The following is a 72,089-nucleotide window of genomic DNA, read 5'->3' as shown; positions in this document are numbered from 1 at the left end:
CAACCCTCTTTTGGGTCAGGACCCCCACAGTTACAATACTGTGAAATTTCAGCTATAAACATCTGAAAATGTGAAATTGACTAATTTTCAAATCTCATGGCCATGAAATTAACTGGAATGGACGTGAATTTGGTAGGGCCCTAGCCATCAGTAACAATGTTCAGTCACTACCAGCCTGGGCTGGATTTGGACAATGCTCATCCATTTCAACTTGATGACATCTAACTAGCTTCCTTAGAAATAAAGAAGAAGTATCTTCACATAACACAAGTATTTTCAAGGTACTGAAACTACAAATATACTCCAAAAAAGGAAATAACAGCAGAATTAACCATCCAGAGATCCAGCAATGGTAGGAAAGTGGTGGTTATGGCCAGGAACAGAAACCTCTTCTGGTAAACATAAGCAATATACCTTTTCATATAGATATTTTAGATATTTGGTAGTTAGGACCAAATTCTGCCTTTAGATACACTTGCCCAATTCCCACTGAAGTCAAAGGCAGTTGGGTGTGAATATATGAAGATATACATATAATTTGGCCCTAAGTCTTCATTACTTAAGTTAATTTTAATGTATGGTCATTTTCAAGTCACATAAATGATCACCTCACCCTAGAGAAAAGTGTCAGTTTTAATGTATCTTTATGTGATTGAACCAATGATGAAAAATGTAGAGACCGGGAACTTCAGTGTATCTCCAGAACAAACTCAGCACAGTAAGCAGCAGCAAAAGCCCAGACACTGTATCTCAGTCATGATGAAGGATCAACTCTGCTGGTGAGAGCAGTTCAGCCTTTATGTCCATTCAGTCCTGCTGAGATTGCCAGCAAAGGTGCACATGCTGTTTGAGAGAGCATTTTTTGTTATACTGACTCCTGTCTGACAGGAACAGGCCTGATACCATTTCACATAGAGAAGTGAAATGATAATCCATTTAAGGCAAGACTTCTCAAACTTTGTCAAAGGGTGGACCACATCCTAATAAAGAGATTGTTTCATGGAGCCTCCACCCTCCTATTCATCATCATATAACATCCCTGTGGCACCAACAGCAATTACTCAAATGGAAAAATAAGATTCGAAAAGTTTTAAGGACTTTTAGCTTCTTTTAGTGAGATATAGCAGCTGAAAACAAAGAAGAGAGCCAGCACCATGTGACCAGCTAGTGCTCTGCAGGCCACCAGTAGCTCAGGGGCCACAGTTTGAGAACTATAGATCTAAACTGTACTAGGTTTTTCTTTAATCAGATTTATTTGTATGGAAAAATAGACAAATCAGAAGCTCCTGGGTCGATATAGATTCACTTGAGAAAGCAAATTCCAAAGTCTAGAGTGAGATTAAGGGCCAGATTTTTAAAGGAATTTAAAAAATTGCACGTTAAGATTTTGATTTTATCTGGGATGATGAACTGCCAGCAGCAGGCCTTGAAACCCCAAAACAATTTGCCTTCAACTGAATATGAAAAACATAATCATTGCTTCCTAAGCAGAAAGAAAAGTACAGTGAGATTAACTAGCATCATCTGCAGTCAGTGTGGCTTGAAAGCTTGTCTCTCACTAACAGATGTTGGTCCAATAAAAGATACATCCTCACCCATCCTGCCTTTCAAATATCCTGGGACCGAAACCACATTTCATACATTCAAATCAATAAATGCTCAGATAGTTGTGGAATGGAATCAAGACTATTACATTACATCTTTGAGGATATTTGTTCCAAAAACGTGATCCAGTTGATCAGACTTCTGTCACATGACCTGGCTCTGAGTTCTTTAGAACAGAGGAAAGAGCTTCATGTTCCAGAGGTTGAACTATAGGCTCTAAGTGTTCCCTAGTAATCTATTAGGAAGCCTTGTGTTTCAAGGATGTCATGATGATAAATAGCAAGCACTTCAACCATTTTCTATTGTTTTAAATGAATAAATGCAGCTTATGTCATGTCCCAATATTCCTACATGTCACCAGCATAAGAGTTAGTTAAGCGACACCATCAGGCTAAGTTGACAAATACATGCTGATGCTACCACAAAGCTGTACTCACCATAGTCACTGCATATATTTAAGTGTTCTTCATAATATGACACAATTTTTCAAAAGTGACTAGTGGTCATGGGTGCCTCCGTTTTTGGGTGTCCGGCCTGAGATACCTTAAAGGATTTTCAGGAAGAGGGTGCTTGGCACTTTTCTGATATTCAGGACCTTTAATGTATCTCAGAGCGGGTGCCCAAAAACTTAAGCCACCTAAAATTGCCAGTCACTTTTGAAAGCTGGACCTATATTCCATTTTCCTTGTGAGCCTCTCTCTTATACTGTACATTTCTGTTTGTGACACAGGGATTGTCTGCACATTCGTGCCCTATAAAACCCCATGACAAACAGTTTCATCACAACAAATAATGTAAAATGTTATATAATGTTCTAGTGCACATAAAAAGATGGGGCCAGATCCTGGGCTGCATTAAGGCAACTTTGCACCACTCTACTGGCACAAAACTACCCTGAAGCTAACTTATCCAACCACTGGGGGGATTCTCCCTGCATGGGCAGTTTCATAAGATGACACAGAGCCACTGCAGTGGCTCCTGTGCTTTCTCTCCTCCCTGCAGTTGGTGCAGAAGGCATGACTAGAGGAAAGGGAGTGTAACCAGAGTGTCCCTTTACATTGACAAGCACTATCTACCATAATGGTTCCATGGCTGGTAATCAGCACCATATAAGAACCCCTGTAGAACAAAATGGCTCATGAGCTGTTCTCACTTATTCTGGGAGAAGATCCCAGTGCAGATCTACTGCATGACCGAGGGCGCTCAAAGGTAGATTAAAGCCATTCCTCTTCCTCAGCTGCATCAAACACTCCTTGGCAGCAGCCACGGATTTGGTTCATGGTATTTAAGTGCCATATACTACCTTCAATCTTCAGACACAACTGCAGTCAGCCGTCAATGGGAACAGTGTGTGTGGATCAATGGCAGCATGTGGTCTTCAGTGAGGGCTGGCTGAGGGAAACACTGCAACAGTGTAGGCAGGAATTTTCAAAGTAACCTAAAGGAGTTGGGGTCCCAACTCCCAATGACATTCAGTGCTGGTAGGGTCAGGTGCCTAACTCCTTTAGGTTCCTTTGAACATTTCAGGCATAACTATACATGTATATTTAATTTGGATTCTTTTTGTCACTGGTTCAATGACAGTTGAAGGCAATGGCTTCCATCTGCCATAGATTCCCTCAGTCCTTCCATGTCAAGTACCCATGGACCAGGAAAGTATCATGAGGGAGGGAGACTCCTTGTATCCCCATTCCCTGAGCACCTAAGAGCTATAAGCAGAACAGCTCAGAATTGTCAATGGAAGACACACTTACATTAATTTCAGTGCCTTTCACATGTGGCCTTTTAGTGCCACCTTCAGGTTAACCTGAGCTTTGCTCTATGTGCTTTCTTCTGAGCATCAGTTCTTCCCTTAGTCCTATTGCATTCCAAGACTAGCAGGAAGCCATGGAGTCTGAAGTAGATACAGGTCTAAACAAAATCAGATCTGAACTTCAGATTCAATTTCAATTTTGTATCCCTGTAATGGGCAGAAGCAAAACATCAAGATCTGACCAATCTCAAACTTTTTTTTTAAAATCCATATCCAAATTGGTACTTCCCCAATATTCAAGATATTTAGCTTTGGAATATTACAGAGAGGTTCCAGCTGCAATCTCACATCTGAATCCAGATCCAGGGTTTGACTCTGAGGTTTTGATTCAGGCCCATCTCCATTCATAAGGCACCATACACTCACATTTCTGGTATACTGGTTAGCTGAAATTTGTTGTAATTGTAAATGACTTGGTAAAATTTCTAAACGGACCTCATGTCTAACCTCTCATTTTATGTCTGCAATTTTGCACCCATAATCAACTGCAGGCACAATATTATGGCGAGGTTAATTGTGGGTATAAATGATAGGATTTAAATGTCTGTTGATCTGATGTACTGGCACAACCTGATATTTGCATGTTTACCTGCTATCTCATTTGAGCCTGCATTTACTAGCAGGTGCAACTGGCTGCTGCAGGCACAAAATCAGAGGGCATTTTTTTAATGAGCTCATTTTTAGTGGGCCTATAATTTCTCATTATCCCACTCAAGTTAGATGCTGGTGAGGTTTGTTCTATGCAACTTTATTTGTTGAGTACTAAAAAAATAATGGCTTTTATTAAGATACAGTAGTCTACACTTTCAAACAGCAGAACTGTCAGCTATGTACTTCCCAGTTTGTGATTTTTTTTCTTGGTTTCTAAGTTTTACTTCCTGTTCTTATTTCATCTTAAAAGCAAAACTACTCAAATACTCCAATCCTAACCCAACTCACCCTTTTCTTCATTCTTACTCATAGACTTTAAGTTCAGAAGGGACCATCATGATCTAGTCTGACCTCCTGCACATTGCAGGCCACAGAACCTCATCCACACGCTCCTGTGGGCTGGTCTACACTTACCTTGCAGTCCGACGCGGGGAGTTCGACTTCTCGGAGTTCGAACTATCGCGTCTGATCTAGACGCGATAGTCCGAACTCCGGAAGCGCTAGGTCGAACTCCGGTACTCCACCGCGTCAGGAGGAGTTGCCGGAGTCGACCTGCGAGCCGCGGACTTCGCTTCCCCGCTGTCTGGACGGGTAAGTTTTCGAACTAGGGTAGTTCGAATTCAGCTACGTTATTCACGTAGCTGAATTCGCGTACCCTAGTTCGAATTAGGGGGTGTGTGTAGACCAGGGCTGTAATAGACACTCAATCTCTGGCTGAATTACTGAAGTCCTCAAATCATGGTTTAAAGACTTGAAGACATACAGAATTTACCATTTACACTAGTTTAAACCTGCAAATGACCTGTGCCCCATGCTGCAGAGGAAGGCAAAAAAAACCCAGGGTCTCCGCTAATCTGACCCGGGAGAAAATTCCTTCCCAAACTCAAATATGGTAATCAGACCCTGCACATGTGGGCAGGGCCCATCAGGCAGATATCTGGGAAAGAATTATCTGTAGTAACTCAAAGCCCTCCCATCTTTTTGCCTTCATCAAAACCACCTCCACCTACCCTCTTTCTGTTCAATAATAATATTCAGCACTTTATATAGAGTTTTACATTTTTAATCACTTTATTACCATAAACACGTTAAGTAATCTTTTGGGGCCATTAGCTGCTACTATTTCTCTACCAGTCATTAATCTCTGCATTGTCACACTCTCCTAGCAAGCTAGACCAGGGGTCAGCAACCAGTGGCTCGCGGCTCGCCAGGGTAAGCACCCTGGCGGGCCGGCCCGGTTTGTTTATCTGCCGCGTCGGCAAGTTCGGCCGATCGCGGCTCCCACTGGCCACGGTACGCGGTCCCAGGCCAATGCGGGAGGCAGGAAGCGGCGCGAGCCGAGGGATGTTCTGGCCGCAGCTTCCTGCCTCCCGCATTGGCCTGGGATCGCGAACCACGGCCAGTGGGAGCCGCGATCGGCCGAACTTGCCGACGCGGCAGATAAACAAACCGGGCCGGCCCGCCAGGGTGCTTACCCTGGCGAGCCGTGAGCCACCGGTTGCCGACCCCTGAGCTAGACATAATTAAAGAATCAAAGACAAGAAAGGTCAAATGGGACTAATTGCTATTTTAGTGAAAATGCCACTGCTGTATCTCTGTGCTCTGATACTGGTGTAAAACCACATATCTCTGACCAAGTGAATTCTTTCTTCTTGTTTGATGGACATTGTAACCTTTTCCTTTTTGGGGGGGGAAAAAGAAATCAATAGCATCTATACTGAGGGATTCACTGACCCTGGCCCCTTCACCCAACCTTGCCCTCATGCTGCAGTACAGTTGGCTCATGTGAAGCTCTGGTCCATGGCACACAGACAAGCAGACCTCCGTGAGAGCTTCCTGACTCCTGCCCCATCCCCTGCACAGCAGAACCACACCAAGAGACTTCTTAAACGTTGCATTTTAGACCCTCTTAAATGGTGTGTATCATGGCTAAGGCTATGTTTTCATCACAGGTATTTTTAGTAAATGTCACAAACTGGTTGCGGGCAGTAAACAAAAATGTACAGCCCGAGACCTGTCCATGACTTTTACTAAAAATACCCTCAACTAAAACTTGGGGGTGGGGGCTGCCCAAGGGCAGCATGGGTGCTGGGAGATGGCTTGGGTGCTGGGGCGGGCGGGCAGTGGCGCATGGCCCAGGACGCCTGCTGGTGCTGGGGCAGGGTTTGACAGGGCCGGCAGGCTCCCTACCTGGCTCTGCGCCTTCCTCCCCAGCAGGAGCAGAGTTTGGGTGTGGGTGGGGACAGGGGGTTGGGACATGGGACGGTGTGAGACAGGCTCTCAGCTTACCTGGGGGGCTCCCCAGAGCGGTGACACCCCTCTCGCTCAGTTCCTAGGCAAAGGCGTGGCCAGGAAGCTGTGTGCGCTGCCTCCGCCTAGAGTGCTGGCTTCACTGCTCCCATTGGCCAGGAACAGCAGCCAATGGGAGCTGTGGGGGCAGTGCCTGCAGGTAGAGGCAGTGCGGAGAGCTGCCTGGCCATGCCTCCACCTAGGAGCTGAGCAAGGGGGAATGTCGCCGCTTCTGGGGAGCCCACAGGAAAGCACCGCTGCATAGGGGGCTGGGGGAGAGGTGTGCAAAGTTCCTTATGTACCCTTATAAATACAGTACAACTTCTAGTAACATAGGGGATATTGAATAAGTTTGAATAATTGAGGGGTTTTTGGTAATCAAGGGAATTTTCAATTTAATTAAATGATGCCATCGGATATGACCCTGTTTTGGATAACAGCGATTATCAGATAATTAATGTTTGGCTAATCAGAGTTGCACCCTATTAAGAATCGGCTCCATTTCTTTATATATGTAAATTGTTTAAATCTCAGCACAAGAAGATTACATTTTTCTAAAGCTCATTAAATGCCCTGATTAAAATACCACTGGCCTCTACAGAATGGTGAATCTGGGGGGATTTTCTTGACCAAATTACCTTAGGAGTAATTACCCACCCTTTGCATATTCAAAACTCCCACAGGTTACAGGATAAGGCCTTTATTACTAACTGTCCAACAAAGCAAAATGTACTGACTGGTATCATGTACACCCACAAAAATTATTTGAATCGGTATTGAATAATTGTCTATTTCCAAACACAATCTTAAAATTCTACCTTTTCTCTCTTTTAGAAAAGCCCTACATAATTTTAAAAATATAAAAACAGTAAGATTCTATGGAAATGTAAGAGATTTCTATAGAAGTTAGTCTAAACATATGGATCCTTTCCATGGGTTGTTTTTAAATTATCTTATACAAACCAAGAATACAATTGTCTATTGAATTATATATAATTTTTAAAAAAAATCTTTAGAAAAAAGTTATCACTTGCTATTAAATTACATAGGATTATTATAAGATTAAGTTCTATAGGACTTATTCATTAGGATTACCTCATACATTACTGCTATCTTTCAGCCATTATTGAAAACTCCTTTCTAAAGCATACTTTTCTAATTTGAACATTTGAGTTATTTTTCATGTCCCTCTCCACTGCTGCCTATTCATAGCAACCAGCTTTTCCATCTAGCTCTGAAGCACATTCTCCTGGTGGTTAGACAAAGGGATCACACAATTTATCAACCACCAGGGGACACTACTGACAATGGAAAGAAGATACTAATGTTGACTCATTAAAGGGAAATGCAATTTAAAACTCAAACTCCTGTGTATGTGTGCGCGCGCACACACACACACAAAACGTACTATTGTTACAACACTTAAGATTCTAATACCTGAATGGAAATGGAGGAAATTTTTATTTGACTTTTTTACCCCAGTTTGTTTACTGTGTATTTTAAGTGTGTGTAATCAGTTTCACTGTTTTACCCTATATAATCAGTTAGCTATTCAGTCAGTTTCTTCTATTGTTTGTGTTTTAAAGAGGTATTTTTAAATGACAAAAATAGGTGTCCTACCTGAAACTACTCAATCTACTGAAATTTACCAAATTTCAAGCAGATGGTGCCTTTTTAAAACCTTTGTTATCAGTATTTATGAATGCACCTATAACTCAGCAGAAGAATATTATATTAAAACCATCACATTGAAACAATGTTTTAAAAACAAAAGGTACTGACTTACAGAATCTAGATCTTATTATAAAAATGACACCATATATCAGAGTATGGCAAAAAGCCATATAAATGAACCAGACAACTTCCAGACCTCAGTATTTAGATTTATTAATAAAGTTTCAGTCTGCAACTTTGACAAAACATCTTTTCGGAACACCACAGAAGTCAATGGGGCTGGGAGATGCAGATGTTCACCAGTCTGGAGCTTGTTGCAGGACTAGGGCCCTAAACCATACACAGGCGGCGGCGGCGGCTTCCAACTTTCCCCCGGGGCGTTCAACCCCCGCTCAGCCCCAAGCCCTGCCTCAACTCCACCCCTTCCCCCAAGCCTCCATCTCTGCCTTGCCAAGGATGACCGTATTTCCCAAAGGGAAAATGGGACATCCCTAGTCACTCACCCGAGCACCCTCCCTCTCCCCCCCGCAAGGCTGTTGCGGGTTGCTGGAACCTTGACAGCCCCCCACATGCTGAAACGCTGCCTATCCCCCAGCCCTGCCTCCCCCCTGAGTGGGACTGCCATCTCTGCGGGGAGGGGGGGAGCAGGCAAGCATGTTCTTCTGCACCACACCACACTACTTTGACAAAAGTGGGCATTCGTCCCATTTGCTCTTGCCAACTGACCAAGTCAGCAAGAGCAAATGGGACAAATGCCAACTTGTGCCAAAAAAGTCAGGACAGCCGGAACAGGAATGTTATGCCCCTACAAAGCACACGAAATCTTTACAGAGGAAGGTAAATACACAGCATTTATTGAGAATACAAGTTAGCATATGTTTTTTAGTCACACACATATACACACACACAGTCCTGCCAGCGATGTTCATAGTTACCAGTCTGTTGTAGCTCGAGTCAATCTAATAGCCAGTTAGATTGAACATGAGTATGGAGCTGGGCTCTTGTTGGTCGCGATCCAATGCTCCTGGAGTGTGGCAAGACAAACCCAAAGTCCCATGGCCAAGCACCCTGGTTCTTATAGGTTTTTTCCTTTGTTGAAGTCTATGGATTTTGCTGTGTCAGTTTGTGATAGGTTACTTCTTAGTTGGTGTAAACACTCCAATACACCTCTGAGAGGGTCATCCTGTCCTTTGTTCTGATTTAATCAATTGTCCTCAGGGGTGCCAGCCTTTACCTCAGGGTCGTCAATCTGCCCTTCATTATGGATGCGCGTTGATGATTCTTTGATGTCCTTTAAGTCTCTTTACTTCTTCTTCCTTGACTCTAGCTATAACAATGGCCTTCACATCTTATCTTTTCCTGATGCATACATCCTCATTCACACAAACAGATTGAGAATACAAACAGTAGTATTTTACATCGAGCAAAAAAGGCATTGTAAAACTTAGCAAGGTTTAATTTGCAATCAATAACCAAGACCAGGTCTTCAATGTTCCTCTAATCTACTTAACATAAACACAATAGAGAATCTTGTCTCTTACTTGCTAAACCTTAAAACAAAGAAATGTATATTTAACTAGAGTGCCTAATTTGTAATACATATAGGAAACCACAGTAGACATTATAACACATCCTAAAACAAAAGGGTGACCATAATCACTCATAAGGATTGTTCTGGTCTGTCATTCCTTTCTGCTATTCAGAAAAGGGTGGCTGACAGGATAAAATCAAATCATACATTAATTCTCATAGTACATTATAGACTTCAGCTCCTACATAGGACTTAAAAAAGGGACTGTCCTGGCCAAAATGGGAAGTATAGTCACCCTAGCGCTGCCTGTTCCTGCCCCTGCTCTGCCCCAGGCCCTGCCCTCACTCCACCCCTTCCCACTCCTGCTCCACCCATTCCTGCCCCCTCCTGGGAGGGTGTCCCATCCCTGCTCCTCCCCCAGCACCTCCTGCATGCCATGGAACAGCTGATCCATGGTGGGTGGAAGGCATGGGAGCAGCTGATCAGCGGGGCAGCCGGCAGGCACAAGGCACTGGCGGGGTGGGGGGGGGGGAGCTTGGCTGCAGATGGGTGCTAAGCACCCACTAATTTTTTTCCATGGAGTAGGTGCCTATGAGACCATATCTATTACTACTATTACTTGGCTTTATATTGATACAGCCACCAGATAGTAATAACTTCCATTCATTACTGAGTAGTTCTGAATTTGAGCCAGCCACCTAGAAGTGAAAGGCTATAGCACCTGTAACCAACCTCTGAGTCATCCTGTCTCCTGCGTTTATGTTCATTACAATATAATTTTTTGTAGACGTTGGAAGCTGCAATATAATATATAAATGATTTATAAATATGTTTTAAAATAAAATGCTGTCATTTGGGAACACGGGAATTGCCATACTGGATAAGACTCAAAGTTCATCTTATCTCTGACAATGGCCAGTACCAGATGCTTCAGAGAAATGTGTAAAAATCTAATAGGCAAATATGGAATAATCTGCCTCCCACAGAGGGCTCCTCCTGATCTCTAATAGTTAGGGAATGGCTTAATCCCTGAAGCACAGGATTTAATATCCCTTCCACCATTTTTGTTGTACAGTAAATCAATTTGTAAACATGTAGCAAGATTTTTACCATTTAAATGTCCTGAACTAGATTATTCCATAATTTGACCTTTCCATCTGAGGTCACCAACCTTTTTTATGGGATTTTAGCCATTCATCCAAGTACTGGTTTGAGGTACAAACTTGGAATTTGCTCCTGCACACTTGTGTCTGATTTCTGGGGAGGTGGGGGGGGGGACGCTGGGGATAGAGACTGATTATCAAGGATCATCAAGAATTTACAAATCTAACCATTTACAAAAATCATCACAATCCCCTCCACGTGGGGGCCATGTTGAATATTACGGCCTTTGATGTGGAGACATGAATGTCCTTTCAGGTCAGCTGCTCTATTAATCAAACAACCGTCAAGAAACTCATTTTAAGTGACTGTGTCACAGGAAGACGCAAGCACCCAAGGGTGGGTTGCTTCCCCTGGAATCAAATTGCCGGCAGCCCTCAGGTTCCAGGTAGCCAGCCTGGCCTTAGGCCGGGTAAAGAGGCACAGCTGCCCCCGATGCCTCCAGCGCCCAGGAGCCACCCGCCCCAGCCATCCCACTCCTGCATATCCAGCCGGCGGCCTAGGCCAGCGGACGGAAGGGTCCCACCTATCCCGCACCAGGGCTGGCGAAGTGACACCATCCACCCTCCCCACGTGCCTCCCATACAGTTACTGGCCCTGCACCGCGCCCCTCCCTCGCGCCCTCAGTCACCTGCCGGCCTAGGGGCAGCCACGCCCCCATCACCTGCTCCGCTCGCCCCGCGACTCCTCCCAACGGCTCCGCGGCTAGTTCTAAAGCCGCGCACGTGCGCTTTGTTTTGGTGAGAGCCCTTGGGGGTGGGGAGGAGGGCGGAGAAGAGCACACAATGCGCATGTGTGGAGGAGAGACCACGCCCCGATAGCTTGGGGGTGGAGAGCTGCGTGCGCACGCATGCGCAGTAGTGGCAGTGCGTGCCCGTTCCAAGCCAGTTGTTGCTGCTGAGGAAGCTTCTCTGGTTGGGGGGTTTGTAGCGGCGGCCGCTGTTGGGACTCGCCCCCCCCGCCATTGTACTTGGCGGCCTGTGGCGCCCCCAGCTGAGCACCAGCCGAAGGCGCGGGAGGAGGCGGAGGCGCAGGCGCGGCGCTTCCAAAATGTCGCAGACAGCCATGTCCGAGACCTACGGTAGGAGCCGGGCCGGGGCCGGCGCGGCGCGGCGCCGGCTGTGCGCTTGCTGGGCGTGCGGGGTCCCGGCGGGTTCGTCTCCCTGCTGTCCCGTGCGGGGTCCGGGCCCCCTGGCGGCCGGCCCGCGTGCCCTGCGCGTGCCCTGCGCGGCGGTTCGGCCCGCAGGGCGTTGGGGACGCTCAGCTCCCCGGGGGGCAGGGGCAGGGCGTGTCAGCGGCTGCGGGACGGGTCCGAGAGCGCTGGTGGCGATGCGGTAGCGCGTGTGGCTCGGGGGCCATCGAGTCCCCGGCCCCAGCGTGTGGGATGCAGCAGGAGCAGCTTCCTCTCCGGGCGCAGCGCTGCGCGGGTGCCTCGGTGTATTATCATCCCGGGGTGGGGTGTGGGGGTGTGTGAGATTTGCATCCTTCTGAATTACCAAGAGTTGCCCACAGCTGGCGACAGAACAGGAAATGTGATGAACCCATGGCCTGACTCGGTTTGGCAGATCCTTCGAGGTCTTGGACTGCAGCAGGCTTTTGGTGCCTATCCTTCCGCCAGACTTTTTCTCTTACATTTGTCAAACAACGAACATTACTTGTGATTTCAGCTTCCTGGATTTCACCACGGCCCTTCCCTTTGGTGCTCAGTACAAGCAGCCTAAAATTAGAATGCCTGGTTTAATATGGTTTTTCACTGTTAAGAACTGGTGAGTTATTTGACTTGGTGGTGAAATTCAGGCCTTGAATCTTAAGTAGACACTTAATACTGTTGTATTTTAAATGGGTTCAGAAGGAACATCAGAGATCCATTATTTTAGCAGGAGGTGATTGGTACTTTTATGGCAATGCTCAGAGGTTCTAATTAGGTTCCATACAAACTTATAGAAAGACAAGATCCTAGCAGAAGATTACTCTAACCCTATCTCCAAAAAGCTTAAAATCAAAGATAAAACATGTAAGTATAGCAGACTGTAGGAGGGAATGGGGAAAGAGGACAAGAGAACAGTGATATCTTGTCGATGTAAGCACACGTTACAGGGCAAAGTTAAGGCAATGAAGGGGCCTGTGCACAGCATGGGCATCTTGTTGCTGCTTGCTTGGTCTGGCTCACTGCTGTAGCTGAGGTTGTTAGGGCTCTCCTCCTGCTCTAGAAAGGGGAAAGCACAGTTCATCGTTGTCCTGTTAAGTTGAGAGTGCCTTCAATGCATCATTGTAAGGATAAATACAATTCACATTTACCTGAGATTCCTTCCTCTGCATTAGACTTGCCTGTGCTTGACTGCTGGGATTGCAATGGAGTCTCAAACAGGTCCTGGCTCATGGCATAGCTGGATGCACTAGTTGTATGTCCTCCAATCCTTCTCGTCCTCATTGTTCACACCAGGGGACTCTGGCTTAGTCTCCTCAGACATTTCCATGGGGGCATTCAGGCTAATGGTGGGGTCTCTGCCAAATATGGCATGCTGCTCTTTGTAAAAACAGCAGGTGTGGGGTTTGACACTAGATTGATTGGCCTTCTGATATGCCTGAAGCAGTTCCTGCTGCTGGTTCCTGTCATACCCCTTCTTCTGCAAACCTCCTCTTCACCCCCCCCCCCACTCCCATGCAATCTGATTGTAGATGTCTCTGTTTCTAGCACTGATCCATAGGTGTGCTTGCACAGCCTCTTCTCCTCACAGGCCCAGTAGGTCCAGTATTTCATGTCTTCTCCAAGATGGAGTGTGTCTGCAGTGTGTAGCCAGCATGATCAGCTGGGCAGTTATGCGCGCACACATGGAAAGCTTAAATGTGCTCACCAAGCTGAACAATCAGGAAAAGGCATTTCAAAAATTCGTGGGGCTTTAAAAGGGAGGAGGGCCTTCTGGTCTTTGTGACCTGGGGGCAGTGGAGTTCACAGTAGTGACCAGAACGGTCAGTATCGGGTGTTATGTGACAGCTGCTGGAGGACAGTTATGATTGATATAAATAACATGATGTCTACACTTGCTCTGCGTTGACCTCAGTACATTGACTATGGCTCAACACCAGCTGGGGATGGTGAGGTGATGTTGCTGTAACAGGGTACCTACATTAGTGGGAGACAAATTTAAGTTTAGACATGTGTACAACTAGGTCAATACAAAAACTTTGTCATGTAGGCCAGGCCTGTGTATACTGACTTGGCTGGCCACCAGTACTTGAAATAAGGCTATCCTGGATACTGGAACCTCTGCTCCACAGTGTTTTGAATCAACGCTGCTGTGGGAAATAAGACAGCTGTGCATGAGACCCCTTAAAGTACAAAGACATTGGGACTTGGGTCTGGATTCCTTCTTCCACAGACATGCATAGTGCTTCTCACACTAAAACAGCACTCTAGGGAAAGCACATCTTCATAACCATAGGAATGAAAGATCAGAGTGGAGTCATTTGGATATTCATTTGGGAATGCTGACCTCTGCATTCGTAGCTAATACTTGATTTTGGTATCTTGTTTGCCTATATTAATGCCTCTCTCTTTTTATCAGTCTCTTCTAGTTTATGAACTAGCCACACCTTTGTCTTAAGTCGCTAATTCTAGGTGGGTTGATGTTGTTCCATAGCAAATAACTTCCTTTTGCAAGCATCTCATGGACTTTTTGGACTGGTATAACATAAAGCAAATACCTGACTAGAAATGGAATTGGGAGAACTAGCTCTCAAAAGTACTTTTGGCTGCCAGCAAAACACACAGTATTACTTTTGGGGTCTTATGAATTTTTGTGGCTGCAGTACTTGCTTTGGAACTCTTCACTTGTCACAAGTTAACCTACAGAATAAAGGTTTAATTAAAAAAAAAATCATGAAAGAAACCTTAAAATGCTAAACAAAACAGTGTTTTTCTGAATCTGTAGATAAACTGATGTTTCAGGCTTAAGAGGTATTAGAAAGACAAGGTGGGTGAGGTAGTATCTCTTATTGGACCAACTACTGTTGGAAAGAGACAAACTTTTGAGACCTACACAGCTTTTCTTTGAACTCAAAAACTTGGCTCTCTCATCAACAGAAGTTGGTCCTACCTCACCCTCCTTGTCCCTCTAATAGTCTGGGACTGATAGGACTACCACTTACAACAATCGGCAATGATATAGTTAACGGTTGTATGCAGTGTAACAGACATCCAGCTAACATGTCTGTCTAATGATCCCAAACTGGTTCCTTTGCTTTGAGGCTTCAAAAGTTCTGTTCCCTGTCTAGCTGTCAAAACCTTCAGATTCTCCTTGACCTCTTGAAATGAAAGTTGTGCATTGTTGGTACAAAGGTCTATGACACAGAAAAATGAAAATATGGGGGATAGCATATAATCTGAATTTTCTATCAAAATAGCCTAAAGATTACTGTACTGACTATATTTTTCTGTATGATCAAAAAATCAGTTTTAAATGAAGCTGCTGTAGAATTTAGCTTCACCAGTGCCACAAAAAAGAGTGCCATTCTGCAGACTTGTAGATCTAGCTTAACATGACGTACGCAAGGCCTTGGTTATAGTCTGATATTGTTTAGGTTGAGATCGTTATTATGATGCATTTTGATTGGAAATAAGAAGTACGCTGCAGGCAGTCCCATGTATGATGATGCTGGATTCACTCTTGCAAAGAGCTAGGTCCATCGAAAGTACCCATGGGCTGTGGGAAGCGGCACGGGCCCACGGATGTGCTGGCCGCCACTTCCCGCTGCCCCCATTGGCCTGGAGCGGTGAACCACAGCCACTAGGAGCCGCGATCAGCCAAACCTGCGGGCACAACAGGTAAACTAACCGGCCCGCCAGGGTGCCTACCCTGGTGGGCTGTGTGCCAAAGGTTGCCAATCTCTGCTCTACAAAGTACCCGCATTGATTTAACCATGATGTCCCATGGTATCTGGAAACATTCAGGACTAGTCTCCACTACAAAGGCTTTGCCAAAACAGTTGTGCTGGTAAAGCTTTATTGACAGACTCCCTTAGTGGAGAGTAATACCAGCAAAATAAATCTTGTTAGTATAGTTTTTAATCCAACTCTCTGAATGACATAAGGTACACTAGCAAAGGAGTTATTTTGCCATATAGTGGCATCTACGTGGGCCATTTGACCAGCAGAGATGTGATTCCTTCCCCCCCACACCCTGGTCCGACTTAAAACACTACTTTGCCGTTTAGAAGTGATCCCACATTTTTCAGTTTGGTTCTTGGACTCTACCTACTGCAAATAAGAACTTATATTGAGATGTTCTCCTCTTCCTCCAATTAACTTTGCTGCTGATAGAATTTTGGAAAATGGAAGGTAGCTGTTTTGCTAAGGAGGTGATGTTAGCTCTTCTCACAAAATCAGAGCAGTTCCTGTAACCTTGATGATTTCTCATGTAGGTAACAGATCCAGTACAACTTGAAATAATCTAAAGACCATCTTAAGAAGCAGTCTATATTTATAGTAATATCCAGTGTATTGCCGAGATTGATTATGCAGTGTTGCTTCTGCTACTAGGTAAAAATGTATGGACCCTACCAAGAGATGCTTGAATTTACAGTAATAGACTAGAACACTGTAATTTGCCGGTAATCTGTTTAAAAATGGAAAAATGTCTTAATAGTATCAAGAATATAGTATTCTGTGACTCTCATCATATGAAATTGTTCCTAATACCATTTTTACAAAACCAGTGATTTTTGTTTCCAGAAATCTGGATGCAAACAGCTAAAGCAAGATAATTTATTTCTTAATCAAGTTTCTGTTTTGGCACTAGGTTGAAAACTTGCCCTGAGCTTAACCATGACCACATTTTCAGTGTGAGTGGAGGTTTTCAAGAGCACCTAAGGGAGTTGGTTGCCCAACTTCCACTGAAAACAAATTGGAGTTGGATACCTCACTTCCTCAAGTGCTTTGAAAATCCCACCTTGTTTACCAACAGAATTTTAGGTAGGCAAACAAAAGGCTGGATGCTGTGGTGAGTCAAAGATTTGAAGGAGGGGGGTTGGAGGTCATTCCCCAGCAAATTGTAAAATAATTAGTGCAATTTTCTGCATTTCAGAAGATAGTAGACAAAAGTTTTAGGCACTATATAAATAAAAGCCAAATGAGCAGTGGGGTAGGGGAGCTTATCTGTTCTTAATTTGGAGTTCTGATGTAACTTGCCGGTGACAAATAAAATGCCAACAAAGGTGCATCAGAAATCCTGGGTTCTAAAAGCTGGGGATTTTTGCATGTGAGAACATTAGCATTGTCACTGTTTGGTGTGGTGGTGGCTTTTTTATTTTTATTTTTTTAAACAGAAGATTATCACTGTCTCCAAAGACATTAGCCTTTTATGCCTGTTGCCTAACCCCAGTCACTTCATTCTACACATATATACATTAAATAAAAATGTTTGATTCTACATCATATTTTGCTTTTCAACTTTTTATTACATAAGTAAAACAAATGTCACACTTCAGTCTTTTGCTGTCTTTTTCTACTCACTGTAGGCCTTGCTGGAGCCCTAAGCACAACTAATAGTGTGAACCAAAGGCTGTGAACCAGAGTAGGCCTGGCCTTGGCAGAAACAACAAAATAGGTATTTGTTAATGCCAAGAAAGCACGTACATGATATGAGAGGATTGCTCAAAAACACACAATAACTATGTACACACTCCTAAGAGATAGTACAAGAACACACAGACTCCTCATAAAGATAAGGAGGAGATGACAGGATAATGTTTTGTTCCAATTATAGCAACTATCTGCAGAACATCAAGCTGTGGCTAAAGGGTGACAGTTCCTGGAGGTGGTAGTGCACAGTAATATGTTTTGTTTTTTTGTTTTTAAAGTGAAGTATGTGTTTAAAAACAATGTTTTTCTTAATTTCTTTGTAGTAGGTGTTATAATACTAAAAATCTTATTTATTCCTTACAAATTGGCTTACGTATCTTACTTGATTCCAACAGTTTATTGATTTGCTTATGCCACAGTGTTTCCTGAACTCTAACTACTTCATGTATCAATATCTCTTGAATGATGTTTTCATTTTGTTCAGCATCATGGTGAATTTCTTGTTAGTTCTTGATACTACAAATAGCATTGCTTCATTTTCTCTTGACTGTCTTAAGATTGACTTTTTCTGTGTTCTCTTGATGTAAGAACTGTTACGGGAAGCAGATCAGTTTTCATGTGTATAAAATAAATCAACTCGTGAGTTCTTAACATTTCCATGCCTCTTGGCTGTTATTACTTCTAAGTAATATCACTTCTATATTTTTATGGTAGGAATCAATTCCTAGGACTTTCAGTATTTGACTTTACATAAACATCCTCGCGTATAAGAACTGTGTTGTAATGTCTGAGCAACTTGAAATGACTTTTAAATAGTGTTTAGGGCTCTTGTTGTGAGAAGTGGGGATACTGTGAAAAACAAGAATATACCCTCTTGGAATACTACAAGGCCACCTATCTTACGATGCCTTTGTATTTTTCTTTAAATTGCCCTTTTAATACAACTTCTCTGCTTTTTAATTATCTATCCCTATAGCTCAGTAAACATAGTGCTCTCTTTTTTTTTAACCCCTTTTTTGCTACCTTTTTCCTTATCTTTATGGCCATTTTCCTAAGTTTCCTATCTATTCCTCCTCTTTAGAATAACAGCTAGTGGCAGGTGGCTGACTGAAGAAGTGTTTTCTCCTTATACTTATTTACTTGGTCTGCTGACAAGGCAAAAACCAGATACTAAAACCGAAGTAAATGTCTCATAGTTGGTTCTTAGGTCTTTTTTTGTTTTCATTCTTCAGATTTCCTCTTTAAATTCTTGGTTATTGGAAATGCTGGAACTGGCAAGTCCTGTTTACTTCATCAGTTTATTGAGAAGAAATGTAAGTATTTATATCCGGGCATAATGACATTTCTGATGTTTCACCATATAGTAGTTTTAAAGCTCTGTCCACACTGCCGTCCGTTTTTTGCTAGCCACAACATTGTTTAAAAGTATTTTGTACTAGCAACACTTCTTTAACCAGTGTAGACAGGGACTTTGCCTGGGAACTGTGTTCAGAACTATGTTCTAAAACTGTTGTAGACTACAGAGGGAGGTGATCTATACTATGATGCTCATTAATAATTCTTGTCCTCACTGTCCAAGTAAACCATACTAGGGCATGCTAGTAGTGAGTGTTTAAGCAAAGTAAGCTTGCATATTTCTGATGCCAGAGTGGACTGGGCCAACATTTGTTAGAGTACACCTCTCTGTTTTGTACTTGTTTATATTTGATGGCAAAAAACTGCTTTAATACAGAGTTAACATTGCTTGGTGGAATGTCATTCCTTTGCAGAAACATTGAGTTGATCAAAACTAAGACTTCAGAAAATCAACAAATGCAGAGTTAAGGTTACCCATACAACCTTAACGCTTCTCTTTCAGCAATGCTCCCATACACCGCCTTAACACATATACCTTTATTCTGCCAACTCCACAGTTGCTGAGCTCTTCACTTCCTTTTACAGCCTGTTCTCTCTCACCTACAGGATTCCATCTAACACTAGTAAAGGACAAAAAAGAACAGGTTTTCCATACCCTCTTCAGGCAATTCCTCATTATTCACATTGGCCCTTGGCATTATAAGATTCAGGAAGTTCCAGATCCTGGCATATATTCTCATACTTAGCCAACTCCTCAGAAAAAAATAGCATATGTGTTTGCAGGGGGTTGGAGTGCATTGGCAGAGCTGGTGGGAGACGCGACATAGTACTCTACATTTGGAGTTAAATCAGTATAATCTTGCATCGTTCAGGGGTGTGGATTTTATATACCTGTTTTTCTTTTTACACACCCCTGAGCAAAGTAGTTATACCAACATAAGTTGTTACTGTAGACCAAGGACATGTCTAACTACAAAATTAAGTTGACATTTATGTCGGCATACAGCCACTGCAGTAATTGTCATTTGTATGTGTCCTCGCTTTGCTCCTTGTGTCGGCAGGCACGTCCTGACCAAGAGCACTTTTACCGTCAGTGAGGGGCATTGTGCAATGGCTTCTAAAAACCAGTAACAGTCGATGTAAGCAATGCAGTGTCTACCTAACAACATCAACACTGACTCTGTGCCTCTCATGGTACAGTCGGTACAGTGAGGCAGATACGTTGGTGGGAGCAAAATTTTAGTGTAGGCACTTACATAGTTAGGTCAACACAAGGCGGTTTATGTCAACCTAACTCTGTAGTGTAGACCAGGCCCAAGCCTCAAATTGCAGCAACCTCCCACCACTCAGTTCAAAACTCCTTTTGTCTTAAGTGGGGGGTTATGATTAATTATGTTAATTGAATGATGAGTTCACAGCCATCAAGAGGTAGGTCTGTGATTCATCCATTCGTAGTACCTCTCAATGTAACAGTACAAGGAAGCAGAATAAACCATTTTGTGGGGGCACTGTAACTTGTGCGTAAGAACAAGCTTTACAGGAGAAATAGAGCCTGCATATTTGTGGACAAGACGGAGTCCTTTGTGTTCTGCTATTGTATTGAATTGGTCTGTTTTTAAAAATGTAGCACCTTAAACATAGTCTTACAGAGACTATATTAAAATTACTCCCAAAATTGCTAGTGGGTTCAGTATTATGAAGTGGCTTTATTTAAAAGCGAACCTTTCCTGCAGTGATATTTTGAATTGGTCAGGATATTAAAAAATTGAGAGGAAAATGTATTAATGGCACAAGAGCTATGTTGGATTATGAACAATTCATCCGGTCTTTTGACAAGCAGGCTGTAACTTTATGGTTACACTTTGAAGTTTTGCTCCTGCCTAAATTGGGAACATATGCTTCACAGAAGGTGACTTATCTAGCATTTACAGTAAGTGGTAGAGATCTATTTTTAATGGCACTTTCATTGTTTATACTCTTACCTTCACAATGAATATATATTGAAGTGTTTCTAAGTTATGTAAAAACATCTAATCATAAACCTGAAATGTTCTCAAAATAAACACTAAATCCGTTTTTCTTTCTGTTTTAGTCAAAGATGACTCAAATCATACTATAGGAGTCGAATTTGGTTCAAAGATAATAAATGTAGGGGGTAAATATGTAAAATTACAGATATGGGACACAGCAGGACAAGAGAGATTCAGGTATCTTTTTCATTTACTTTATTAAAGAATACTTAATACTAAATTGGAGATGTAGATATTATGGACCAAATTCAGCCCTGGTGTAAATGGGTGCAGTTAATGTCTGAGTCATTGGAGTTGTATCTGCTTATGTCATGGCTAACTCTGTTCCACTGAGCCTGATCCTCAGTTTGTGTAATCTGGCATAGCTCCGTTGACGTCAGTAGAATGATGCTGACTTGCATCAGCTGAGGTTTTGGCCTTCTGTTTTTCATATAGTGAAACACACTACACAACCAACTGCATGAGTGGTAAGTTTTTATATAATGATTAAGGTATGTAAATAGAAGAATACATGCCTTAAGTTTGCTATCCAAATTCAAATACCATGTTATCAAATTTTGAGTACTCAGATTTCTGTGGAAAACTTCTGGCTGGAACAAGGAAGTGCCAAGAAATTCTATGTCAATCAAAATATACAAGAAAATAAATCTCAATATCAGTGGAGTCTGTTACGAAAATAGTCCTAGTACATTTGTCAAATACATTCATAGTCTGCCAGATACACTTCTAGAGAAACTGATCTATGCCCCAGACATGCTGGTATGGATACAATTTATTGTTAAAGGTACATTGGTGTTTTGGTTTTGACAAGTGAAGGGCATTGCCTCTCTCCCCTCCTTAAATTATTCAAACAGCTATTTGTTATCTAGTATATTCCAGGATCCCCGTTAAAATGTAGATACTGAAGGTTTTGGTACAAATATTTGAATGGATCTCTGTCTAAAAGTACTGAACGATATGTTTTCTACTTCAATATTCTTTAACTGAAATGGTTGATCAAAACTCCTATTAGAAATTATCTTTAGTTGCTTAAAGCTAAACTACAACTGACCTACACTGGGTGACTCTCTTTATCTGGGTTTATCTGGTGAAGTTGAGAATTTTTAAAAAAAATACCATGTCTGAAACACAATGGACTTACATTGCAGTGTAGACATACCCAGGGTTAGTGGAATTCCAGTTAGCAGACCCTGAGCTGCTCAAACCCTAGGTTAACTATCTTTATTATTTCCTAACTCCAAGTTAGGAATTGTTGAACCCTGGGTCCCAACTTGAGGTGCCAGTGTCTACACTGAATTATGAGGGCCCAAGTCCAACCACCCATATCCCAGATTTTTTTTAGCACCTCCCAAAATGTGGCCGCTCTAGCCTGTTTGTGGTGCAGTGTGGGGAGCTTCACTATCCAGAAGACAAAGAAGAATAGCCCATGGGATCGTGGAATATTTTTGGCAGACTCCCAGAGTGTGAGTCTAGTGGGGCTGTGCCTACACTGGAAAACAATAGGGCTTGAACCCTGGGTCAACTGTAGGGTCCTGGGTCCAAGCCCTGGGTTAGTGCTATTTGTGTGTAGATGGCAGAGACGGCTAGGCTTGAGCCAGAGTTCAGAACCTGGGCTTACATTGCAGACAGTGTAGACATACCCAATAAGAGCCTCCTAGGAAAACCTCCACCGAAGGTCACAAAAGACAGACCAAATAATAGGAGAAATGAATTTCAAAGCTGAAGGCTCCTGAGAATGTCCTGCTGTTGGGCATTGCCTGTTTAAACCAGAGGACTGTTCATGCACTTCAGATGATCACAGTTGCCCTGGAATGAGTGGAGACAATCTCTCATGTAGCCAGGACCCAGAGTTTGGAACTCAGGCTACGTCTACACTACCCGCCGTATCGGCGGGTAGCGATCGATTTTTCAGGGATCGATATATCGCGTCTCATCTAGACGCGATATATCGATCCCCGAACGCGCTTATATCGATTCCGGAACTCCACCACCGCGAACGGCGGTGGCGGCGTCGATATGGAGAGCCCCGGAGATCGATCCCGCGCCGTGAGGACGGGTAAGTTATCGATATAAGATACTTCGACTTCAGCTACGTTATTCACGTAGCTGAAGTTGCGTATCTTATATCGATTTTTCCCCTTAGTGTAGACCAGCCCTCATAGATCAAACCAACAGTTCAGTCTCCATCTGGAAGTCACTCAGTAACCAGTGCAGATTGTAAAACATTGGTGGAAGGTGCTTCCTCCAAGAAATACTGCTTAATTTTTAGCTTCAGTTTCTGAATTGTCTTTCCTGAGTGCTGGCTGGTGAGTCTTGCCCACATGCTCAGGGTTTAGCTAATCGCCATATCTGGAGTCTGGAAGGAATTTTCCTCCAGGGCAGATTGGCAGAGGCCCTGGAGGTTTTTCGCCTTCCTCTGCAGCATGGGGCACAGGTCACTTGCTGGAGGATTCTCTGCAGCTTGAGGTCTTTAAACCATGATTTGAGGACTTCGATAACTCAGACATAGGTTTGGGGTTTGTTACAGGAATGGGTGGGTGAGATTCTGTGGCCTGCGTTGTGCAGGAGGTCAGACTAGATGATCATAATGGTCCCTTCTGACCTTAAAGTCTATGAAAGCATAGCCCCATGTGGAACACACCATGGTAAGCCAGACTTGAGATGAAAAAGGCATTATGGGAGCATAATTGTATAACTAACTTAAAATTCCCTTTCAGGTCTGTAACAAGAAGTTACTACAGAGGTGCAGCGGGTGCTTTGCTTGTCTATGACATTACCAGGTAATAAAAATTAACCATTTCTGGATTTTTCTTTTTTACTTAAGTCTATAATTCATTTGATACTAGATACTATTAATGGTTCAAAATGTTTTTTCTTTAAAATCAATACCTGTGTGCTTATCAGTTGGAAGCGACGGAGGAGAGAGACCTGGTTTGTTGATCACTCACAGGATGCTTTAATGTGGTGCAGTTATGAAAAAAGGCAAATGTGCTCCTAAGGTATTTCAGGCAAGGCATTTCCAGCAGAGAGAGAAGTATTAATGCCATTGTACAAGGTATTGCTAATAGGAATACTGTGTACAGTTCTGATCACCTGTATTCCAGTAAAATGAATTAATCTGGAATTGGTGTGGAGAAGATTTAGTAGGATAATCAGGGTCTAAACAGTGAAGTTCCACTCTGCTCTAAAGCAGCATTAATATAAGGTAGAAACAGTGTAACAATCTGACACTAGTTTACCAAGCCCAGGGTGTAACAAGTGAAGAGCAGAATTTAGCCTCTTGACGGAGGAAGCAAATTCTTTTCTGGAAACCTGACTTATCTGTGTGCTGGTATGGCAGTTCCCCTCTTGCTCTCTGGAGAAAGTGAGGTGGTTGACTGGATCCCCCCCAGATTTGGAAGCTACAGCTCTAGATGTAGTAGTAGAATTACTTCTGTTCATGGTTCTGTCTTAATTTTGTATTTTAGGGTTCTCGGAGATTTCTTAGCTGGTAGTGAAACCCAGTTCTCAACAATGGTTAATCAGATTTATATGCACTGACTTTTTAGTATCAACTGTCTTCTCCCGTCTGATGTTCTATAACCAACTTCTTGTAGAACACCAATCTGATTAGACTGTAACTGACTTACATATCCTTGAAAATTCTTTAGAGGTGTTCTTGCTTAATATGATTTTTTTTAACACTAAGCTAGATAGCTACTCAAAATATTTAGTTAGAGGAATTTTGTATTACCATAAACACGAGAACATATACAGAATGTTTTAGTTATGTCATTATACTTCACTAGAAGTTTACTGGTGTACACATCAGTTCACCAAAAAAAATACTTCTAGTCTAAAGCTCTTGTGCTAAACTTCATTCCAAAGTGAGCTCTTATTGCTGAATTATAAACTCCAGTAAAAACTTCCACAAAAATAAATGCCGATATGATTGTAGTGTACAAAACAACTGTTACTCAAAGCAGTAACTTTGTGTGCAAGATATGAGCAAATTAGAATTGGAACAAGCCACACCACTTTTTATTTCAACAGCAATACCCACAAGCAAGGGTATACTGCTAAGCACCCATCATTTAAGCACGCACCATACCCTGACAGGTGATCTGAAATAGAGCCTAGAATGAACTATTGGCCAGATTATTGTATACCTCCCTGGGCTAGATGGCCCTCTTGTCATCCTCCTGGGCATTACCCTGACACTCAGCAGTCTTGCCGTATGAAGAAACTAAGGGAGATCTCTTACTGGCTCCAAAGATCCGGGATCTGTCAGCTTCTAGAGAGAAGGACCAGTCTCCAGTTGTTATTCCAGATATACTGTGGTAGTGCTGGAATGTTATAAAGAGATGAATCCAGAGCTGGAGGACCAGATCTCTCCAGCTGAGAACATGGCATTAGCATTGCCTCTTTCAGAGGATACGGTCTTGTTTTACAAATTAATAGGAAGAATGGCAACAACTCTTAAAATTCCTCCTGTGGCAGTGTAAGAAACTCTACAGCCTAAATTAGATATCCTTTGTTCCAAGAAGATGACTACATTGCTGCTATTTGAATGAGCTTTTAGAGCCAGCCAAATACATGTGGTCCAAGCCTGCATCAATACAGGCTATGCCAAAGAAGGGAGATAAAGTTTTGTTAAGGAACAAATCCATTTTCATCTCGTTCCTTCTGTTTTAATCAAAAGCTACAATACCAACATCAACAGGTCCTCCTTTGATGTTGATAAGGAGGATACCATAAGCCACAAATAAAGATCGGGAAGACCCAATGACTTTTTCTGGGTCAGACCTGAGGTAACAGACTTGATCTGAGGATCAAGAACTATGAACCAGTATGGAACCATATCTCCCTCCTCTCCTCCCAGCACCTCATTTGGATACCACCTATATAACTTTTGTCTGGTTATCCCAGTCCAAGGTGGGCATTTGGAAATGATACGAAGCAGATGTGCAAGCCAATTCAGATACTTCACCCTCTCCTTCCCAATTCATGTAGCAAGAGGTAGACTTATTTTTTAAAAACCACCCATACCAAAACAAGACATTCCACTTCACACGCTTTCCCTCTGGGGACAGGATGTGAGAACAAATAACACGTGTAGTCACATTGCTTAATGCACTACCAGAAAGCACTCAGATACTACAGTGATGAGCGTAGTAAAATAATCTATATACAGTGGATCATTCAGGAGTCCTCCTTATTTATGAAAGCCTGCTATGAACAGAGGCTCTTTTTTTTCTTTTGGAGATGAGGGCTATAGAAGTGCCAAAGGAGTTTAGAGAGAGGGGTTTTTACTCAAGATATTTACTGATCCCAGAGACTGGACCTTGCATTCCTGTCCTTAGACAATTGCCTAATCAAAGCATCCTCAAAAGTAAGCTTTCCAGTGCTATATCCTCACAACCTGCCGCCGCCGTGGAAGACTGGGACTCATAAGAGACTGTCACTTTTGCTTTCCACTCAAAGGATCCTCTTAGTGATTCTGGATTCTTGGGTAGGAACAGCCTTTCTGCCAAAGGACAAACATTCTTTGTTATAAAGTTCCCCTCTTCCTTGGAGTTCTAACTGTAATTCTGGACTTTGGGGGCGGGGGAGGGGGCGGGAAGGGTAGAAGGAAGGGGGGCGGGCAGAACATCATGCCCTCTTTTATAGTATGACTCAAAGTTGAGGAACAGTGAAAAGAAGAGTTGGCGGGTGTGAGTGAGTGCTCCAACAGGTTCTATCAAAAGAATCCACTATTAGAGCTGCACCATTGACATATCTCACGAGTGTGAATATACAGAGACTATCTCAAAGAACTCTGGTGACAGTAAATAACCTCTTGTAATGCTCTTCATCTGTAGATCTCAACATGCTTTACAGAGATCCTCAGTTTCCCCATTTTTAAAATGGGGATAAAACTGAAGTAACTTGGCCAAGGTCACCTAGCATGCCAGTGGCAGAGACAGGAATAGAACCCAGGTCTCTTGAGTTCTATCCTCTAGGCCATCCTGGTCCAGAAGTTTATAGAAATATTATTCATTGTGTATTATAAAAATGTTGGTTTTGTGTTACGCAGCCGAGAAACCTACAACGCACTTACTAATTGGTTGACGGATGCAAGGATGTTAGCAAGTCAAAATATTGTTATCATACTGTGTGGCAACAAAAAGGATCTTGATGCAGATCGTGAAGTTACTTTTTTAGAAGCATCCAGGTTTGCACAAGAAAATGGTAGGTAGTCTGTCTAATCTAGTTTTGAAGATTTTTTTTGTTTTTTGGTTTTTTTACTTCACATTATTCAGCTCTTGTGACTAAGGAACTAATGTTTGCCCACTTACAAACCTTGTTACACTGATAACAATATTAGAATTTTAATGCCCCTTCCCCTTAATTTAGTATTGAATACAGAGGGTTTCGCTGAAATAAAGGGGGAGAAGGGAGGAAATTTTATTCATGGAGGCTCCCATCATGTAGTTTCCCAAGAGAGTTCACTTCACTGGCTTCCTTCCCCAACAACAGAAAAGGCCAAAAGATGGCCCACAAAGCTCCCATTTTCCCAGGAATCCAGGGGAAGTTAGAACCATCCATGTAAGGACTGTGCCTCAGGTGCTTCATCCCCTATTTCCTGTTCCCTAATAGCACAGCTTCATTGAAGTCACACTACCAAGGATTCCCCCTACACATAACTACTCTCAGGGCCTTCTTAAAGGAGGGTTCCGAACCATAGAGAAGATCCACAAAGAAAATATGGCAGAAATGCAGGCAATACAGCTCCAGGATATATCTCTATAGGGCTGGGGAGAAGATGATGAATAGGATCTTCTAGCTCCCACTCTTTCCCCCTATGAGGATCTCTCTCTCTCTCATGGAGATTCTTTTGCAGATTCTTGGGGTGGGATGGTGCCACCAAGGCAGCTTCCACGTGGGAGGGGTGAGATCCAGGCATAGAATTCCGCCTCCCTGCATGGATCTGGAAGAGCATTATCTGGGGAAAAATATGAGTTATAGGCCAGCTGATTCTTTTATGCGATTTAAGGGGAGAAAGGGAAGGAAGAGGGAACAGTGTTCTAAAAAACCCCAAGACCTGGTCTTAAAAATCCAGTCTTAATTGTTCTTCAGTCTCCTACATGATTTTGCTATAATCCAAAAATTGCAGGCAGTGCAACATTATGTGAGGATCTGAGTGTGGGGAGTGACTTCAAGTGTTATGTCTTTTTCTCACAAAGAGGAAAACAGGTAACTTGCTCTGTTAACTGGTGATAATATATAGTACAGTACTTGCTTGAAGCCACTGTGGAGCAGCATTGATTAACCTTGTCAAAGGAAGTTAAGCTTGCTGCTCTTGGAAATGTAACGTGAATGGTAGGTAGGCAGGCAACATAAGCTTCTTGTGAAGATCAAGAGGGACAAAAGCAGCCCAGCAAAGCCTATAAAGTGACAGTCCTTTAGCCACTGGAACAAGTCAAGTTGGTATTGTCTATCCAAAATGCAAATAGTTTGGATAGTGGGAGAAGGCATCTTAGTCTACTGCTGAGAAGAATGGCACTGTTTTCCTGCCCTTGCCTCCCTCCCACTCCCGCATAATCTGCTAGCCACTCTCCTTCCACCTTTAAAACTAATCTTTCCTAAGTAGACATTTTATTGAGGACTGGATTTTCTGAATGGCGTGTTCATGCTCGCTCTCTCGCGCTCTCACAAAAAAAAATGAATTTTATAACTGAAAGGTGAGGGGAGAATGTTACCAGGTAAAGTTCACTTCAGAGGACTGGATAGAGATGCAGTAAACTTCCAGATAATTGCCTTGCTATCATATTTGACTTCCGGATAAAGTGTTAAGCTGAATTTTCATCCAAGAACTAGATGCTCATGCCGTAGAGCCAATATGCAGCCTTTTGTAGTCTAGAACAACATTTTTTTTTAATTTGTGTATGATCAAATAGCTATTTGGTGAATGTAATGTTATTTGTGGCCTATTTGGGAAATATTAGCCACTGATTTAATTATCTCTTCTTCCTTTAGAGGTGCTCAAAATAAGTGTGTATTAGGTTTGTCTTGGAACTGCTTCATAGTTTGGTGCTCACATCACCGTTTCCTCTCTGTCAGCATGCTTGCAGCTTTTTAGGGCATTCTTTTAAATTTTTCACTGGAAAACACTTGTGCTGAATAACAGCGTGGTGCATTAAAGGGACATAGAACACAATCAGTTAAAGAATACATATCTATATTACTAAAACCTATTGATAAATCTAATGTCTTACCATAAATACTGGCTGATTTTTATACTCCACTTGCTTTGAACAGTAGAACTAGATGGGCCTGTGCAGTTGGCTTCATATTCTGGTTCCCGTGCAAGCACAATGCTGTTGCCTTTGAGTTTCCAGCACTTGAGAGAGAATGTCTAAATCTCAAACCAAAAACAGTTTTTCAGTTACATGTTGTAATCATGACTATGTCAATGTTCAGTATGTTCTCGGACTCCTCTCTTCAGAACCTAATTATTTTTTGGAGAGGGTGGGGGAGGCTAAACTGCTTCAGAGTCTCACTTAAAAATAGCTTCTGTTTAAAAGAAATCTTACTGTTCTGACACACTTTTTTCTTGTTTCAAGTACTGCAACAGAGCATTTCAAAGTTTTAATGACCTGAGATTTTATTTTTCTGGTATCAAATGCAGAACTGATGTTTTTGGAAACAAGTGCACTAACCGGGGAGAATGTTGAAGAGGCCTTTGTACAGTGTGCAAGAAAAATACTTAATAAAATTGAATCAGGTAAATTGAAATAAAGATTGTTTAAATTAGAATGTATTTTCACTTGTCCCATCGTGAAAACTCCAGTATCTCGCAGCTTTGGAATTTCCTTATAGTAAAAGTTTAGTCACAGTGCATCAGTAAATCTGTGGATACAGTTACTTGTAATAGATTACATGTATAAATAGATTAAATGTGTACATTCTGTTTATAAAAAAAAAAGTCCCTTTCTGTTTATCCACCTCTTACCTCCCCATATATGTTAACGGGAATGAACATTAAATTTAATTGCATTCATCAAAAGGAGGATGTACCTCCATATAGTTTCTTAATGTTAGACTTAATATTCAGCTTTCTGGTTGCAGGCTGCATGCTCTGTAGCCTTCTTGGTCTTCACAGCTACAGAGCCTCTGAATTAGGAAGACTTAAGTTTTAGCAGCTTTCTGTGCTGCATCACTATCCTAGCAGACATGGCTCTTCAGATCACTTTTGCACCTGCTTTTATATAGGTAGGGAATAATATCAAGGTGATTAAACAGATCGTATACTAAGCATATCAGACCTTCCATTGTTAGAAGTGCTCTAATTGAACTGCATGGCTTCTGGCTGAGGCCAACTTACTCATTTATATTTTTGCAGGCTCCAGAATACATAAGGTGCCTCACAGTACAAGTGAGACTTGATTGTGGTAATAGTCATTGCAGCAAATCCACTTTCTAGTCTACTCTAGTTTGTGCCTCCATAAAATAACTTTTAAAATTGACAAAACCAGGAAGCTCAGTCTAGTAGGGAGCCAGTTTCCATGTTTTGAATTCCAAGGACATATTTTGAATGTTCAGGAACTCTTTGGTGTAAATTCCTCTACCTTTTTAACTCAATCAAAGCCAAAACTCCATTTTTTTAAATTCATATTTTAAATGGAAATGGAGCAAAACAGAGAGCTCATGGCTAGGCTAGTGTATCAAACTGATCAATCTATCCCTGGTTTGCTATGGTAATTTTGATCCTTCTTTGTTTGAAAACTAGTATCTAAAATTGGGTCTCTCCCCCCCTTCCCCCCCCCCGAATGAAATTGGAACTATAAAGCCAACATTTAGTTATTTTGGACTTTAACTACCTCTATAAGGGAAAAGACCTCTTGCTGCAGTCAGTCTAAGGGCTTGTCTGCACAGGGAAGTTAGTGGACAGTAAGCTAGAGTGTAAATTTAAAGTGCATTAGCTATTTTGCACAAATCTCCCCATGTGGACACACACTGTACTGCACACTAAGGCCGCATCTACATTACACACCACTTTCAGTGGCACATGTAGCTAAATGTCACCAGGAAAGGTGCACTGCGTCCACACTGCAGTGCGTAGCCACCCAAATTCATGAAAGCCTCTGGGAGAGGGGAGGCCAAGAGAAAAGGTTTCAGCTGCTCCCTGCTGCCAGAGCCTTTCCTTGCTACCTCCATCCCACCAAAGCCTTTCCTCACCGCTGTGAAAGCTTAACCCTTTCCCTGCTGCCTACCCCCAAACCCCACCAGAGCCTTTTCCTGCTGCTGGAATCTTTCCCTGCAGAGGAGAAGGGCTCCAACAGAAGAAGCTGGCAGCCTTTCCCTGCTGCCAGAGCTTTGTACTGCAGAGGGAAAGGCTCAAGCAGCAGGACACTACACTGCTACTTTTAGCAGTGTAGATGGGAGGCACAGCTTGGGCCAGTAGAGAACATGTAGGGAATGTACTCCAGGTACATAGCCACACCCTCAGGTGTGTCACTCTTACTGACTTAATCCATGCTTCACCATCTGCACTGCTGTTTATCCCCATACTAGGAGGGCTGTGTGTGTATGCCCACTGCCAAAAAAAAAATCCTTCAGTGTAGAGAGACACTGCACTTTGGACAGGCAGCGAAAGCTACTATGCACAAAGGCACTTTTAGTGCACAGTGCAAGTGTTCACATAGGGAACTAGTACACACTAGCTGCTATGGGCTTTTTCCCCATGTAGATAGCCCTAACTCACTTGTAAGATACACTGCTTCAGTTCTGTTCAGGGGCTAGACAATTTGAAACTACTGTGGAAAATGAGAGATGGAATTATCTGAATGATAAAGAACTGGATCATTGTTTTTTATAACTGGGATAGGGAAACATAAATGGTAATAACTTTATCTAGTGTTAGCTGTTTTTACTTGTAATCTGTTATCTGCAAATGAGGACAACTTATAAGGCCATTTTCTTTCTCATCAGGTGAACTGGATCCAGAAAGGATGGGCTCAGGAATTCAGTATGGAGATGCTGCCTTGAGGCAGCTGAGATCCCCACGTAGAGCACAGGCTCAAAGTGCTCAAGAATGTGGTTGTTAAAAAAAACACAACGAAACAAACTGAACACTTGTTCTAGAAACAAAAGGTAAGCCGTAGAAACTGAGAATAAGCATCTTTGGTAGGTTGTTCTACCTCATTAGTGTATTATATTGATGCCTCCATACAGAGCCTTTATATTTTGTGGTGTTGGACTTTTTCATGGCTAACGTTTTTGATGGTTTTTTGGGGTAGCAAGGTGGGGTCTCTCCCATCCCCCCCTTGCCTCCAGTATGAGGGAGACTTGCTTGCACTTAGCTGGATGTCACCTCCCTGACACCACCAGTCTGTTAGTCACCCATGCACGCTCCTCTGGGCAATGCCAGCCCTTTCCACATAGATCTCTGAAAAATCTGCTCAAAGTGCAGTGGCAGTCACAAAAGATATGTAAGGAATGGGATAGATAAGACAATAAATATCGTAATGCCACTGTATAAATGCATGGTACACCCACACCTCGAATACTGTCTGCCGTTCTGGTTACCCCATCTTAAAAAGATATATTGGGTTTGGAAAAAGTACGGACAAGTGCAACAAAACTTATTAGAGGTAAGCAACAGCTTCCATATGAGAAGAGATTAAAAAGACTGGAGCTGTTCACCTTAGACAAGAGGTGACCAAGGGAGGAATATGATAGAGGTCTGTAAAATCATGAATGATGTGGTGAAAATGAATAAGGAAGTATTTTTTACCCCTTCCAAGAACCAGATGTCACCCAATGAAATTGATAGGCAGCAGGTTTAAAACAAACATAAGAAAGTGCTTCTTTACACAGTGCATAGTTAGTATGTTGAACTCATTGCCAGGGAATGTTGTGAAGGATAGAAATACAACTGGGTTCAAAAAATAATTTAGTTAAGTTCATGAAGGATAGGTCTATCCATGGCTAAATCTGACTGCCAAAAGCTGGGACTAGATGACGGGATGTATCACTTGATGTTCTGTTTCATTCCCTCTGAAGCATCTGGCACCGGCCACTATCTAAAGACAGGGTGCACCTAGACCAGAATCATTGGTCTGAGCCATATGGCCATTCTTATGTTCCTTTTACTTTGCAAGTTCATAATAGGTATATTCCAGTCCCCAAGTTCTTTTGATGTGTTCCTGTAGTGTCCAGTTCCTTATCTAGTGAACACTCGTAGAAATACCAGGTCTGTGGTCCCCAAGGGAACAGTGTACACACTAGCTTATATGATGCAGCTCAGGATCAACACCTTGCTTAATACCTCAGTAATGAGATATAGTGAAAACAACAATAGGCTTATTATCAAAGATTCAAGAGACGGTAAATAATGATAATGGATAAAGGGCTACATAAAAAACAATTACATGCTTTCTAGGTACTAAACTTAACTATTAGGTTAAACTTCTGTCTAATGAAGTCTTATCTGAACCAGAGCCATTTGCAGCTTCTTAACTGAGGCTGGTTGTGATCCTGTTTTCCTGAATGTAAATGCACTGCCCATTTACTTCCTAGGTGCAGGATAAGGGGGTATCTTCCTTGCCTTCTATTTATATCCCCAACATTCATTGTCTGTACTTAGAGACAGTATACCCATATCACTTGTTTTTCCTCTCTTCTCTGTTGACTTGCACATCTCTGACGTCATATGTAAATGTGCATCCATTGTGTTAACTTAAAATGCTTAATTTACATGGCAGAGGCAGGTGACTAAACATGTTTTGTCTGACAGCAAACCTGTTTTTCCACCTCTGATACAGAATCTAAGAACTTATTTTCAGTACCCATACATAGCTCTTCATGGTGTCTGTACATACATTTCACAACAATAACAATGACCAGTATGAGCCTAGATTTCATTTAAGACCTCACATAACATTCTTTGGTCAACCAGAACCTATGTATCATGATCAGGATATTTTTGTAACCTCCTTGCCAGTTAGTGTTGAGGGGTTCTTGGGTTGCAAAACAATTTAACAATAGAGTAAAGTAATATGCAAAGTTCATTTGTGCTGCCATTGACCTTTTCAAGTAGAGGTAGGTTCCATGTGTCAACTCTTTGTTGAAATATGAAATGGTTATTCTTATTCCATAGAATTTCTCAATCAAAAGACCTTCCCTTTGGACTATTCTGCTGCCATGAAATGTGTTCTGATTTTTCAATAGACATCTGTACTGTACAGAAGTGCAAACAATTTCCATGGTGTCATAAGAAAATACTTCTAGAAATCAGAATTCAAAAAAACATAGGGTACATTTCCATATCTATCAAACTTTTTTTCATGATCAGTTTTTTTTTTTAAAGTAAATGTTTAAAGATCAGACTTGGTCTTTAAAATGAGTTAAAATACAATATATGGTTCCAAACATTCTCCTCTTCCTTGTAGGAAGAATAGTTTTTGATGTCTTGCATCCCTTCTTATGACTTGAGCAGAAATGCAGCAAATGCTTCTTCCCTTTTGCTGGATTAAGATAGTTACCTCTTCAAGCTGTTGTCTAAGGTCATTTTCGCATATGGGGGAGAGCCAGTCTGACACATGTCTCTGGGAGACAGAAAGGGAGGCTGGAATGAAACATCCCTTGCTCTCCTTTCAGGAGTTCTCAAGCAGACTGTGGAAATAAGAGGCATGTTCCAATGAAGATCAGCAGCTGATTGTACACCCCCCCCCCCCCGCCTGCTCTTTGCATGGCTCTTGAAAGCAAAAAGGGAGGCAATGAGCTGTGTTTGGCCAGCCCTTCTCAGAATCAGAGTTGATGATGCTTCCCAACTCTGGAGATGTGCCAGGCTGGAGAGGGAGAGCTGTTGATAGACCAGCCTGTTTCCTCTCCTCCTCCTTCCAGTAGCACACAGGAGCTTAAAGATGGGTGGAAAGCAGATGCTCTTCTTTAGGGAGCTCAGCAAGCTGGTTTGTTTGCTTAACTTCCTCAGGAGCACTTCTCCCACTCTCCAGTTTCCTTCAACTATCTAGGGTTTTCTTGAGGGCTTTTTTCATCTAGCTGTCCATCCAACATAAGAACGGCCATACTTGGTCAGACCAAGAGTCCAGCTAGCCCAGTATCCTGTCTTCCAACAGTGGCCAATGCCAGGTGCCCCAGAGGGAATGACCAGAACAAATAATCAAGTGCTCCATCCTGTCGTCCATTCCCAGCTTCTGGCAAACAGGGGCTAGGGACACCGTCCCTGACCATCCTGTAAAATAGCCATTGATGGACCTATCCTCCATGAATTTATCTAATTTTTTTTAACCTTGTTATAGTCTTGGCCTTCACAACATCCTCTGGCAAAGAGTTCCACAGGTTGTGCGCTGTGTGAAGAAATACTTCCTTTTTGTTTGTTTTTTTTTTGTTTTTATGTCTCTTCCAAGCTGAAAAGTCAGTCTTATTAATTTCTCCTCCTATGGAAGCCATTCCATACCCCTAATCACTTTTGGTGCCCTTTTCTGAACTTTTTCCAATTTCAATATATATTTTTTTGAGATGGGATGACCACATCTGCATGCAGTATTCAAGATGTGGGCGTACCATGGATTTATAGAGGCAATATATTTTCTCTCATTATCTAACCCTTTCTTAATGATTCCCAACATTGTTTGCTTTTTTGACTGCTACTGCACATTGATTGGATGTTTTTCAGAGAACTATCCACAATGACTCCCAAATCTTTCTTGAGTAGTAACCGCTAATTTATGCCATCAATGTATATGTATGGTTGGGATTATGTTTTCCAAGATGCATTACTTTGCATTTATCAACATTGAATTTCATCTGCCATTTTGTTGCCCAGTCACCCAGTTTTGAGATATCCTTTTGTAGCTCTTTGCAGTGTATCTGAAAACTGCCATTTATTCCTACCCTTTATTTCCTATCTTTTAACCAGTTTACCAGTCCATGAGAGGACCTTCCCTCTTATCCCATGACTGCTTACTTTGAAGAGCCTTTGAGGGACCTTGTCAACAGCTTTCTGAAAATCTAAGCACACTATATCCACTGGATCACCTTGTCCACATGCTTGTTGACCCCTTGAAAGAATTCTAGTAGATTGAGCCATGATTTCCCTTTACAAAAAACATGTTGACTCTTCCCCAACAAATTCTGTTCTTCTGTATCTGACAATTTTGTTTTTAACTATAGTTTCAACCAGTTTGCCTGGTACTGAAGTCAGGCTTACTGGCCTGCAATTGCTGGGATCACCTCTGGAGCCCTTTTTAAAAATTGGTGTCACGTTAGCTATCCTCCAGTCATTTGGTACAGAAGCAAATTTAAATGATAGGTTACAGACTATAGTAAGTAGTTCCGCAATTTCACGTTTGAGTTCCTCAGAACTCTTTGATGAATACCGACTGGTCCTGGTGACTTCTTACTGTTTATCAGTTTGTTGCAAAACCACCTCTGACACCTCAGTCTGGGACAATTTCTAAGATTTGTCACCTAAAAAGAATGGCTCAGGTTTGGGAATCTCCCTTGCTGAATTCATTTAGTTTCTCCGCAATGGCCTTATCGTTCTTGAGTTCTCCTTTAGAATCACAGAATATCAGGGTTGGAAAGGACCTCAGCAGGTCATCTAGTCCAACCCCCTGCTCAAAGCAGGACCAATCCCCAGACAAATTTTTACCCCAGTTCCCTAAATGGCCCCCTGGGTTTAGCAGGCCAATGCTCAAACCACTGAGCAACTCAATCGTCCAGTGGCCCCACTGGTTGTTTAGCAGGCTTCCTGCTACCTATATACTTAAAAAAATGTTGCTATTACATTTTGAGTCTGTGGCTAGCTGTTCTTCACATTCTTTTTTTGGCCTTCCTAATTATATTTTTACACTTCCTTTACCAGAGTTTGTTTATGCTCCTTTCTAGTTTTCTCACTGGAATTTACATTCTACTTTTTAAAGGATGCCTTTTTGCCTCTCCCTGCTTCTTTTACTTTGTTTAGCCATGGTGGCACTTTTTTGGTTTTCTTACTATGTTTTTTAATTTGGGTATACATTTAAGTTGAGCCTCTATTATGGTGTCTTTGAAAGGTTTCCATGCAGCCTGCAGGGTTTTCACTTTTGGTGCTCTACCTTTTTAATTTCTGTTTACCCACCTCATTTTTTGTGTAGTTCCCCTTTCTGAAATTAAATGCTACAGTGTTTGGTTGCTGTGGTGTTTTCCCTGCCACCGGGATGTTAAATTTAATAATATTATGGTCACTATTACCAAGCGGTCCAGCTATATTCACCTCTTGGACCAGATCCTGTGCTCTACTTAGTCCTAAATCAAGAATGGCCTCTCCTCATGTGGGTTCCAGGACTAGCCTCTCCAAGATGCATTTAAGGTGTCAAGAAACTTTCTCTGCATCCTATCCTGAGGTGACATGTACCCAGTCAATCTGGGGATAGTTGAAATTCCCCATTGTTTTTTTATTTTATTTTAATAGCCTCTCTAATCTCCCTGAGCATTTCAGTCACCATCACCATCCTGGTCAGGTGGTCAGTAATATATCCCTACTGCTATATTCTTATAATTAGAGTATGGAATTACTGTCCATAGAGATTCTATGGTACAGATTGGTTCATTTAAGATTTTAACTTCATTTGATTCTATGCTTTTTCACATATAGTGCCACTCCCCCCCCACCAGCACGACCTGTTCTGTCCTTCCGATATATTTTGTACCCTGGTATTATCCTCATTCCACCAAGTGTCTGTGATGCCTATTATATCAATATTTTAATTTAATACGAGGCACTCTAGTTCACCCATCTTATTATTTTGACTTCTAGCATTGGTATATAAGCACTTTAAAAACTGGTCATGTTTTAGATGTCTACCATTACATGATGTAATTGAATGGGACTTTCTTTCATTTGACTATTTCTCATCAGATCCTACCTGTATTTTATCTTCCATCCTATCCTCCATTACTAGGACATAGAGAATCTCCATCCTCCCCCTAAGGGATGTCTGTCAGAATCACATGCTCCTCCACGCCTGTTGGCTTTCCCCCAGCCTTGAAAATTAAAAAGGTCATTGAGGAGTTTTTAAACAAAGTGCCAGCAATCTGGTTCCATTTTCATTTAGGTAGAGCCCATCCTTCCGGTACAGGCTCCCCCTTTCCCAAAAGTTTTCCCCCAGTTCCTAATAAATCTTAACCCCTCCTCCCTACACCATTGTCTCATCCATATATTGAGACCCTGTAGTTCTGCCTGTCTAACCGGCCCTGCACGTGGAACTGGAAGCATTTCAGAGAATGCTACCGTGGCGGTCCTGGATTTCAATCTCTTACCTAGCAGCCTAAATTTGGCCTCCAGGACACACCACCTGTCCTTCCCATGTCATTGGTACCTACATGTACCATGACCACTGGCTCCTCCCCAGCACTACACACAAGTCTGTCTGGATGTCTCGAGAGATCTGCAACCTTCGCACCAGGCAGACAAGTCACCATGCGGTTCTCCTGATCATCGCAAACTCAGCTATCTGTTTCTAATGATGGAATCGCCCATTTCTAATACCTGTCTCTTCCTAATAACTGGAGTTCCCTCCCCTGGAGAGGTATCTTCAGTGCGAGAGGATACCACATCATCATCTGGAAGGAGGGTCCCAACTACAAGATCGTTTCCCTCTGTTCCAGTTGTCTGTCCTCCTTTCCTGAGACATTCATCATCAATAGCACAGAGGCTGTCAGACTGGAGGTGGAATCATTTTACTGTGTCCTGGAAAGTCTCATCTATGTATGTCTCTCTGTCTCCCTTAGCTCCTCCAGCTTAGCCACCCTGGTCTCCAAAGCCCGTACACGGTCTCTGAGGGCCAAAGTTCCTTGCACCAAATGCACACATACACCACCTGCCCATAGGGTAGGTAATCAATACATGCTGCATTTGGTGCAATAAACAGATGGTTTTTGAAGAAAGCCACCCACTTGCTCTGAGCTGCAGATGTATTAAAAATAAAACTGGTCTTTGAAACACAATAACTGGATTATTTTCTCTGCATTCATTTTGGCCTGAGTGGGATACAGTATGAGTAGTACACATCCTCCTCATTCAAGCTGCTAGCAGAAATCTGAGCAGAGGAGGTTGAAACTTAAGAGCAAAGTTTTAAAAATTTGCAAATACTGATTTCTTAAATCAATTGTCATCCATAAATCCTAAAATGAAACTTTCTGTTCCTAGTGTAATCTGTGAGTTGGCAATCCCTCAGTCAAAGGGCTTTGTGCCCTTTAAATGAAGGAAAAATGGAAGGGTGCAGCTTGAGGGATCCTGAGTTTACAAATGGCTTGAATGCATCCATCTGAAGTCCCAGGAACTTCAATGTGGCTCTGCAAGGGTGCATGTCCATAGAGCCAATTGCAGGATTTGAGCCTTTTTATTCCTAAACTTAGATTAAATTTCATAAAATGTTCACAGCAATAATTTGTTTTTGTATTTTTCAGATGTCCATGCAATTGGTGTTTGTAGCAACAACTGACACAGCTTGAAGGCTATGCAGTTTTTTTAAAACATCTTTACTACTGTATGTGAACAGAAAAACCACTGCTGGAAAAACAGTACTGTATGGTGGTAGGCAAGAATGTGCATATGACATAGCAGACTGCAAAACAAACCTGACAATTCAGTGGACAATACTAAGACTCACCTGTATGTAAACATTTTCCGTTACATATTTTTGTCATTCACCTTTAAAGTATTGCTGTATACTGTATATAATGTAACAGTAAATTTCCAAAGCATGATATACTTATGTTTGATATAATAAATGTTGCACTAAAAGCAATTATATTTTATTTTTTTAATCATATTAACTAAAACTTGTTAACTGAGTTAGGCTTTATCATGTTTGTGTTAATTGCACAGTAGGTTATATTTATGACCTGAAATACAAAGCCACTGGCACTGTCAGTGATTTTCCTACTTCACTACGTTTGCCACATTCTACAAGGTGTTTACATGATCCATTCTAGAATTACGGTGAGGACATTATCTAAGTTTACTAATCCTGTCAAATTTGGAATGGATGTTTCTAGTGAAGTGCATCTGTTCTGTTTTCTGACAATTCTTAAATAAATTTCTCTAAACTGTATTTTTTCCTACTTTGTAGGTTAAAAATGCTGCTGCTAAGTCTCTGAAATGACTGCTGTCTGACCTTAGATCTTGGAAGTTTCTTATCTGTGTTCTCTGGTTCTTTTCTTTTCCTTTTCCTTTTCCACTTCTGTTGTATAGAAGTGGGGGCCAATGAGATTTGTTTGTTTTTAGCAAAACTGTGTATCTTTTTACTGCTGTGTGAGTCCATGAAAGATCACCACAATGATTTCTCGTGTGTCTGTATGAGAGAGCTGTTTCTATAAGAGATTGCTTAATCTCATTGGACTGCACTTCTCAAAGATGCTTTAGCTACTAATAAAGCAATCTGCTATAAAAAGTCTGTTCAGTGAAAATACCTGTTCAGTGAGGCCAAGTGTTTCAAATGTACAGTACCTAGAAAGTGCAACTAACTATGCTGAATGTGGAATTTTCATTAAAATGTATTTTAAATATTCTAAACTATAATGGTATTATAGGAATTTTAAACATAGATCCTAATTGGAGGGTCTCTTCATACAGATCTCCCCTCTGGCCTGGAATAAGGTACCATCCTCCCTGTTGTCAGATCCCGCTGAGGGTATTTTATAGTGTTGGATTTATATACATGAGGAAATGGAATATAGGAGGGCTACATGCATTTTCTCTCTGCCCCTGGAAACTATCAGGTATTCGGCTTGTCATATTAACTTTCGTTCATAGTTTAGTTTAGGATGTTGGAACCTCCCTCCTGACCTCTTTATTGTGGGGCAAAACAGTCAGCACAGGAAATCCTGTTGTCATGGCTCCATTAGAGCTATACTTAGGCGGTGGGAGAGAGTCCAATGACAACATGAAACCTAGGTGTCTGTATCACTCTCCAGGAGTGGTGGGAAATCTCTATAGCTTTTGTATTGCCCCCACTCCACAGCCACTTTTAAGTGGCATTTCTGAAAGGAATGTAATAAGGAGAGGGTAGAAAGGTTTCTCATGAATGTAAGTCCAGAATAACTCCATTGAGCTTAAGTTATACTGGTGTAACTGAACAGCATTTGGCCTAAGAAACCTAGCAACATAGAAAATTATTTCTTATATCTATTACAGTTTCATGAGCAAAAACTGCATTATTGACAGATACCTGAATCCTCACTTGAGAAAGAACACAAATAGAATTTAAATATTAAAACAAAACTAAATTATAGTGCTATAATTCCAGAGGGTATTGGCAGCACAAAAGCACACGTAGAGTGCTTGAGGTAGATTCTAGAGCCCCTCAATGGAATTCTAATCCTGCATTTAAAAATAGTCCATGGTGAGGCTTGGTTCAGTTTAAATTTTTCCTAAAGGGTGTGGGTCTATATCTAAACTGAATCGAAAAGCACAAGGCTTAAATAGAATCACTTAACCATGCTTTACACAAGAAAAAAAATCTATCTTTTGAAGTCTTGCAGGCCATTAATCCAAGTAGCTTTGTATAATATCCCTCTCTCAATCAAGAGTCAGCATGCAGCATTAGACTTAAATGACATGTAGAAAAGACTCATTGTATTACTCCTGGGGGAATTCTGCACAAAACATAAATTCTGCATGCAATATTTATAAATTCTGCAAAATTCTACATGTTAAAATAATACACTATAATCATACCAGCTTCCATTATTTTAGTAATTTATTTCAAAATACCTGTGAGCAAGTATGTCTGTAACAATGCAGACTACAAAAAAGATTCAGGAAATGCTTTTTGGCAAATAGATTCTTTACTAGGCATATTAACACGGAACTCTGAGTAATTTGTTTAAATGAGAATACTGGACTATATTTCCCACCCCCACCCCTCAGAAGCAGTGCAAAGGCTTGGGGGAGTTGGGGGTAATGGAGGCACTTAGGGAGAGGAAAGTAAACTGCTGAGAAGGAGCCTGGATGTGAACTTTAAAGGGTTTTTTGGGTATGGGTAGGAAAAGTATGGAACTCGGGGGCATGGAGGCAGATTGTTAGGGAGTGTCTCCACACAGTGCCTGAGAGACCCCTTTTACCATTCAGTCAGGCATATCTGCCCCCTCCCCATCTGTCTCGGTGCCCCCATGCTCCATTCCCCTTCCCCTCTGTAACTCTGCACCCCCCTTCCCCCTGTGCCTTCACTCCCATTCAGCCCCTGCCCCAGTCTGTCCTCCCCCCACTAGCCCTTATGAGCCCCTATCTGACCCCCCCCCCCAGCAGTCCATCTCCCTGTAACTCCTGACCTGGTCCAACAGCCACTGTGAAGAAGGTAGGCTCTTTCTCTTCCCTATCCTGGCTGGGGCTTGCCAGGAGCAGCTGCTGTGCTCTAGCACCACATTGCCCTCTGGTGGGCAAAACTGCAGCAACTTTTCAGCAGAAGCTATTTTCTACCAAAACATTTTTAAAAATATGTATGGTACATGAAAATATGCACACATTGCAGTGATCATAGAATATCAGGGTTGGAAGGGACCTCAGGAGGTCATCTAGTCCAACCCCCTGCTCAAAGCAGGACCAATTCCCAACTAAATCATCTCAGCCAGGGCTTTGTCAAGCCTGACCTTAACCACTAAGGAAGGAGATTCCACCACCTCCCTAGGTAACCCTTTCCAGTGCTTCACCACCCTCCTAGTGAAAAAGTTTTTCTTAATATCTAACCTAAACCTCCCCCACTGCAACTTGAGACCATTACTCCTTGTTCTGTCATCAGGTACCACTGAGAACAGGCTAGAGCCATCCTCTTTAGAACCCCTGCAGAATTCCCTCAGGAGTATTATATATAGCATGGATGTCTGTTGCCTAGCTGACCAGAAATGCTCCCAAGGAATGTTCCTCTCCTAGTATATTTGCATATATTTTTTTTGGAATCTGCCTAATACTGCATTTCAAAGCCTAAAATAACTCCAAAGAACCATACTATGTAAATATCTACCTTGATCTCAATTTCTTGGTTGTCTTCCAAGTATATATTATCTGGAAGTGCTTTCTACCACAGCCCCTTTCTCCTCCCAGAAAAGAGAATATAACTGGTGATTCAAAATAGAGGGAGTTTGCACATCAGATTTGGAAGACCCTGCTGATAACTGCAGGATCTAAAACTAAAAGCTGCCTGTCCTTTGATCCCAAACTCTGCTGGGGGTAGTCCAGTGGAATATGTTGCCTTCATACCAGCTTCTCAAAGTTGGGAGAATTGTGTCCTGCTTTCCAGAGCCCCAAAGAGGAATGAATGCTGAGAAATGACTGTCCAGTTTTCACCTTTACACCTCCTGCTCAACTTTTTGGTAGCTGATGAGGAAAGGGGAAGGCTGCTTGACCTTCCCAGTTCTGAGATGTAGCACAAGCTGTGGCCTCTCTCCGGTGACTGCTGTTGTGACCAAAGTGGGTAGGGCCTTTAGTCATCTAGTGTTCTTATTACCCACCAAGTTAAGGGTGCTGATAAGAGGAAGGTTTGCTTAATTCCAAGGTTCTCAAACCCCAGTACTACTTGCACTGTGGTCTCAGGTGGCTTTCTCCTCTGTGGGTGCTAAACCTCATTCATTTTCCTTCTCTGCAGCTCTTTACACCTTTCTCCATTACAATGTCATTATCTTCAGCGTTACAAATGTGATTGGTTTTTTTGTTCTTTTCAAACAGTCTGAGAAATAACTGGTGCAGATTTAGATTTGGAGTGATAAAAAGTCTCTCTTCCTCCCTCCTGCCATTTACATACAAAACTGATACAGAAGCCTTTTGTTTATATATGAGCACTTTTTGAATAGTTTGGTCAGTTTTCTGGAACTAAAAAAAGCTAAGCACAATTTTTTTCTGTAATCAGTTATCTTAAGCTTCCAGATTCCCTTCATGTAGAATAAGTAGCTTTATTACAGTAAGCCTTAGTGTATATACTTGATCTTAACATCTTAAAGTGTTTCTAAAAATAAAGTGCATTCAGACTGCACATTAACAAGGTTAAAGTGCATGACTTGTGTTACAATTTGTACTGTGATGCATATTTCATTTTAGTGACCAGTTGGTACTGGAGGTAAAGTAACAAGGTGTTTTAAAACTAATGTAGCAAGCTTTGGGGAAAATATAATCATGACAGAGGGTAGCTCGCCACAGTGTGTAGGTTAGATTATCTACTATTCCACAGTGATAGATTTGAAGATGTTAAATTTCATGCCAGGAACATCCCCAAATTAAGTTCACATTTGGCTCTAAAATTTTAATCATACATGTAACAAGCTAGATTGACAAATGTAGTTTTTACCTAAATAGTCTCCTTACCTTCCATATACATAGTGCATGTATTCCATGCATGGAGAAGTTCTTACCCTAATTGACTTACCAAAGCAAAATGACTTAGCAAAGCTTTCCTACCACAACATCAGGCATCTGAAGTCTATTTCATTGTTCATGGAGGTTTTAGATTAAAGTTTGTGAAGGTTTAAGTATTTTATAAAACCCTCTCTTCTACCTTCAGTGTGTTGCTGCACTACACCATTGTTTGATGCTTGTATCTACTCTTGAATAAAGAATGTTTTCTGAAGAGTATAAGTGTTCTGTAGTAAGTCATCTTATTTCTTGTACCTCTATTACAGTGCACAGCTGGTTTAACTCAGTTTGTTTAGGTGGTTTTATGTTGACTGGAGAGCTCTCTCCCAGCAACATAGTGTCGCTACATGAGCAGTCTTACAGCAGCACAGCTGTAGCTGTACTGGTGTAAGCTTGCTAGTGCAGACATTGCCTCTAAGTCTTCTGAATCAAGGCAGGGTTGCTGTATGGGTTGTGGCACCTGTCTCAGGTCATTTGTGAATTAAGAATTGTAAGCCAGCACAATGGAAACCCTATTTACATACAAAGTCAAGATACCAGAGAAGGTCAATCTCTGAGGGCAGACCATGAACTTTGAGGAATTTAAGGGAAGGGCAAAAAGATGCCCATTTGTCCTGTGGGGGAAGATGACTGTTCATCTTCATGAAAATGGAATCCAAAAGAGCCTTGCTTGGAAATGTTATGTAGGACATTTGGGATGAGAAAAGCTGCTTTAGGTAGATAGTCCAAGTGTAGTCTTCAGGAATCATGTTTTCTGTGTAACTTGTTTCCATTAGCCTCTCTTAAATCTTGATCATTGATAATAAACATTGTAGCAAAAAACAATGTTAGGTAAGTGCTGATCCTGAATTGACTGACAGGCTGGGTGTATACAGTTTCTTTGGGGACAGGATATTGGGTATTTACTGGCAGTATTCAGTGAATGCTAGAAAGGGATGTGTCAAAGGGGACTAAGGTACATCTGTTAACCTGCAAGATAAAGTAAAGGCAGCCTCCCCCAACACTCTTTGGGCTATGCAAAGGGTGGTGGTAGGGAGCTGATCTACCCAGTTAAGCACACGCAAATCTTTTGCTGAGGCAGGGGGATAAGCGACTCACTCCCAAAGACACTGCTACCAGATATTCCACCCTTGCTTTATGTAGCATTGGTGCACCTGAGATGAAGGACCCCTACACTAGTGCAAATGGTAGTAGACAGTAGGATCCTCTATTCTCCCTTTGCACCCTAAGATGGCCAAGTTATTAGTAACATTTCCATAAGTAGACTCAACACTTGCTTAAGAAAGCAAGTTTTAGGAGTATGTGAAGTAAGAATATCCTCAGGGCAAGAAGTCTTCCCATGAATGTTCAGTGTCTAAGGGGCTGGACACTACCGGGAATGCTGAAAAGGCCTGTGGGTTGATGTATGTTATAGCAAGGCCTACAGAGGCCTCAGAGGTAGTGCTTGTACTGCCAGAAGCTGATGTTTCCAGGAGCTCATGCACAGTGGTACACATTAAGGCAGGTAGCTCACAACCCTGGGGAACATTAGATACTCATTGTTGGCATTTGGTCATCTTATTTATCTAATGTAGTTTCCAGCTAGGTCTAGAAAAGAAGTTGCTTGCTAAGCTCTTGGAACACTTCCTCTAGCCTTTCCTTTGATTTTGCAATTCCCCAGGTTGCCAGAACTTTAGTGTGACACCTGCATAAACTTTGTCACTTTCCAAGAAGTTACAGATCTGTGACCCTGATTCTGCTACAAACTATTACAGATAAGCACATCCCTGACTACTTGTGGAGTGGCCCTTCTCAGCATGAGGGTAGCAGCATCAGGCCTGAGTAAGCACACCACTGCATTAAGGCTGGGTAGGTTAGTGCATCCTTTCACTTCTGGAGCTCTCAATGCCACTTTGCATCAACAGCTATGGGAGCCAGTTGAACTAATTACCTAGGCAAAAGAACTGATGGAATTCCTTCTTGCCCTTGTCAGAGGGACCCCCCATCTGCACTTAACAGTACAGTGCAATGAAGCCAATGTTGTCCTCTGTTAAGCAGAAGAGGAAATGGTATTAGGGATCATATTACACTACATTAATTACTGTGGGAACAATAGCAAGGAGGAGGGGAAAAAGGTAGATTATGAGTTCTCCAAAAGAATACTGGAAAGTGGCCAGTAGAAGATGGAAAAGCACCAATTTTTCCATACTAGTACCTATTCCTAATGTAGTGTCTCAGGGAGTACAGGGTGATGGCTAGATAGGGTTGAAATTTTTACATAGCCATGTAGTGGCTTTTTACTTTAAGGCCTGCAAAGTCAATAGGTACTTGGTTAGTGAAGAGGTGGTTACATTCACAAAGCTATACCCCCACCTTCTGTCTGTACTACTGTTTAAGTCAGAGGCTAAGCCAGTTAAGTCACTCAATTTTATTCACATGTACAAGTTTACCCTACATAATGTTAAATACAAATACAGAAGCTCTAAAAACAAAATACTGTTTAAAAACATTCTAAAAAAGTCACATATTGCTTCAAGCTTAGATGGTATTTTCCCCATAGTTCTTAAAGTGAATTCAGTGCTCACAAAAGCTAACAAAACAGCATCAGGCAGCTTCCTCTGCTTCTACCCCTGTTTTTAGAGGAGTCAACTGTAGAGTTGAGAGTCAGGCTTCATTATGGCTTTGCTGTGAGTAATCTAGGAATGGACTGAAACCAACAACTCATTGCACATAGATCCTCAGATTAACAACTTTTGGTCACTATAACCATATGTCCAACTCAAAGAATTTAATGCCAGTGCATTACATTAAAAATTTAAAGACTGATGTACTTTTCCCCAGAATGAAAAATTGGGTGGTGTACATCTGCTGCCTCAATTAAAGTGGATCAAAACAAGTTACTAGGAATACAAGACTTCATCATAAGCCAAATTTGGCTCTATAGACAATATCCCTTTCAGCATCTTAAATGGATATTTGTTACACTGAAATTTAGATAATTACATGATGCAAGAAAGATGTGACAGCATGATTGAACACAAGCATGCTACTCTATTGTACAAAGGCATTCTTTTACAGCTTTCATTGCAACACTGTACATAAAGTACACCAAACTAGTCTTCATAGAACTTGTGAAGTTGACAAACTGCAGCATTATATTAGTGAAACTTGGTAGATTTCACTTAATGTAGAATGCTGTTAAGTATCTAGTGAATGAAGGGACACCCTTCAGAGTTTTAGTGAAGACTTTGGTAAATAGTTCATAGTATTTTTTGCTAAGTATAAAACAAGCCTTGTCTTTAAAACGAGGGTTCATTAAGCTGGTAGATTTACTTTTTCTTTAAAATCAACTCAGTGCAAGATAAGCTTCTGTCTCCTCTAAACTGAAAGGGTTGTGACATTTAAACTTAAACATCTACCTAGACTCATTGTCAAAGAGGCAGTCTGCTTCAGCGAATCCACCTCTAAAGCAAAGTAGCTGTAGCTAGCTAAACCATTATAGGTATTTAATAGGAGTTTCTTGCTTTTCATCAAGACTCTGCTCCAATATCACATCATCAAGTTTAGTTTAAAAGCAGTTGAGCTGCAAAACCCCTGCTTTAAGAAACTGTCTTTGGGACTTTGATCAGCCACGGCCACAAGTTAGGTTAAGTCTACACTTATGGTGGCAAGTAGAGCAGACACTGCTAGCACAGGTATGAATAGCAGCGCAGACAGCAAAGCACAACTTAGGCAATTAAAGTACCCTACATGTCTCTCTACAGGCCCAACCCAGCCTCCCACCTCTACCCTATGGTTTTTAAACAGTGTAGTGTCCTGCTATCTCCCTGCTGCTGTGAAGGGCTCCAGCAGTGGGAAAGGCTCTAGGCAGCTCCCTGTTCCAGAGCCTTTCCCCAGCCCAGTGAAAGGCTCTGGCAACTTCTTGCTGCTAGAGCCTCCCCCCATCAAAGCCTTTCGTTACCATGTCTTGCTACACATCAGTGAGTGTGGATGCAGCCTGCCTGTCATCGCAACATGAAGCTACACATACTCTACACACTGCCACAAGTGTAGAGAAGCTCTTAGATGTCAACGCTACAATTTGCACCCACAATTGATGGCCAACTCCAAGTGGTCAAGATTAGGACCCTTTAAAAATATGGCCCCAAGCGTTGTGACTGATGTGTTTATTTTCAAATGGTTATCTTGAAGAGTCAGACAGATCAGCAGCTTTCCCAATTAAAAAAAAGTCTTCAGAAAAAACGTGCCTTGCAACTCAGGCTTTACCTGAGTTACCAAAAAAGTCAGTCCATGCACATAATTCAATGCTGTTTTTAGCCACAGCCTGGTACTGCAGAACCTTCCAACTGACAAACATATGACCTGATTTTGTGACACTACTGCCTTTTAGCAAGTTAGTCAACAGCTGTTCCTGTCAAAACTAACTTAGCCAGAGGGTGAAAACAGAACAACCCCTTAAAAAAAGTTGTCAGAGAAACTGATGCTGTAGCTTAGGTAGGGCATAAGCCATATATAGGATATTTAAACAACCTACTGAATCTTTAAATACTAGAAGACCAGGGCAGTAGTTTGGCTGATTTGATATCTGCACTGAAAGTATGGAACAGAGACTAAATATTAGGTACTTCAAAATATTCCAGCAAAGCCAGAGAAGCACCCAATGTTCTGAGTAAAAGCAGTTTTTAGTGAAGTCAGTGAAACAGGCACCACTTCTGTTTATCCAATATAGTTGCTAACATACGGCTAGTGGAGCTTCTGTGCTGCTGTCTAGGGGAGACAAACTAACCCTGAGAACAGAAGGACATTTGGAACTGGACCATGTTTACAGCAGATGCATCTTGAGGGAAAGTAAACTAGGCCCCAGATAGTGGAAAGATCTCAGTTAAGTTAAAAAAAAAAGTTGACATGCAATGGACTAGGATGTCCTCAATACTGGGTACTGATCTGGAGGAAGAGAGATCTACTAAGAAGCATATTTTAGTCACTGTTACTAGCCACAAATAAATTTACAGAATATTTTCAACTGTAGACAGAAATTAGTTCTGAAAAGCAAATGGTCTGTCTATTAAAAAAACTCTAGTGACTAGTTTTAGAAGACTAGGCTTGTAGAAAGTTGCATAAAACCTACTGGATGTTTTGAATTTTTTTTTGTAATTGTATTGTAAGTGATAAGTTTTTAAAGCCAGAAAATGAGGCCATGTCTTTGACTTATTAAATCCTTCTGTATTTTATAAGTCAGTTTTAATCATCTCTGGCCTCAGTGACATACAACTTTCAAAATATTATTTAACCTAACAATCTCTCTTGAAACTTAAATATGAAAGCCATGCTTGCTCATTCAATTTGGCTAGTTTCAGCCAGACTTTCATTGAGGAAAGCCAGACTATTCTAGATTGAGTCACACCAACTCCTTTTATTACTACTAACCTTAGATTTTTGGATTCTAGTTTACTTATTGCTGTTACTTTATTTTCTGCATTTCACTACAGTGAAGTTAAGCAGATTGGTCAAATGCATTAAACACACTGTTACTACACTTCCAATAATAGGGGCATAACATTTCTCATAATAGATTTTAAAAGTTTTGTTTAGAAGAGTCTGAAATGTTAAGTGTGATCAAGCTATGTCAAAAGATGTCAGTGATCCCAAAGCAGCCTGTAAAAGAATGAACCTCAGAACTATTACATTACCACCACCGCACTTCAAAGAGATCTCAAAAAGCGCACAGCTACTGCAAGGATCTGTTTAAGCTCACATTTACTACAAAACTAAACAAATTCCATTTAGAACAACTGAGTAAAGAAACAAATTGAGGATCCAACATCAATTACTGGCAGTCCTACGTTGTACAAAAAACAGCCAACCAAGTGAAAATAGCCACAGATTTCATTAGTCTCCAGTTACTAAGGGGTTTATTTTCTTTCCCCTTGGCAGAGAGTTATGAACATGCCTCCAGGGCAGATATGGCCATGAAAACTTCGTTTGCAAGGGTTTATCAAAATTGTTTTACAAATTTAAAACCTCTAAGTATTATTAACCATACTAAACCAAATGGAATGCATACCAGTGAAATACACTCTCCTCACTCTCCAACTACAAACATTAAAAATAAACAAGACTTCACTAATTAATCAGCTGGTGTCTGGTCAAAGTACATTTTGAAATATATACAGTCTTCATTGAGAGGCTGGTATCAAAATGATTAAGCACAAAATGGGTGTTTTTACTAGCTCAGTATGATGTTGTCAGGTCAAGAGCGGTACAACAAGCAACTGTCTATTGACCAACAGCCATCAGATAATGATTGTCTACATAAGTCATTTGGTGTAATAGTCACAGTAATCGCAAATTAATCCTGTGGACTTCTCACTTGGAAAATAAATTGCCACAACTGGATCATATTAATCTATTCCACTGACATTTTAAAACAGCAATGAAACTCAATTGAAGAATATCTGCATGATTCACTAATTACTGAAAGTTTAGAGAAATATTACCAAGTTGTTTTTTTAAAAAGTCTCCAATATATAGCAGACAACACTTAGCTGCCTTCATTAGGCCAGTATTCATTGTGTCTCAGATTGTGTACCAGAGCCACTGGCTTCCAGGTTGAATATTGTAATCTACATGGTATTTTGAAGGTGTTGAATCAAGAATTTTAAATAATGCAATGGCACATACACCACACCCTAGGAAAGGTTTCCAACACCACCATGATCACATGATTTGAGTTAAGCCCCCCCCCTTTTTTTTTTAATTATTATTAAAAGGGGGCAGTTGAAAGTTTGTGAAATGAACCAATTCTAAAAAAGATTTTGTAAAAGTTTAGACTTTCAGTATTTTGAAATTATCGTCTCAAAAGGTCCATTGAAATGCCTCTTAAAGACTTCAGAAAAGGAGAAATATTTAAAAATTTAAGGAACTACATTTAAAAACATCTTCAAATGTTATGGCTCCAGCTCTACACTCTACTGATGAGGTAGGTAGCCAAAATACAAACGATTATAACAGACTGCTGGAAACCTCCTATAAAAACCTTGCATAAGTAGTTTGCACCAATGTCCTGATTTAATATAAATATTTTTTAATTTAGAAAGATGTCCAAGCAACTTTTGATTCACCGAGCTCTTGCTGAGTAGCATCTCATGTACTCAGTCATCCAGGGATTATCTGGCGGGGAAGGCTTTACTCTCCAGGTCCGATCCACATCTGCAGAGCGCACTCGCTTTTGAGACAATTTCCTTTTCTCCACTTGCCTTCTGTTCTTGGCTCGTAGTGCAGATTCATGAATCTATCAAGAATTTAGAATTACAGTCAATTTTCTGGAAAGAGTAAGAAGTTTAATTTTTATTCAAGAAAACAAAGGTTATTTAAAAATTGACCCTCGACCTTCACTCCCCCAGTCAAAGGGAACAATTGATTCCACATGACTATAGGATTCCGAAGAGATTTTAGAACACCCTGGGGTATACATGTTGGTGCCACTAATCACAAAAGGGAGGCATTTTAGTGTTTGTGGTCTCAGATTAGATGAAATTGAACTTTACAAACATTTGGTATTTCTGCCCCCACTGTTTTTCCTCCCTTCATGATTTCACTCCAAGGTAGAGTTGAAGTTGCTTGGGAGTCTTGAGTTTGCATTTCTATACCTTAACATGTTTGAATCTGTCAAGTGTAACCCTAACTGTGAATTTTAAAAATTACAACATCCCTCTAATTTATGTTACCCTTAAAATGGAATTAAGTTAGAGATGTACTCAACTGTAATTTTTCCTTCCTCTTGGAATTTTTGGTTTTTAAAAGTTAAAAAATTTACATGAACACCAAAACCCAAAAGAATGCAATCATAAGATTTCTATTGATTTGAAAATGAATTAACAAGCTTATTTTTATTTTAACTTAAGGACAGATTCACTGGTACGCCACAGCAGTCCTTAACATTCAAACCATACTGTACTTACACAAAATTGATTAGTTTTCAACTGACATTGGTTTAAAGAGCAGTGTTTGGAGACCAAAAAAGTAAGTAAAAGAAATGGAAGCCAGCCCCCAAGTCCCAACATCTGGGCCTGCACTCCTTCCTCAATTATCCCAACAGTGCTCAGTGCCATAGGGAACCTTTCAAGCACTGACACCCAAGCTAGCAGGCAGTTGGAGAACCTTGAAGGAGGATGTGTCAAGTCTCCCTCATACTAAGCAGTCAATAGAATGGTTGCATGCAAGTAAGCCGTAGAGCAAGGCTGATGGTTGGCTTGAATTGCAGCCAGTGTGAACAGCCCCACTTCAGAGTCCCCTGAGCTGTTGAACTGACCCTGTAGAATCACAAATTAGATACATAATTAATGTATCTTAATTACAGCCTAATTTTTTCAAATGTAATTATGCACAAGATCTCCAAACGCTTTAACTATATGGAAAGTTGAGTGTTATTCCATTCCTATCATCATCATTCAGGAAAGAGGAAAGACTACAGCAAAACTTTCTTAGGACACACCGTTAGCTTGAGTTTTAAAAGTAAGTGATTTGCTTGTCCATTTTAAAAGAATGTCATGGTGTACTTTAAGTGCTCTAGGTGCAGAGAGGATATACTGCATTTTTCATAAAGCAAAGCTAGAATCTCAGTGTAAGAGGAAGACAGAACTCAACCTTAACTACAGACTCACAACCAGCATCTCCATAATTTGGCCAGCATCCATGCTTAGCCCAAGATTAGCCTAATAAGGTTCTACATTCTACAGGATAGACTAAGGAACATGCTATAGAGGGGAAAAAACAAGCAAGTCTTTTTCTGTATTAAGAACGATTACTATGTGGACTTCCAAAGAGTTGATTTGGGGGGCTCATGCAGGCTGCTATGCAATATACGTTTGCACCTATTTTCAGTGGCATTGGTCATATCCTTCCCCGCATCCCAAAAAACCTGCTGGAATAATGCTTCTGGAACACATGTATTCAAGAACAAAGTGATACCATATCCCAGCAGACCTAAGTGGCCAATAGTTACACCTAATTAAAAGGCAACATGACTGAGGGATGAGGAAACAGTCACTCTGCACATAAAGGCCCTATATGTACAGCAATTATGCAGCTGCACAAACCACTACCCACTTGCAGATGTTTGATCATAAGCATTCAGAAATATCTGCTTCTTCATTAAAAGAGTTCTGGAACCAATGCTAGTCATCCCAGGCCTGCATGATGTGATCCCACCAATCCATGCTTCTGGTCCTGCTCCAGAAGGATCAGCCTACATATGGGGAACCTGCAACTATGACAATAGGCATGAGCAGCTTCAGTCAGATTGCAGCTGCCATGTCTGTGACCCCCTGCCAAGAGATATTGTCAATAGGATAATTACTGCTGCCAAAACAGCCATCAGTATCTCAGATGCTCTGCCCAATTCCCAAAACAGGAGAGAATGTGAGCTGGAGAAGGTCTTCCTCCAGTGATTGATGACTCTGGATGCTAGGAGCGTGCGGACTCAAACGGCTTGCCTGGATACATTGGCAGGCTCCAGTCAAGTTCCACAGGATGGGCAGAAGTGTTCTCCCACAATACATGATGAACTAAGCTCTAGAGCGTCCATAGCTACCCAGGGTGCTGAGAAAACTGGAATATGCCCCAGAAACCTCAATATTGACTCGTGTAACTCTGGTCTGTGTAGTGCAGTGGGGATGCATCGGCATGCTTGTGAGACTCACATAGCAATGCAGTGTGGACATTTGCATGAGAGCTTGGAAAGAATGGGTCCCACAGGCATAACCATACCCTTGGTCCACTGTCATGGGACATCAGGCCTTGACATATTCCAATGACAAGACCTAGTCCTTGTGCATCAAAAACAACTGTTGACTTGAGCAGGAGTTTTGGGTGAACAAGGAATGAAGGGCTCAGGCCCAAACAAGGTCAAGGTCAGCCATTCTGTAAGATAGTGCGTTACAACAGTCAGAACTTTCACCCTTTTGGAGTAATGAGTTGTTATTCAGACATAACATTTTACTAGCCACCAACACTATCAGGCTCAACATTTACAACTTCATAATGTTACTCAGCTTCCAAGGGATAGACACAAAGGAATTCACTCATCGATAGCTGAACCACTTATGTCATTTCTAGGCTTGAGCTCGTCTACCTGTCTGCCTGCTTTGGGACACTTGCTGCTAACTGCCCACTTCTGATAGACTTTCTTTCATGGAGTTCAGACCCTGGGGGTACATTTATTTCATCCACTTTTTTCCCAGTAGCGCTGAAATAAGACAAAGAACTATGCATTAATCAGAGGCTGCACCAAGGGGTCATTTAGTCTAGAACCTTTTGAAAGCAATTGGCAGTTTAGAAATGAGGGGACATGGCCTTAGTCTACATTTAAAACTTCTATCTGCACATCTATATCAGGGGTGTGAAAAAACCACACCCCTGATTGACCAGCTAGGCAGACAAAAGCCCTGGTATAGACACAGCTGTACTGACAGGAGTGTTTGTTGGCATAGCTATCATTTGGGTGGGGGTGTTCCTACACCAGCAGAAAAACTCTTGTCAGCATAGGCTGTGTCTACACTAGGGAGCTATGTAGACAGACTCAGTTGTGTGAGAACTAAAGCAGTATTCTTAGATCCAACCAAAACCAGCTATAAACTTAGTCACTGGTTTTCTTACAGTTGAAGCTACAGAAGTAATCGGTGTGCTTGAAAAATTAGCGATGGGACCAAAGTATTGGTCAAAGTTCATTTGGAGTCTTCAGACAGGAGATTTTGATTCTTCATAAGCAGTTGCTCTCCCTACCCCAAAATCCCCACCCAAGCTCTTTAATGACATAACCATGTCCAATGACAGTCAGATAATTGGCATAACAGGACCCAATCTTCAGCATCTCACAGGAGCAGGCCCTTAATGAAGAGGGGAGGGGAGAGGAGGGATGTGCATTCACTATACTATTTGACTAGAAAGAAGTTTATAAATTATGTAGTATATGACAAAGTGGCACAACCACTACAGTTGAGACCAAGGCATTTTAGTTCTTGCGGTCATCACTGAAATAAAGGCTTGATTGTGAATTTGATTTTCTTCAGGGTAGAATTAAGGTAGGTTGCATTCCTCGTTTGAAGAGGAGCGCAACCTTAACTGAATTTCCTGGAGTTTTTTTAAATTCTAACATTCTTGAAAGGTACCATGCACTCAAACCACTGGTATGACTTCAACCTTTGAGTTCGAATTGAAAATTTATATAAAGAGCGTATGCATTTATACACTGGGGCAAAAGGTGAAAGCCAATGAAATGAAAGGCATCTATTAGAGCAATTCTGATGTTCTTATGGCAAGATTTTCCAAAAGTGATCGGTTAATTTGGGTGCCTATGTTTTTAGATGTCCAGTTTGTCATCTCAACAGCCTGAGTTTCAGAGGGCAGGTACTTAGCACTACATGAAAATCAGGCCTGCAGGGTGTCAAAGTGGGCACCCAACAATTTTTAGGAAGTGGCTGACTTTTGCTGTGTAAGCCTGAGCTTTGTGTGCATAGGGCAGAGGACAATTACTGTTTAAGTGAAAGCACACACACTACATGGAACTCAATTTTCCTAAACTTGGAAAAGTTAAGGCCAAGTGAGTCCTGCAGGATTCAGGCCTGGAGCTCTAGAGAATTTAGGTATTTCAAACCTAATGCCTCCTAGTCCACTCCTCCCAAAGTGTCATTCCTTCTGACTAATACAGAGTGACAAAATAGCATAGCAGGACTAAGCTAGGAAAACTTTTCAAGACATTAGTGCCCCAAAAGTCCTGGATGCAGGTTAAGGGGGTTAATAAGAGGATAGTGAATTTTATTTATAAATAATCAGTATTATTCTTTTCCCTATAGATGTGGGGGGGAGACTAAACTGTAAAAAAACAATTTTATATTTATATTTGAATGTTTGCTTACTTCATGCACTGAAGCAGAAGCACAGACGTTGTGAGTTTTCTGGCTCCCTGTATCTGTACGTTTTTCTCCCCAGCCATATAAAGCAAATGGATGTTTATGCTCCTTTGCTGCATCTGTCCTTTGAGGACTTTTAGCTGATCTTTGATCGTTCCGATTGGACAAGGCACTTCGACTTGGTTGTTGTCCTGTACGGCTGGTTGATTTGTCAGTTTCTTTCACTAATGTCTGTTCTGCAACTTTTTCTTGGTCGTCTCCCTCTGTTTCTTTCTCTAACGGAAAAATAAGAAATCAGTTCAGCTTTAAAACATTTAGCAACAAAGACCACATACATATACGTGCCTGAATGACAGTTAAAAAAATTCTCTTCCTAAAGTTGTATTGAAAGATAGAGAAGAGGAACAGCCCCCGGTTGCATGACTGCAGATACACCCCCATTAAGTCATTTATACAAAACATCTTCCCCTCGTTAGTGTCAGACTGGTATATGGAGCATGCTAGTCATTCTGTAGTTTTGGACATCGAGTATCAAATACTTAAAACAAGTGCACTCAATATAAGGGTGTGACCAAAGTCACCTAGCAGCACTTGCTAGAATAGACAGACTGAGTACCATGAGGGGCCATCGTCTTCTTGCAACTTTTTCCACATAGCCAACAAATATGTTGACATATGGCATTTAAACTCGGTCATTATCTTCAGTGTGCCTGGTAGAGTATGTGAAATATGATGTCACCCTGTAGGAGTGCCTACCCTTACAAAAGGGTCTTTGAATTTAGGCTTCCTCGTGTGAAAGCTTTCGTGCTTCCTGATTACACACACACTTTTGCCAACTGTATCCTGATGATATTTTCATGGGAAAACATGCTCCCCAAAATAGCCTTATGTCTAAGTGTCCCACTTAACACACTGTGCCATGCTTGGCCCAGAGCCTTTAATACTGCTCTCTGCAGATTCCTTTCAAAACACCAAAAGCCAACACACATAATATATAGATTTTTAAACAGGTATTTGAGGGTTTGTTCTCTTTTTGCTGATGTTCTTTTAAGTAAGTTGTTTTACACTAGTGTACTTAATATGCAAGTGAAAGAACAGCCAGCAAATTCAACTGTCTAGCACTGCAGGACTGCAGTGTTGGAGAAGCCATCTTGCTCCTAAAAATCAAGTTTTATTTCACACGCTGCCTTTGCAAGAAAAAGTTAGACTATTGCTTGCCTTCAGATTACCTGAGCTTAGTTAGAAAGCCTATGCTCCTGCTCCCCTGCCTCCATCATATCACTAACATTCAAACACAGCCCCAGCATCCAGCATGCTCAACTGTGTGCACTGCTCCCAAGACATCGCTTTTGACATCAGCTACTCTCCATCATACTCCACTCTAACTGGCAGCTCTGCTCTAGTGCTTGCATCGCTCTTCCATACTCCACAGCTGTTTGTTGTGCTCCACTTCCTCTCAGCCTTTCCAGACATCCCCCTTCCACACTCAGACTAGCAACTCATTGCTGTTGTCCCTGATGTTAGTCAGCCTGCCTGCAGCACCACCTGTTAACCATGCACAGTGGGAAGGGAAAGTGACACTTTACTAAACTGCATTTCTACTTGTCCTGAGTCAACACGAGGATTTTTCCCCAGCCTGTTCAGCACTGTTCCAAGGAGTGTTCCACATGCATTCAAGAAGGGCCTTTCAAGGTTCTGTCTATGACACAGACCCCTGGCTCTCAGTACAGAGAAAGTTTACTCAAATGCCAGGCTTCCCTCTTTCTTGTAAAACAACAAGTCAGTTTCTATACCAGAAAATACATATAAATAAAATCTTTTTTGCATGTGTGCGTGCGAGAGATCTCCCTGCCCTGAGTTATGTTTTGCCCATCTAGACCAGTAACATGTAACAAATATGCATAAGGGAATTTTTTCTTTGAAATTTACAGTAAAATCCAAATGGCTTTACAAGAGTTAATGACAAAAATATCAGGGCACAAGAGAAGATTATGGAAGGACCTCAGAATAGACTATTCTGCAAGTTCTACTTTAAATAAAAGCCATCTTTCTGTTATGAACACAGCGATCACAGTGTAAATCAAAGTACATCCTGTTAGTGGTCTCTATGCTCAAATGCAAGGCTAACTCCCTACTCCCAAGCATCCAGTTTTAAACCCCACAATGGCACCTGGTGGGCAGCACCACATGCATCCCCCACCCCAAGACTCATTAACTCATGCCAGGTTTGCCTTGTAGAGCAGACTGAGAGCTCACCTTCTGCTCCCTTTCTCCAGATGCCAACACGATGCACATAGAGACCTACTCACAATCAGGAGGTGAGAGCAAGCCAATAAAAAAATTAAGAGTGGAACATTTAATGGAGTGTTTCGGTTTGTTGATTTAAAATGTGTATGGTTGAAGGTAAAGAGATACCCATACTTTAGACAGAGCTCTTATTGGACCCAACTTGCACAAGCAAGCTTAAGATTTCACTGAGCATGTAAACTCTAGCACAGTTTGGGTACTTAGGTAGCACAGGAAAAGATAGTCATGTAAGAGGAAATAGTCAAAATTATTTTTAGGTTTGGTGGTTTTGGCCATAGGTTGTCGCCACAGCTTGCCAGCTTGTTCAAAGATGACATCTGCCCACTGCAGAAACTGAGAACACAAACTATGTAGCCAATAGAGATGAACTGCTTGGGAAGTGGGATAGTATATGCAAACTGATATGGTGTCACATTATTCCTAATTCTTAGCACCTTTAAACGCCATATGGAATGGGGGAAATTCATCTAGCTCAAGGTTGGAGTAGCTAGTGGACTATGGACGTCAACAGGAGAGGGGGAAGTTTAAGAACATTACAAAAAGAAACAGATTCAGTAATACACTTGCCTGCAAAGCTTCACAAACAAAAGGGGAGCATGGAAGGCTACAAGAAAGTAGTGGTGAAAGAAAGAATATCCTCCACACACATCAAGTACAGGATGAAGAGTCTGTAGAGAGCAATTCCACAGTCAACAGCAGTCATTCTTCCCTGCCTCTTCTCCAGCACAGCACTATCATCAGACCAACACCTCTTTAAGCCACTTGACTCTGGATTGGCCACGCTACAGCTATATAGCATTTGAATAATTCTCCAGCACAGGCCTTATCCGCACAGGAACGTGCGTCAGTAAAAATTACATTTAATAAAACCAGGACAAGTCCTCGTGTTGACACATCCATATGTGTAAGAGGCAACAAGGGATTCTTTAAGGAGGATGAAAATTGAGATGCCAATCTATATCCATCAGTGACCTTTGCAGTGCTATCAGCACCTCCACACCAGAACCCTGTTTATGACAGTTTTTTTTTTAATATGGGGAATAACTTTTCAGCAATACTACCACCTAACCTGTATCTGAGTGAGTCAGTGTGATGCAGTTGCTAAGAAGGTTAATATTCTGGGATGTACTAACAGGAGTGTTGTATGCAAGACGTGGGAGGTAGATGTCCTGCTTGGTGCTGGAGTGCTGTGTACAATTCTGGGGGGCCACACTAAAATAGGTATGGAAAAATTGGAGAGAGCGCTCAGAGGCTATTAGCAAAAGTGATAAAGGCTTTAGAAAAACCTGCTCTATGAGGAAATGTTTAAAACCTGGACATATTTAGTCTGGAGAGAAGACAACTGAATGCGGACCTAAGTCTTCAAATATGCTAACAACTGTTGATTGGTTGTTCTCCATGTCCATTGAAGATAGGCCAAGAAGTAATGGGCTTAATCTGCAGCAAGGGAGATTTAGGTTAGATATTAGGAAAATAGTTATAACTAGAAGGGAAGTTAAACACTAGAATAGTCTTCAAAAGAGGTTGTGGAATCCCAGTCATTGGAGTTTTTAAAGAACAGGTTAGACAAACATCTGTCAGAAATAGTCTAGGTATACTTGATCCTGCCTCAGCACAAGGAGCTGGACTGAATTACTGAAATCCCTTCCAGCCCCACATTTCTATGATTCTATAGAACTTGTAAAGTGGATGCAGACCATGTTAAGGAAAGAAACAGTTTTCAAGTTAATTGACAAAGGCCATGTGGATGGGATCTTTATTTGGCACTCCACAACTCGTGTTAAGTGGTTCCCTTCCAAATGAACCTGTGTGACAACTTTCTATTGCGATAAGCCTTAAAACGTGCACTAGCCATCCAGCACTGAAATCTAAATAGGACTTATTTCTTTGGGAAAGACTGCTATACAAAAGACCAAGGAAGGAAGAAGCAGTAGTACCCATAAATGTCACTGCAGCAGTGAAATATTCCTAAATTCGAACAAGAAGTGCTAGCCATGAGGAATGCACAAATCTCAATAGCCATATTGAAAAAAAAAAGCACAAGATTTTTAGTACAAAAATAACCTAATGAATAAAGTTGCAGTCTTGGGTCTTAAACAAAAAAAAGAACTGTATACTGCATGATAAACAAGCACATCTCCTGGTAAGGCCCTATCAGATAACTGCAGTGTGTGGGTGGATGTCAGTCACAAAGCTTGGAAGAGCTAAGTAAAGAAAATGCTGATATTTAGCTACCCACACAGCACTTCTAATTGTAATGAAATTTTTCAAGAGAAGTGGCTGGAAAGTGTAGATACAACCTCTTCATAAATTTTCCTCTCCTTGTGCTTTGAAAATTATAGGCATTAAGCAAAGAATGAAATGGGGGGAGGGTTTGAACAGAGTGACCAATAGGAGTTCTGAACTACTGTATATTATACCTAGCATAACCGTTCACAGTATGACCAGAGGAGAGGGACTTTTCCTTTACAAAAAGGAAAAAAACAGAACCAAAAAACCTTATTCTGCAATTATGCAGAGACACTACAATCTCATTTAGCATTGGCCTGCTAAACCCAGGGGTGTGAGTTCAATCCTTTAGAGGACCAGTTGGGGATTGGTCCTGCTTTGAGCAGGGGATTGGACTAGATGACCTCCTGAGGTCCCTACCAACCCTGATATTCTATTCTATGATTCATTTGAAAAGTTATGTTTCAGACTTTCTTGCTAAGGCTCATGAGTGCATGAACAGTTGCCACAAATGGATGTTGTGCAGTGAGTCATGACAAGTCAGCAGGAACCATAGGTGTTTTTTTCCCCCCCAGAAGCAGGCAGATCTTGGGGGAAGTGTGTGTTGCTTATTTGTACCTATTGGAACCATGTCAGCTGTGTGTGTGACAGGTTGGTTTCACCAGTCAAAAGCCCTCTATGCAGTTTTAAGGTGATGGCAGCTCATCAAAATGTTGGCTCATATAGCTCCCCAAAACATAAATTAGATGTTAATGTGGGGCTGCATGCAGCTCTAAATTAACAAGGTGTATGCCAACTTCGGCGCTACATTGCACTATGCAAGCCAGAGTTACACCAGAGTCAGACACTGAGGTTTCTGGGGCATATTCCAGGTTTCTCAGCACCCAGGGTAGCTATGAACACTTTAGGGCTTGGTTCATCATGTATTGTGGGAGAACATTTCTGCCCATCCTGTGGAACTTGACTGGAGCCTGCCAATGCATCCAGACAAGCTGTTTGAGTCTGCATGCTCCTAGCATCCAGAGTCATCAGCTAGGAGGAAGGCCTTCTCCAGCTCACATTCTCTCCTGTTTTGGGAATTGGGCAGAGCATCTGAGAGATACTGATGGATGTTTTGGCAGCAGTAATTATCTTATTGTAGAACATTTGCCTCCGCTCCCCAGGAGGTTCCTGCTAGCTCTGGATCAAGGCAGTGCAGGAGGAGATCTTTTCTTTAAGTGTTCTAGATGGGAATGGTATGTTAGACTATGGTCCTATTGACTCCTAATGAGTGACAACTGGCTGAAAAGGGAATGAACAATCCTCAACACAGATTGGAAGGGGCTGATTGGGGTCTGGTGATGGAAAGTTGTTGCCACCATCTTAGATTCCCTTAGTGTAAATAGCTAAAGCATTCATGTCCTGGGTAAGGGACCCTTGGATATCGTGTACATAGTCACCCACATGTACTTATTGGCAGGTCATAAGTATACATGTTGATAAGGAGAGGACCTAGAATGGATCCTTGTGTAGGAGTCTGTTATGGAGATGCTGTACTGTGCTATTTTCTATGACTGAGAGGCTACAGAGGGAGCCAGGCATAGTTTCTGCTGTTTCCCCTGCTCACCAGAATCACTGCTATATTACACAGGTTGAAATGTGAACCAACTGTCTCCATCCAAGTACCTATTTCTGCTACACATTAGGACAGTGAGCAACAGTAAATCCTGATCCAGTTGGAGAAGGATACGTATAACCATGTAAACATACTGTCGGCACTTGAACCCATAGCAGCTCTTGATATCCACTAGGGATAAGGGGGGGAGGGAGGGAGGATTGATCTCTATAGGGTCCTGTACAAGAGGGCTCCCAATGAAGATGAGCAGCTGTCTATCAAGATCACCTGAAATCCATCTGTGAGGAATGACCAGAGATACAGCCTCCAGTCTATCAATTTGCTACCCAGTGTAGCTATATAAATAACTTCATGGAATACCTTCTATAGAGACCGATGTCAGAAGTTGTAGCTTCCTGGCTTGAATTTAAGGGTCTACACTGTAGACTCCTTACAAACAACGACACTACATGCCCCTCTTGCCCCCAACACAGGTATAAATAGCAGTGTAGATGCTGAAGTAAAGACATGCCTGAATATTCTCAGTACATACCCTACACGGCTCTCTACATAGCCAACCAGTGCCTTCTCTGTCTACACTGCCATTTTTAGCAGTGTAATATTCTGTCACTCCCCTGCTGTGGGAAAAGGCTCTAGTAGCATCCCTGCCACAAGGAAAGTCTCCAGCAGCTCCCCTCTACCAGAGCCTTTCACTGCCATGTATAGGTACACACGGCAGTGTCAACACAGCCTGATTTCACAACAGCACATACCACCATCAGTGGTGTGCTGCGTAAACATACTCTAACGATACAATGTTCTCAAAACTCCAGTAACTGGCATGTAGCCTTCCTTGCTGCTGCTTTTTGCCACAGAACCTGCTTATGTAATTATAAAGATACACTGATACCATAGCAACAATTTACATAAGTAGCTGTGAGTCAGGATGAGAAATACTGCCACAATTTGTTTCTTTAAACATGCTCCACAAATGCTACAGTTACAGTTTCCACTAGCCTGGGTCATGACAATTCGTGATTTACAGTCAATGTACCTAGTATTTCAATACCACCTTCATTTTACAAAAAGTGCTGCAAGAAAAGAGGTGTTAAAGGAATACGTAGAACTTCAGTGGTTAAAGTGTTTCACTTCACAAAGCACTTAACAGTATAGATGCCCTAATAAATCTATATACATGGTATGACTGCTTATCATTAAATTTTTGTACATTACATCCCCCATTTTGAGTTTCACATTTTTACTTACTTTACATGTTAGTATACTGTAGATGTGTCAGAGTCTGACCTTAAGGTATTGCAGGTGCCAGGTACCCATTCACTGCAATGGGAGATTCAAGTGCTCAGAAACTCCCAAGGATTAGGGCCTATGGTGTCTGCCCGAATCACACTTAGCACTTGTGTGACTGACTATAATACAGCACAGTTCAGGGATAACCGAAAGTAGTTACTACACAATGCTGGGTAACAAGAATTGATAATGGGCAACGGTCCACATAGCAAGTTATCACAACTAGCACGGGTGTTGCAGTCTTGACAGATAAGGAATGAATGAGCATGAGAATCAGCTGCACTTGCCCTAGAAGTAGCCTCTCCGGGGTATGCAAGACATCGGCAGGGCAGAGCAGGAAGATGTGCACAGGTGCTGCCCATATGGTACACAGAGAGCTTCAGTTTCCAAGGTTATTGTGTTTATGAAACATGCCAGACATTCACTTAACCTGGAATTATATAATTCCCTGGGCTACAAATGTATGAAACAGTGCAATTTAACATCCTATGTTGTTGTTTTTAGTAGTTTTCTTATTGCTAGGATAAACTAGACTCAAGGATTGTCTATACTTCATTAGAGATATGACTCAAAGGAAAAAACAGGTTTTTTTAAGACAATTATTTACAGTGCCACATAACACCAAGCCTCATTGTTTTCACAAACCAAAATAGTTACTCTATATTTCAAAGAAAAATACCTAACTTTATAAAATCTCTCCACATTTCCAGTTTTTGGAGTTTTCTAAATACATCACAGTAGTATCTAGGCACTAAGAATAAAGTAAAATGAAAAATAAAGGACTTAAGTGGACTAGAGCCTAGGGTAGAGTCATGTATACTTGCACTTGCCCATTCCATCCCAAATCACGACTTCTGTTATCATGAATAAACTTCAACACTGCATTCTGCACTAAGCTCTGAAGATGGGAAGATTAGAATACAAGATGATCTTTGGCAAACTGTTCCACAGTAATGGACTAGCACCTAAAATACTGTGTCTCCAGCTACCAGTGGCCTCACTCTGGGTTTGTCCAGTTGATGAACACAGGGGTCTTGCAGGAGGGTTGGGAACCAAGTGGCAGGCACGGAGGTAACTTGGTCCAAGCTCCTTAAGAATTATAATGGGGCCAGGACCTTCCATTGAACTCAGAAGCAACTGGAAAAGCCAGCAAGAAGGTGTGGAAAATTGGTACAGAGTGCTCTGTGGTTAGCCTCCTTTAGGTAAAGGTTATTATGAAATCCAGGGTGAAATCTTATGAAAGGGTATTGAATTATGAAAGGAGGGGTCACTGCTAGACTTTCAGCTTCCAAGCAAACAAGAAGTTACTAGGCTGCAAATAAACAGAAATTGCTTGAGCCAAGGGGCTAAAAAAACCTATTTGTGTATCACCCTCTGCAAGCAGGAAAGCTGTCATGTCAAGTGAGGAGACCTACATAGTCAGTTCCTGCAGAATTTAAACCTTACAAGGAAAAACATGGGTCAGAAAAAAGCCTTCCAAAGGGAAAGGAGCATAACCAAAGCAGCCTTCTCTGTCTGAGCCTACATGCAGTCCTCCCAGCAGGCCCCAGCCAGAAACAGCTTTAAGAAGAGTGAAATTAACAAGACCTTCACAGGGCAGCTGCTCTGGGAATCAAATCATCACATTCATGGGCACAAATTCACAGGAGGGTTGGGGTTGCTCGGTTTTTGTTTGCTCCTGCACCTTTGCGTGGGGCACTGAAAACGCTTGTTGCTCTGGGTGGCAAGGGACCCGGATCCTCATCGGTTTCAGTGATGCCTTGTGGGCATCAGGCAAGCTATCAAGAATCACATGATCCTCCTGCTGCGCAAAGCTGTGAGCGACAGCGGGGACCCCCAGGGCTGGAGCCCCCCCAAGAGAGACGCAGAGGGGACAGTGTAGCAGATTCTCCTCTCCCCCACCCCCGGGCAGCAGGAAGGCCCGTGTTTTACATGTGTCAGGCCAGGAGCAGGGGAAGGCAGGAAGCGCCTTCCCCTTGCACCACCCAGAGCGGGGATAGCGAGGGGGGTTTTAATCAGAAACCCGCAACCTGGAGGCTGCTATGGCCGATGGAGCGGCACAGTCTAGCAGCAACCCAGGGGCTGCCCGACGCGCCCAGGAGCAGCCAGGTTTGACCTCCCACCCTGGGATCCAGGCCCCATACCACGGAGCACCTGCCCGCGGGCAGTCACGGCCCGGCCCCGCCTGTTACCTACCCGCTGCGCGCAGGGGCTCCGCCGGGCTCGCCTTCCCCGCTGCTCCCGGCTCCCCAGCGCGGCTGCTGCCGCCGGGACCGGGCGCGCCTGGCGCTGCCGCCTCCTCCTGCTGCTGCTGCGCGGCCGGGGGGCTGGTGCTGGGGGGCGAGGGGGAGCCGGCGCTGCTGCCGCTGCTGCCGGGCTCCCAGCCGTCCCAGAGCCAGGGCCGGTGCGCCTGCTCCAGCAGGCGGCGGCTGAGGCGGTAGCGCAGCAGCTCCCGGTAGCAGGGGCCGCACGACTCCCACTTGGGCTCCTTGAAGCGCTTCATGTACTCGCTCTTCACGCGGGGCCGCGCGGGCACCATGCCGGGGCCGCGGCCGCTCCCAGGAGCCCGCTCCAGAGACCCCGCTCCTCGGCGCCGCCGCCGCCGCCGCTACCTCCCCCCGCAAACAGCGCCTAGGCCCACCCCTCCCGCTGGAACGTTTAAACCCAAACAAGCGACGTTCTGCGCCCGCCCCTGCCCTGCCCTGGCCAATCATCGCGGAGGCAGCGTCTCTCCTTCCCTCCCTCCCTCTCTCACACACACACACAGCTACGTCACAAAGGAGCCCTGTGGAGCGGGGGCGGGATGCTGCCTGCTGCCTGCCGCCTGCCTCGGGCCCCGCTCGCTCTGCCTGCCGGGGGCCGGGGCTCCGTCCTGCCTGCCCTCCCGCTGGGGCTGTGACGGGGGGGCTTCTGGGGGGCTGGGCCCCGTACGGGCTGGAGCAGCGCATCCCCCTCCCCCGTCACAGGCGGGACTACCCTTGCACAGACGGTCCCGGGCAGATGCCTCCCCGCTGCCCATCAGGGGCTGCAACCCCTGAGCCTGAAGGGGCAGCCAGGGGCACTAGCAGTTGCTACTGCTTGAGAGCGGAGGGGGTTGGGGCTCAAAGCCGGATCAATGCACCCAGGAGACCAAAGCGAAGTGCAGCTGGCAGCCTGGCCTGACCTGCCCCTCTCCCTCCAGAGCTACGAGGTACAATCTACAGCCTCCCTCCTCTGTGTCACCCCATCAGCGCTCTTTTGACATACTCTTTAATTAACGCTAGTCCCAGGGATAGAACTGGACCAGATCAGCAACTCAGTGTTTTTTTTTTAAATGTTGCCAACCTCTTCTCCAGAATTTCAGCTTTCACTGGAATAATAATAATGAAACCCTCTAGCCCTCATGATTGCAATGGAAACCTTTACAACTTGAATAGCATGTAAAGGATGCAGTGATGTCTGGCCAGGTCTGAAGGCAACCTGAAACAATCACTCTGGTAGGTTTAAGCTGCTCCATTGACCTCTGTGAGATAGTAACTGAGATGCCTTGCCTTTAATTTTCAACATTGCTGACTATTTCACCGCTGTTCAAAGCATGTCAGAAAGGAGGGGGACAATCAAATTATGAAGATCTGCACAATTGACAACTCAGTTTGGTGCCGTGAATGAGTGGCACTTGGGAAAGTACCATTTTTCCCCAAAAATTGCCCTGTGGGGGTTAAAGGGGAGGACTGGAGCACAGGAGGGCATCTAGTGAGTCCTATGAAGCAAGAGCCAATCATGTAGAGTCTAATGGGATAGCTAGGTCCTCCTCAACTAACCCACTGTCTACCTCCTTAGAGAAGTGGGGGCCTAGCCTGCTCTGGGTGTGAGTGTGGAGCTATGCAGTTTCCTTTCTGGCTCAGAGGGTGCTGTTGGGTGCCTGCAGACTCAGGGAAAGAAACATCATTAACTCAATGTAATTGTTTTCAAGCCATTTTCTGCAACCCTGGGGACAAGAAACAATTTCATTTTAAATAAGCTCTTAGATTTTGATGTTATTGCATGATGCTGGGAGCAGAGTCTCTAAAGCATTTGCCTAAAATGTAGGTAGGGTCTACGCTGCAAACTTTTGCCAGCTTAGCTATGTTGGTAAGGGGTGTAATCTGTGACTAATTTAGCTGCTGCTGTCAAAAGCCCCTAGTTTTACATTCAGTTATACCAGCAAAACTACACTTTTTGTGGAATACCCTATTTCACTTGGGAGGGGTGTAGTGTACGCTATACCAGCAAAAGCACAGTTTTGCTGATACAAGCTGCATCCACAGTAGAAGCGCATGATTGCTGGTATAGTATGCCGGTATAGCCTTAATTGGGCTCTGCCTAGTATCAAAATTCCATTGAGGAGAAGCAAAAACCCTGAGGGACCCAACAGAGCACAAATGATCTTATTTTGAATATCTGCACAATCTATTGAGTGGTGTCCCATTTTAGTATCTGAGGTAGGCAGAGCTTGGTTTAGGGGTGGAGTTTGAGGAAAGTACCACTATATTTTTTTCCTTCCCGGTTCAAGCCCTCAAGACCTATTGAGTTGTGGAATAACCTAGCCACATTGCTTGAAGCATTTTAAAATGGATTGGTCAAAACAATAGAAAATAAACCATAGGGGATAATCCTATAGTGGCAGAAGGATGGATTGGATAATATAATACATCTCTTCCATTTTTATCATGAATTCAGTTCAAACTAAAGTGGGAATTAACGGAAGCAAAATGTTATTACCGAGGTATTGCACATTCTCATGAGGAAAAACAAGTTTGTAAAGTGCTTTGAGAGCTTCAGAAGTGCACAGTATTGTCACATTACGGAAATACTGTACCAAAACTGAATGTAACGTAAGTGGAATGAACTAGTTTTACAAACATGAGGTTAGATGGGAAATGGAGACATTTCCTTTGCACTGCAGGCCTTTTACCGCTAACCTTTTAAATTATGTTTCACAATTTTATTGTTAGTGAATGCTGGCTGTAGGTTTCAAATGCCATTTGTAAAGGGACACAATTAGGTTAAAAATCACATTTAAAAGTATTTCCTTCCCTCTGCTATTAACCCCATCTTCGATTAATAAAAACAGAAGAATTTTAAGATATAATTTACTATTTAACACTTATGTGCTAATGAGGACTGGATGTAATGACCCAAGAGTTCCCTTCAAGTCATATGTCCCATGCTGTGTACACTTTGCCCTTCATTCACTGCGTAGACCATTCTTTCTGTTGTTACGTCACGAAAATGTTTCTTCTAAAATATGTGTTTATGATTTGGGTTAACAAAGCCCATATTTTTGGCCTTAGCCTGACCAGCATCCCTCACACAGAATTAGATCATATACAAAAGCACTTTTTTAACCATGAAGTCCCTTTTATCCACTGAAATAAAAGAATAGCTAGAGAAGCAGAATTATGCTGTGACATCTTGCTTGTTTATGTTATTTGCTCTTGAGAGCAAATAAAACTAGGAAGGCTTCACATCTTCCCATAAGGATCCTTTGCAAAATATACAACTGGAAAATAAAATATTGTTTTTGCGACAGCTTAACTCGCCATCATAAACCTGCTGTTGAAACCAGAACACTTTCAAATTTACCCACTTGAGGTTCTGAGGAGACGTTTGCTTTTCATTTTCCTCCCATAATTGTTTCTACATTGAGTTGCACAGACCATGCAGTAGTACTTGGCACTCAATATTTATAATGTAAATTATGTTACAGAAAGCATCATAACTAGGTATCTGTTTCTTCTCTACTGAGTTTCTGAAGTAATATCCACTTAACCATGGTCAATAATTCATTGTTTCTCCTCTATAAATGACTTTAAATATCCCAGAGCTCTTTGGGATACATCTGCATGAAAGGTACTATATAAGTATAAAGGTATTATTTATTATTCTTAAATTGGAGTAGGCATCTCAGTTGTCCAATACATTTATATTCAACTGTCTTGTCTGGGGTTCTTTTTTGCTGAGCAATGGATTGTTTCTCCTCTGCTGGCACAAAATATTTTGAAGCGTGGGAATGGCAGATTTCTCATAAAAATGATTCTAGATAGAATAGTGTTGTAGCCATGTTGGTCCCAGGATATTAGAGACACAATGTGGGTGAGGTAATATCTTTTCCTGGACCAATTTCTGTTGGTGAGAGAGACAGACTTTTGAGCATACACAGAACTCTTCTTCACGTCTGGGACTGAATAGAGACACTGAAGCTGAGTCTACACTACAGACCAATATCAGTATAACTGTCACTCAGGGGTGTGAAAGATCCACATCCCTGAGTAACGTAGTTATACCAACCTAATCCCCCATGTAGACAGCATTATGGCAACGAGAAGGCTTCTCCTGCCAACACTCCTGGCTATCATGGAGGTGGATTAACTGTGCCAACGGGAGAAGCTCTGCCATCGGCGTAGGAATGTCTTCACGTAAGCATTACAGAGTCACAGGAGCACTACACGGCCTGGAGCAGACAGGAGATATTGGATCTCCTGGGCCTGTGGGGAGAAGAGGCTGTGCGAGCACAGTTCCGAATCAGCCATAGAAATGTGGACATCTAGGAGCAGATGCTCAGGGGATGCAAGAGAAGGGCTATGACAGACACCAGTAGCACTGCCATGTGAAAGCCAAGGAACTGTGGCAGGCGTACCAGAAGGGTGGGAGGCCAACAGCCAATCTGGTGCTGAGTCACAGACCTGCCGCTTTTACAACGAGCTGCATGCCATACTTGGCAGAGACCCCACCACGGCCCCCACACACCACCGTGAATACCTCCAAGGAGCTTGAGCCACAGGCCCCTGCTGTGAACAGCAAGGAGTGGGAGGTAGATGAGGAAGAGAAGGAGGAGGGACAGGTGACTGGGGAAACCTTCTGTGTAGTGAGCCAGCTGTTTTTGACTCCACTGCAGTCCAGCCCATCCCACCACTTAGCACAGCTGAGCCCGATGCAGGGGAAGGAACCTCAGATAAATGTGTAAATAAATTTCCCATTCCAGGGATGGCGCCCCCAAATTAGCATGACACAGGTTTTGACTTTTCATTAATTTACTTGTGCTAGAAGAGGAAGCAGTACAACCAGGAGTGGTAGTGGTGCTATCTGCTTCTCATTCCCCTCTAGCGATGTGGGGAGAAGACATGCGGAACAGTTTGTTTATGGACACAGGGATGTCCCTTGAATCCTCCTGAGAGATCTTGCTGAAAACTTCCATGAAGGTACCCTGCAATCCATCTCCTCTAAGGGTGACAGCCTTATTTCTTCCTCCACATTAGGGCTCTTTCCCATGCCAGGCAGTGATAACTTCAGCAGGCACCACTGCAGTACACAGGCTAGCAACAGCTTCGGGCCCAGGTGGCTTTGGGATACCAGCAGCAGCTGTGCTCTCTGTGCCTTTGTTACTCTCAGGAATGAGATACCAGCTAACACCACCACCGCCTGTGGAAAACCATGCCAGTATTCAGCAACATTGCCCCATACTCATAGTTTCATGCATCTGAGCAATACCCTCCTCGTTTCCTTCACCCATGGTGGACCATACTCACCACAGCTTGAGGTGAGAGTGGCACCAGGGATCAGGAACTCCAAAACAGAAGTGTCAATGAGCTCGTTTTGTTTAACACTTTAGAAAGCAAGGGAAGGGGGGAGTTCTGAATCACTTTCTGTTTCTACTAGCCCAGGGGTGGGCAAACTTTTTGGCCTGAGGGCCATATCGCGGTTACGAAAACTGTATGGAGGTCCGGGTTGGAAAGGCTGTGCCTCTCTAAACAGCCTGGCCCCCGCCCCCTATCCACCCCTCCCACTTCCCGCCCCCTGACTGCCCCCCTCAGAACCCCATCGAACCCCCCCCCACTCGTCCCCTGTCCGCCCCCTCCCGGGACCCCCCACCCCTAACTGCCCCCAGGACCCCTATCCAACCCTCCCTTGACTGCCCCAACCCCTATCCACACCCCTGCCCCCTGACAGGCCCCCCAGGACTCCCACACCTATCCAACCCCCTCTGTTCCCCGTCCCCTGACCACCACCCCCAGAACCTCCACCCCATCCAACTGCCCCCTGCTCCCTATCCCCTGACTGCCCCCCAGGATCTCCTAGCCCTTATCCAACCCCCTGCCCCCACTCCCAGCCCCTTTACCATGCCGCTCAGAGCAGCAGGAGCTCGCAGCTGCTCCGCCCAGCCAGGGAAGTGGACAGATGAGGGGAGAGAAGGAGGACAGTGAGGCTGCTGCCAGAGGGTCCCTGGGCGGGGACCCAGAGTAGAGGGTGGGCCTGGTTCCCCCCCCTTGCAGTACACCCAGCCATCGGCCGTGGGGAGCAGCCATCATAGACTACACCAGATCCCTGACAAGAGGGATTAGACTTTAGGGGTGTGGTTGGATATGGTGACTGGGGTGTAGAAGGACTGCTGATCACCACCCCCACCCCCCAAAAGGGGGTGTGGATGGACTGAGGGGCACTGCCGGAAGGCAGTGATCTGGAAAAGGATGCCCCCAGCTAGAGAGTGACGCGGGCTCAGATGCCAACCCAGGGTGAGGGCAAAGGGTGGGACACCACCAGAAGAGGGTGCTTCACTGGACTGAGCTAATTCCCAGAGACAACCAGCAGGAGGCGCTGGGTGGTGAGTCCCAACCTGGTCACAGCCATGTTGAGCTCTTCTGATAGCCCTTGTGTCTGACTGTTCAAATTCAGCAGGCCGCTAC

At 42.6% G+C, this 72,089-nt stretch overlaps 2 protein-coding genes across 3 annotated transcripts; one reads left to right on the top strand and one right to left on the bottom strand.

Annotated features, from left to right (window-relative positions):
- Positions 1 to 11,481: 11,481 nt before the first annotated feature.
- Positions 11,482 to 41,897, top strand: RAB4A (RAB4A, member RAS oncogene family). Its single transcript, XM_045011752.1, has 8 exons — positions 11,482 to 11,805; positions 18,537 to 18,617; positions 20,753 to 20,867; positions 23,408 to 23,470; positions 26,746 to 26,900; positions 29,341 to 29,436; positions 31,644 to 31,805; positions 39,126 to 41,897. Exons 1-7 carry the CDS (start codon positions 11,775 to 11,777, stop codon positions 31,757 to 31,759), a joined length of 657 nt encoding a protein of 218 aa, XP_044867687.1. The 5' UTR covers positions 11,482 to 11,774; the 3' UTR covers positions 31,760 to 31,805; positions 39,126 to 41,897.
- Positions 41,898 to 46,133: 4,236 nt separating this feature from the next.
- Positions 46,134 to 66,001, bottom strand: LOC123367492 (centriole, cilia and spindle associated protein). Of its 2 annotated transcripts, XR_006578498.1 has the most exons (4): positions 65,584 to 66,001; positions 55,956 to 56,224; positions 54,173 to 54,286; positions 51,201 to 51,331 (listed from the first exon to the last, which is right to left on the bottom strand). XR_006578498.1 is itself a non-coding variant. In XM_045011773.1 (3 exons), the coding sequence occupies exons 1-3, from the start codon at positions 65,924 to 65,926 to the stop codon at positions 51,158 to 51,160; spliced, it is 786 nt and encodes a 261-aa protein (XP_044867708.1). In that variant the 5' UTR covers positions 65,927 to 66,001; the 3' UTR covers positions 46,134 to 51,157. The 2 variants fall into 2 exon arrangements, 1 of the variants encoding a protein (XP_044867708.1); XM_045011773.1 differs by lacking the exon at positions 54,173 to 54,286 and having other exon boundaries at positions 46,134 to 51,331.
- Positions 66,002 to 72,089: the final 6,088 nt, after the last annotated feature.

This window comes from Mauremys mutica, chromosome 3 (assembly GCF_020497125.1).
Source record: "Mauremys mutica isolate MM-2020 ecotype Southern chromosome 3, ASM2049712v1, whole genome shotgun sequence".
Lineage (NCBI taxonomy): Eukaryota > Metazoa > Chordata > Testudines > Geoemydidae > Mauremys > Mauremys mutica.
Note: the sequence above shows the minus strand (reverse complement) of the source record. Positions and strands in the feature narration are given on the sequence as shown.

Bases quoted from the DNA above. Each gene is read 5' to 3' on its own strand.
- RAB4A (XM_045011752.1), top strand. From the start codon at position 11,775: ATGTCGCAGACAGCCATGTCCGAGACCTACG. The intron at 18,618-20,752 runs GTAAGTATTTAT...TTTCTGTTTTAG, and splicing joins TCAGTTTATTGAGAAGAAAT to TCAAAGATGACTCAAATCAT. The intron at 26,901-29,340 runs GTAGGTAGTCTG...TATCAAATGCAG, and splicing joins CAGGTTTGCACAAGAAAATG to AACTGATGTTTTTGGAAACA.
- LOC123367492 (XM_045011773.1), bottom strand. From the start codon at position 65,926: ATGGTGCCCGCGCGGCCCCGCGTGAAGAGCGAGTACATGAAGCGCTTC. The intron at 56,225-65,583 runs GTAGGTAACAGG...TTTTTCCGTTAG, and splicing joins GGAGCCCCTGCGCGCAGCGG to AGAAAGAAACAGAGGGAGAC. The intron at 51,332-55,955 runs GTAAGCAAACAT...AATTCTTGATAG, and splicing joins CTTCTGCTTCAGTGCATGAA to ATTCATGAATCTGCACTACG.